This window comes from Rattus rattus, chromosome 11 (assembly GCF_011064425.1).
Source record: "Rattus rattus isolate New Zealand chromosome 11, Rrattus_CSIRO_v1, whole genome shotgun sequence".
NCBI lineage: Eukaryota > Metazoa > Chordata > Mammalia > Rodentia > Muridae > Rattus > Rattus rattus.
In genome coordinates, this window is record NC_046164.1 from 26,676,915 (window position 1) to 26,749,003 (window position 72,089).

Genomic DNA, 72,089 nt, shown 5'->3' on the forward strand with positions numbered 1-72,089 from the left:
AGTAAGAGCACCAGTGGAAGGGGAAGCCCTTGGTCCTGCTAAGACTGAACCCCCAGTGAATGTGATTGTTGGGGGGAGGGCGGCAATGGGGGGAGGATAGGGAGGGGAACACCCATAAAGTAGGGGAGAGGGAGGGGTTAGGGGGATGTTGGCCCGGAAACCGGGAAAGGGAATAACACTCGAAATGTAAATAAGAAATACTCAAGTTAATAATAAACAAAAAAAAAAGACTTTTATTTTCGGGTCACTTGTTTCCTTCTTCGTTAACCTAGTCATTGACAACTTTCATAAAGTAACTTTTTAACTTAAGAAATGTACATAAAGACTACTTCGTATTTCATGTAAATAGTGTCAAATGGGAGAGGAGTGTGGTTAGAGGTAGCAGGACTGTGGTAGAGGTAGTAGGTTTCGGACTGTTCTAGCTCTAGCACAGTTGACTAGATCACTTACACTTGTACTCCTAGCACAGTTGACTAGATCACTTACACTCGTACTCCTAGCACAGTTGAATAGATCACTTACACTCGTACTCCTAGCACAGTTGACTAGATCACTTACACTCGTACTCCTAGCACAGTTGACTAGATCACTTACACTCGTACTCTGGTATTTTACTAATTAAGCCATCATAGCATCATCTACCTGATAGCCTCTTTTGAGTTAATTCCATACTTAGCTGGGAGAGTGTCCAAGGGATCTATCTGGCTATAGTTTGAAAACAAAGAATATGGCTGGGGAGATGACTCAATTGATGTAGTTCTTGACACACGAGCAAAAATACCAAGTTTTGATTCCCATCACAGATACAAAAAAGCAGGTGCGGTGATGACCTGTAATCTCCTTGTTGGGGATTTCGGCCTTTGGATCCTCTGGTTAACCAACCTCACAGAATCAATTAGCTTTAATGAGAGAACCTGTCTGGATATAAAATGTTGACAGTGCTTGACACATCACAATCATTTCTGACTTCCAAACCCACATGTATGGGTAGGCACACACACACACACACACACACACACACACACACACACATATATATATATATATATATATATATATATATATATACACTCATTAATACATATCACACACAAACCAGGAATATATATGTATATTTATTTAGAATAAAAACTGCTTAATGATTGTTTTAGTTATACAAAAATTTTGGAAATAAGCACTCTATATCTGACTTTCTGTATTACTAATATGATCAATTTTTCATGATCAATAAAGATATGTGCATATGCTTGCATTATTAAGTAAATCCATGTATATACATGCATTATTAACAAGTAAAGTCCATGTCGATATTTGTTAGCTTTCAACTAATTCCATTTTAACCATTCCCACACTCCATCCCAGACACCACATTGCATTAGTTACCATGTTTCTTGAACTACTCAAGACTGTGAGAGTCTTTGCACCTTTTTTCCTTGTTTTCTATAATCTTGACATTTCAGCATATCAATAAGCTGTTACATATGATGTGCTTCCCTATGAACTCTGCCAGTCTTTACCTCGGGCTTAGACTGAGATTGTGGGTGTTTAGTGGAAAACCACAGAGGTCAAATTCCATTTTCATCTTATCCTCTCAAGCATACATATTGTCAACATGACTTCACATTGCTGATATTAACTTTGATCACATGTCTAGATGCCAGAACTTATCAGCTTTGTCCATTTTGATCAGATAATTCAGCAAGCTTTTCACTTTTTGTTTTGTGGATAGAAATTACAGTATGCTGTTCATTTTAGGAGCAGAGAATCAGGATATATCATTCTGAGAAGAGAGTATCTACACAAATTATCAGAACTAATTTTTTGTCCACTTATACACCATATATATTTATGTTGGTATAAATTCAGAGGAGTTTATTTTGTACTTTGAATTATCCCTTTACAATTTTCATTACATTAATAAATATTTATTTTGAGTGCATTCAGAAGTCTGCCTGCCACAGGCAGTTCTCATAGGTCCATCCTCTCATTGTACCATGTGGGTCATGGGGATGAAATCAGGTGCTCGGAGCTGACTGCTTCATGCTCTAACCAGATCAGCCTTCTTGCTTACATTAGATTTTGGATTCCAATGAAGTATTCATTTATTAATTGTATTATTCAAGTTATCATAAACGGTGGGCACATGACGGTCCTTTAGTCAGCTTCTATGTCTCAGTCATTTTATAACCCAAGATTCTTTTTTCTTTCTAAGTCCTCATATAAAATTCTAATTCTTAAAAGCATTTAATGAAGATGTCCTAGTACACTTTGCAACAAATTACCATAGACATATTACAGAAAACAGAAATGCATGATTCATAGCTCTGAGAAGACTGGTATGCTGATCCTTGTCTAATGCGTGCTTGTTATCCAATTCGAAATTGATGACTTCTTGTGTCATTACATGGCCAAGGAGGCTGGGGCAGCTTTCTGGGGGTAGAGCATGTATCTGTGTATCTTCATGGGCATCTTCATGAAGACTACTGTTCTTTCCTAACGTTCATCCTCCAGGTCCCTGCTTCCTAAGGCTATCAAATCTACAAAACATTTTGGATGGCAGAAACAGTTATGCACTGCAAGAGAACAAGAACAGACCAAAACAGTAACTAGAAGAAGACATTCTTAAAAAGAGTTATCTTTATGTTCAATGAAAAGAAGAACCTGTGAACACTTTGTCTCTGAATGTCCTGGTGTTAGGAAGATGTTCTATCAAGCCCAAGAAGAGACTGTCAATAAAATCTGAGAGTGTTCGATTTTAAAATGTTTCACGAAACTTGCATGGTTGAGACAATTTACTTGATTGTTGCCCTAAATAAGAAGGGAAAGCAAAGAGGGAGTGAAGAGATTATACTATAGTCCTAGAATTTCCATTAGGCATGTAATTTGAAAACCACTATCTTGCTCTGACTTTTTCCTACTGTGGGATAAATTTAATTTTGCATTAACACGTTGCCTTGTGGGGCTATTACTCATCAAACAGAAGAATTTCAGGAAGCAAGGGAGGTTGGTTATTTTCGTAGAGAGAAGTCAAATTATATCCAGATCCTGCAGACAAGGCCCTGGTGCCCCTCTACTTCTCTGCTTTGTAAATTTCTAATCACCAGCTGCAAGGTACAGAGAACACCCAGCACAGCTTGTTCCAGTCTGTCAATGCAAGCATCTTTCTCCCTGGGCTTACCAAGAGCACGCCCGCCACTGACTCTTATAACCTAATCTGCTGTTGCTGGTAAACAGCATTCAAGAGAGTGGTGCTGTGGACCTTTGGATCACATTGATGCACGATACTTGGAGACTCCAACTGGGAACAATCTATTTTCTCTGTTGTGGCACTGACCTTGGATTAACACCTGCTTTTGGTCCAAATAATGAGATTCTCGGGTGAAATCACACATTTTTTACCTCCTCTGATTCAAGAGATGGCAGGGACTGGCTAGGTTATTACCAGGCAAAGCAGGGGGCCTTAATTTCCAGGCCACCCATGCTCTCCTGATAATAGCCTTTCCATCCTTTTGCTTCTAACTGGGGCCCAGAAAGACACCTACAAGTTTTAAGGCTACTAAAATATCTTCAAAGCTTCACATGAGCTCTTTTTTAGAAAAGGATTTTTAACTCAAATTTGAAGACAGGCACATTTAACCTGCATTTAGCCACCATAATTCCCCTCATCCATTTAAGTGATCCTTTATAACACAGTTTCTCTAAAGTTTATGTCAGTGACTTTGGCTGTCATGACATAGTACTTTATCTGGTACGCTTAAATGACACAATTGTATTTACTTTGTCCTGCAGGCAATAAGTCAAAAGTCACAATATTGGCAGTGTTATATTTTCCCATTGTAGCAGTAAAGCAAACACCACCCTTTGTTTTTCTTCTAGTGTTGGGTGGCTCCCAACAATACCTCATGATCCTAGATATACATTGCATCAGACCTTTCTTTCATCCATCTTTAAGTATTCTCTTCCCCCATGTAAAGACAATTTCTTTATAGCAGCTCTTCAACTTCTGTAGTAGAATAGAAAATATGACATTAAAGATATGAAGTGAATGTCAATAAAGACAAATGCTTGAACAAATGAATCTTTCATTGTCCATTGTTCATTTTTGCTCTTTGTGGTTATGTGCTGTTGTGAAGTACTTTTCTTCCTTATGACCTAGAATAGTTTATTTTTGACTCTTGTTATATGCTTGCTAGTCAGTGGATTTTTGGTGTGCCTTAATCCAGTATTATCTGATTTTACCTTCACTGGTTATATGTGCATAGTCTCTTTACCCAAATAAAACCACAGCCCCAGTTTCTCAGTGGATATGAACTTCAAATAACACATTTAAACCCAGGCTCCTTTTTTTCTCAATTTGAGCAAAATAGGTATAGGTAAAGAATATATTAGATTGGAAGAGTATATTAGACTCATGAGAACGCATATGACAAATGCTACCTGAAAATGAATAGAGAGGGAAAGGTTGAAAATTCTAAAAGACAACCAACATATTTGTGTCTAAATGTGTGTACATAATCATTATATCAAGGGCATGTTCATCTAACGAGGTGATGATCATGGATTTATCCAATACGATGTCCTAGAGATAATTTTATGAACACTAAATAAGGTATATAGCATGTATTTACATAGACAATTAAAGAAAAAGGCACAATAGTTATCTGTTAAGTAAATATACATATATAATTGTGAAGTTAAGCAAAAATCCACGTTTATTCCACATGTATTATATATTAATATAAGTTAATTTACATACATCTTTTATTAACATTTTATTATATTAATTGTAAATACTAACACTCATTTAGGGTTCAAGAAGACATATACTCTGTAAGAAATTTTAAAATAGTTATAGTTTAAAATAGTTTAGTTTGTGATATATGTGTCTGTTTTACATGTGTTTTCAATTACTTATAGCAGCCAAAGGTATTGGACTGTGAGGATTTTGAGTTACAGGATGCTATGAGTCAATATATGTGTGTGTGTGTGTGTGTGTGTGTGTGTGTGTGTGTGTGTGTGTGTGTGTGTGTGTGTAGATAGATAGATAGATAGAGAGATAGATAGATAGATAGAGAGATATAAAATGCTATCTAGGCCAGATTATGAAATGACTAGAATTTTGAAATTAAAGATGTGAAGTGAATGTCAAATGCTTAAGCAAATATTATGATCTTTTGATGTTTGCTATTTGTTTTTAATCTTTGTGGTCATGTGATATTTGAGATAATTTCTTCTTTTATGTACTAACAGCTAATTCACTTCCTCTGTGTATATAACTACCCTTCCAAATCTCCTCATATCTTCGTCAACAGAGCCTCCTGCAACTTAGCAACACTTTTTTTTTGATAACTCACTATGTCCAGTTAGTCCTTTCCATAATCACACAGGTATGGAGTACTTCACAGACCATGGAAAACTACAGTGGCCATATGCCCTAAAATAGTGAACTTGTGTGATCTAGTTCCCCAGTATTTCACTTTGTGGCTGGGAAGTTAATGTTGAAGTTTGAAGGGTACCTGGGGGTTCTCCTTCAAATGGTGTTCTTGGGTTTAGTGAACTATTCTCAGTAGAGTTGCTTGAAAACAACAAAAACTTAATGTTCACAGTTCTTAAAATGGTAGGCCTAAGATAAAGACTTCAACGCATCTGATGTCTACTGAGTAATTGGTTGCCCGGTTCTCATATGGTAAAGGGGACATAGCAGATTTTTTGTTCTTCTTTAATAAGGAAACAAATTCAGTTTATAAATTGTTTTAATTGTCTTGAAAGGCTCCATATCCAAAGAGCATCACATGGAGACGTAACTTTTGCTGCTATTTAAATGCACATTTGAACCCAAGGGTGTTGAATAGTTGCTCTCTTGCTAGTGATGCTGTCCCAGAAGTTTGTGAGCCTTTAGAAGGTAGAGACTTACTGAAGAAAATGGGTATGCCTTGAAGCTGATGGTCCAGTTGACTTCTTGTCTAGTCTGCCTCTTGACTGCAGATGGCATGTGACTAGCTCCAAGTTTTGTGCTACCATGCTTCTTGCCAGGCATTTGGTTCCAGCAGTGAGAAAAGTAACTACCACAGCTTTCAATCTGTGAATTTTGAATAAAACAGACATCTAGGCCATAGAATGCTATTCCTGCTCCCCAAATCCATGACTCTTTTGTACACACAGCAAAATTGTTCCCATTTCAATAGCTCCAAACTCTTAGCTAACAGGTCTAAACTATAATTTATCCAAATGAATGTGAACGTACATTCATCCAAAGTTGAACACCATTGTAGCTAGGAACTTGAGAAATTAAACATATTATGTGCCTCCAAAAGTAGGTGTTGGTATAGGCATCAGATAGACACTCACATTCCAAAAGAAAAAGATGTGAAAGCAAGGAGAAGATAACTTCAACGGTCTAGAAATTAAAAGGCTGAAAAGAATCTTTATCTTGATGCTCTTACCTTCAGACTTCTACTGCTACCTTCTGGTCACATTATGTGCCTGTAGATTTTTTGAGATGGCAGTGGGATTGCTAAGACTCAGTGGTTCCACCATCAGCATACCAGGTAGCGTTTGCCTCGTGGTAGCCCTGTGTCCTGGCTTCTCTCCCTAATGCATTTCTCTACAGCAGCTGTTGTCATGTGTTTCTGTTGTGCATCTGTGGGTCTTCTGTGCTGGAATCATTTGCTAATGGTATTTACACCATGGGTGTGCAGACATGACTATCCTCATAGTTGCTGGGAGGCACTGCCAGAGTGTGTATCTCTATGGTTACTGTTAAGTACTGCTTGGTATAGTATCTATATACTTACTGCTAGGCACTGCCTGGGTGTAGTAGCATCGCTATGGTTACTGCAAGGCACTGCCTGAGTGTATTATGTCGATGGAAACCCTGTGCTATGGAACATTTGCACTCTAACCCTGAAAGATAGCTCTGATGATCCCTACATTCCAGGCTTATTTTTCTAACATTATTCACAACTAAGTCCTGGCTTTTGCTTAGACTGGTGATTAATATTGTCTACACTTGTTACATTCTACTCTATATGATCAAGTAGTCCTAGGCTGTTCCTTGAACACATAACTTAGTTCGTAGTCAATATCCACTCTTCATTCCTCACGAGCACTACCTTAAACAAAACACTGAATGGGTGTTATTTAGCTGAAATTTTGCAGCTTTGTAAGACAGCCTTTTTCTATTTACTTGTCACAGTCCTCCTTTACTTATGAGACTTCCTCAGATTGGCTTTAATTAAAAGTGATTTTGCAAAAATTCTGTTTAAAACCTGCTGTGTAGTGATTTCCTCAGTGCATACCATGGCTACCAGAGTCATGGGGCAAAAGTTACTATGGCAATGTACTGAAGATCTTGGCACCTCAATAAGCAATCAAAGAAATGAAATATTGCAGGCTACCACATCCACTTTTTCCAAGGCTCAGGGATCATTGCAGAAGAGGGGATGAGAAATCCATGAGAGCTCAAGGCTTTTCACTTCAAGGAGCTTTAAAAAGAGTGAACCAAACCAAATGTGTCTGCTTCCCTCTGTTATCCCGGCACTGAGATCTACACTTGCAAGTCCATGACAACATTTTGTTCAGTTCTTATGCAGTTATCGTTTGGACAATCAATTAAATCCCTTTATTTTTATGTCTGGATTTATCTTTTAGGCAATATTTACTATCTATCTCCAAAGATTATAGATCATGCATTCACTTTTTCCCCATTCTAGATTCAATTTTAATAAGTTTTTGATTTTCACATTTATGACTTTTAATAATATTCTTTTTTAAATATTTATTTATTTTATATGAGTGCACTGTAGTTGTCTTCAGACACACCAGAAGAAGAATTGGTTCCCATTACAGATGGTTGTGAGCTACCATGTGGTTATTGGGAATTGAACTCAGGACCTCTGGAAGATCAGTTAATGCTCTTAAACGCTGAGCCATCTCTCCAACCCAAATAATATTTTTTAACTAATTATTCCCTGTGTATATCACTTAGGAGAGATCATGGACCTTACATTGTATGAGGCAAGGAAATGTTTCCTTCTGTAACTTTTCATGCCTTTTCTAACATCTGTGGTCCACAGAATTGTTTGATTTTGTCAATGTCTCTTCTGTTTCATTTTGACAGATTTGCTTTTGTCTTTCTTGAATGAGATGTTTAGTTTAAAAACTTAAAAACAAATAAGCCGCATAAAACATAGGCATTACATAAAACCATTGACTATTATGCCTAAACAATATTAAACAAGATGAGTTTCATTTCAGCTCAAAGTACTGTAAGGGGATCCATTGACAAGAACACATAATCCCTCCTAATTGAGGCTGTGCTAAACAAGAGAAGAGTTCTTAATCACACTACATTTTACTGTGTCAGTATGAAGTCTGTGGTTTCTTATGGAGGCTTTTGTTCTCCAAATAGTATCTAATTCTGTTTCTTCTTTAGAAACACAAAAATACCCTGTGAACTTAATCGTATTACTAAGCCATTTAAAGATATTAATCATCCTGACCATTGAATAATGCACATTTTTCCCTTAAGGAGATTTTTAATAACACCTTCAGATTTTTGGTTTTGAATTGATTGGCAGGCCAAGGACTTTTCTGTAAAGTTCTAAATCATTCAATTTACTTTCTTTTATTTCCTTTTCAACTTCCAGTGACATATACTTGAGTAACTTCATTTTATGAAGAATGTCAATGTGGAGATAATTCTTTTTCTTTTACTTTTTTTCATGTGCTTCCTTGTTTCAGCATGTTTTTTTTTTTCCGTCTTTATTAAATTGGGTATTTCTTATTTACATTTGGATTGTTATTCCCTTTCCCGGTTTCCGGTTTCCAGGCCAACATCCCCCTAACCCCTCCCTCTTCCCCTCCCCTTCTCTATGGGTGTTTCCCTTCCCACCCTCCCCCAATTACCGCCCTCCTCACAACAGTCACGTTCACTGGGGGTTCAGTCTTGGCAGGACCAAAGGCTTCCCCTTCCACTGGTGCTCTTACTAGGCTATTCATTGCTACCTATGAGGTTGGACCCATTAATATGAAGTCTTTATGTTCCTCTTTACGTTTGGTTGATGTTAGGCAATAGAATCCCAGATTCAAATTAAGTTTCCCTCAGAAAGACCAGAGTCTCCCAGCAGTCAGTTTTTCTGTTGAGAAACTTGATCCCATTCAGCATTTTTTCCTTTGTCTCTAGTCTGAATTTTCTTTTCAGGCATTTTAAAGCATACCTTTTTCATTTTGGTGCTAACATCTCAAAATGGTGTCAGCCTTCCTAGATTTATTTTCATCTCTACTTGACACAGAGTAGACTCTTTGTCTTATGTCTGGCTTAGGTTTCAATCTTTTAAACTTTAAGTCTTCATTGTATTTCTAACCAATATTTATATTTCTTTTGCATGTATTTTCTCTACTTACTTTTGAGTGAGAAGTTACTATTATTAAACAACTACCTCTTTGTTAATTTTATTCCTATTAAAATCAATACACTTCTCTATTTTTCAAAGTTTTCAATTTCCAAATATTCAGCTCCATATTTTACAATTTAATCTTTTCCTGCCTGATCCCTAGTTTTGTGGTGCCTTACATTATGAATAGAAAAAGGGAGTTCTAAAAATCACTATAGACTCTCATTGCTAGTGAACATCTTTAGCTGACCGATGGGGAGGTAGTATAGAGAGTTTGTCTCTTGTTGACGGAGCGGTGATGATTCACTCTACTCCTTGAGTTTGCTAGATGCAGCAGTGAGGCAGAGTGCACATATGATATTACGTGTATGAAATTCCATTACCTAAAATATCTAGGGTTAGAAAAGTGTGGTAATAATGTGTGCGTGTGTGTGTGTGTGTGTGTGTGTGTGTGTGTGTGTGTGTGTGTGTGTGTGTGTGTGTTGTTGTTATGCTGGAGGGTAGGCATAAGATAAGGTAGAGCTTGTGATAGGGCAGTGGAAATGGAAGGCAGGCTGAGAGTTTTAGAGATGAGTACAGAGAGACAGAGAGACAGGAAGAGACAGAGGGGAGGAGACAAGATGGAACCTATAGGAGAGGAAGGGGAGCCAGAACCACACTGTCCTGGGAGCCATAAGTATTGGGGATTTCTTATATAGATTATGAAATAATAAATAGGGTGCATTTGCCACATCGAGGTATGTAGCTTGTGTTTATATCAATTCAGTTTTGAGTTCATTGGGCCAGTGTTTTGTGGGTTGAGAATTTACTAATATAAATCAGAGTGATAAATTATAAGCCTCTAGAGTTTTGATTTTACCTGGCTTTGGGGATTTGTGACAGCTAACCAGATAACCACAGGGGGCAGACGGCTGGGATTGTGTTCAGAACCCACAGCAAGAGAACCATGAGATGGTCAGTCACTGCATGGGGCTAGCCATGGGGACAGTGAGACTTCTGGGGCCAGAGAGTAGCCTGCGTTATTGTGGCATGGTGCCTTTTTATGTATTTCAGTCAATGTATATATAATATATAGTATATATTGTGTATACATATATATTGCTACATTTCTCCTCCCAGAGCTCTGACATTAATTTCAAGGGTGATCAATAGCATTCAAGTTTTGATTAAAAATAATACTGTCTATAAGCCCTCTTATAGTCCTTTAGCATTTGGCATTGAAAAAGCAAAGAGTTGGTCAGGATATTTTAGATATCAGCTTTCATCCACTTGCACTACGTAAAGACTTTTGATATATGAAATAAAGTGTCCCATGCAGATAGTTGAGACATTGAGAACATTTTGGGAGTGCCTACACTCTGAGAGAGAGTAAGACTTGCTCCAGATTTCTGAAAATGTTCTGGGTTTAGTTTTTATGTGCAGAGATTACACATGAGATCTCCCATGTCATGCTCTCTTAAATTTTAGATTCTAAATATCAAGGACAACTAGAAGGGAACTGCTAAAATAAAACAATAACAAAACAAACTAAAAGCAAAACAAAACAACAATAGCAGCAACAACAACAACCGCAACAAACTCCAGAGCCTGCCTTCAAAATTGATTGCTCTGACCTTTTTAAAAAGTAATTATTTGTGTAGGGTGAAGGCCTTTTGGGCTTTGCTCTGTCTCCACTAGCATGTCTGATGTTCTTCTTCATCTGATATTTAAGCAGTCATTTTGCTGAGATTTGATGGACGTAGCTTCTGATATTCCTAGCAGACATGATCTCGTAGCAATCTTCTTCATCCCCTGGCCCTTACGACTTTTCATCCCCATCTCCTGCAATACTCCCAAACTGTATGAGTGGAAGTTTCATTGTAGATGTATCCATTGGGATTTTGATTTTAAAAAGTAAGTGAAATAATTGTTTTAAAAGTAAAATGCAGAAATAAAGTGTATTATATTTTTAAAATAAATGAGATCTGAAATGGTTAACACACTCTTATTTCATAAAAAGCTTAGTAAGGATGGAAATTTAATCATCTTCTTAAACTCTCATACGAATCCATGCTTTTTAAGCATTTCTTTTATTATATTTTTGAGAATTTCATACACAGGTACTATAGTTAATTTTATCCCACACTCTCCCCACTCCAACCCTTCCTATGACCCCCATGCTCTCTTTCTCTCAACTCCATGATTGCTTCTTTAGTTATTATTATTACATATATGCACGGATGTAAATACAAATCCATTTATATCGACATGACTTAGGCAATCTATCCTAACAAAAGGGCAACTCAGGGATGCTTTTCGAAGCCCCTGACTCTTTTTAATGTTGATTTTCCAGTCTACCTTTGGCTGCACAAGTAAGGACAGACTTCCATGTGCGACCAGAATGTTACAGCAGACAAAGCTAAATCTACTCTTCCCTGAGCATTGCCGACTTACTGTCAGCCACGGCCAGAGCTGAGAGCAACGAACTACGCTTCATACATGATTTAAGACACAACTATTTCTTGAAAGAGGTGCACCTTGGATTTTATATATATATAAATATATATATAAAATATATATATATTGAATACAGATATTATGATCTCTCTCTCTCTCTCTCTATATATATATATATATATATATATATTTCAAATTAAGTAGGTATGCCTAAATCCTACTTGTCTGAAAATTAATGATATTTTGATTAGTGTAATAATATTTATATTAAAGGGAAACATTATTGACAATTTTACAGTTTATGGACCCTGGCATTAAATGTCTTTATGATTTGGGGTCAAGCCAGACATATCAGACCTGGTCCTGAAGGTAAAAATCTGATGTCTTTCCTACTAAAAGCCATTTCTAAGGAGCAAGCTGTAATAAGTACATAGAAACTGCACCAGTTGCCTGAAAATGGCTTTCTCATGTCTTTTCTCAAGGTTAAGCTTGCTTCAGATCACATCAACTGGTTGTTTTTTCGATCTCGATGCTTTCCGATCTCATGGAAAACCGCCTTGCTTAGGGTTTCTTTAAAAAAGCTATAAATGACTGGTAACCGTGGTGGCTAAATACGTCCCCTGCCCCTGACTGGCCGTCCTGGTCTCAGGATGCAGAGGAGGTGGACAGCAGGGTCTCTGGCAGTGAGTTGCCAGCATAAACAACTGAGGGCCTGTTTAGGAGGACACTTCAGTCATTGAAATGGCAGGGCTAGCCCATATAGCTCCAGTCAGCAGAGTGGGGAGAACAAAGACTGAATCCTGCAGCAGGGCCAGGGGCCTTCCAAGCCTGTCAGCTAGATTAGCAGGCTGCCAGTCAAACCATCTCAGGGAAGCCAGTTCTTCACGAGGTAAAAAGAAGCCTGAATGGCTTGATCATGCAAGGCTTTCGTTTCTATGGAGTTTAGTAGACCCAAGCCTGATTTGCTTAGGTATGGGCCCCACTCCTGCCCTGCTCTCGAGGGGTGTTCAAGGTATCCACAACACTATACTCTCCATATCTGACCTGAGAACCCGTAGATAAGGGCTTACCTACTTCCATTCATCAACATATGGATCTTATCTATTTCACGGTCTATGTGAGACTTGGTGGAAACTGCATTGCATTTCAGCTGCTCATTCTGCCGAGGATAGCGCTCAGCATCGTCCCGCTTACTGAAATGTTTCTTATTGGTGGAATCTAGAGAACCAGGGAGGAAAGGAGCATGGAGAAACTGTTGGAAATAGGATACACCCCTGCTGACAGACGCATTTCAAGTAGAAATGTATGCATCATCAAGTTCTTATGTCAACATCACTGTCATTCTCCTTAAAGAAAAGTGAAGTTATGAAAAAAATCACAATTAGTTACTATATACGTTTTATCATTTCTTCTGAAAATTACCCTGTTAGGATTTAGTTTTAGAAGTGTTAGCACATTAGCATTTCTTCTGCTAGGCTCTGCCAAACAGTTATTTGGCAAAAGGCAAGCTTGACCCTGGCTTGCTATAAAAAGGAGTGTTAGGCTCTCTCTTACTCTCTGACCCCTTTCTCTCTCTGACCCCTTTCTTTCTGACCTCTCTCTTCCCCTCTCCCCCTCCCCCTCCCTCCTCCCTCTCTGTGTGTGTATGTGTGTGTCCTTTTTCTATCCCCTCTCTTTCTTTGACAGTATTTCCTTCTCAATCCTTCTTATGTCTCCAAATAAACTTCATTTTATTTTCAACCTGTCATATGACAGGTACTTTGTGGCAGGTGGGTGGTGTCTCGGCACAGACCTGCAAGGCACCCCTTCCCTCCACATCGTACCTCACTTTACAAAACGTATCAAGAAATACTTGGAAGGTTGGATCCAAGGTGTGTAGCAAAGAGATCATACCACACAGAGACACTGGAAGAGACATCTGGGATCATGGGAGGCCTTTTAAAGGACTGGCGAATATTGATGGTGTGGCTTCTGTTCTGCTGAATTTGTTTTCTAACAAGTCTAATAATCACAAAATAAGACCAAATAGTCAGTTAAGTAGACTTTTCCCACAATTGAATATCTTTCAAATGTGCATGCTGATTTTCAGAGACTGTGGAGGACAGCAGTGTGGTGAACGACTATAAAATATTAGAAACTACATGATAGCAATTTTGATGGAACCAAACGATCCATATTTGAATCTTGGAGTCTGTTTTCAACTTTTCTTGAAAGTGAACTCATTTCTCTCATTGTCTTGTTCATCCCTAGATTTTTTAAGGCTCCCTATGGCAAGGTGTGACTTCTTCTTTTCTCTTCTGAATCCTTTGGTTTTCTTTTCTCCTGAGCTTCTTTTTATTCCAAGAATGCTATGAGACAGGCTATATTAATTTAGAATTTTGAAGAGGGTCACAAGCCTGGCTTATAGAAAAAGAGTTTGGTAGATAGATTGATTTGATCTATCTGAGACTTGGATAGGGAATAGAAGTAGCCGTAAGTTTTAAAAAGAGTTTCAGTGCAGGTAAGAAAGTGCTATACAAGTCTTTGCAGGAGCTGGAGCACAAAGGGCCAGAAAGGCACTGTTAAAGCTCAGCCTTGTATTTTTCGGTGAATCTTAAGTTACTGTGCTGGTTCAGGGAACTCAGAAAAACCATGCACCCCTGGCACAGCTTTATTCAATGCCACAGCAGGGGTTCCCTGCAAGGACAGCAAAGGCTTCAGCAAAACTTGTCATCAGCTAAAGCCAACAGGTCCAGCTGAGCAGAAGACCATGGCCTCTCCCTCTTGCATAGCTGCTCCCTGATGAGATCTAAATAAGAACTACAATATGACGACTTCTAGGAATCATAGATCCAGGTCTGTGCCTGTACCTTAGCATTTGCTTTGCTCTTAAAATTAAGGTTATTTTCTCTGTTATCCAAAAAGAAGAAAATAATTCTACTTCATGCTAGTTACACGATTACCAGACTGTAGTTAGTGGGAAACATTGCTGATTAGCTGCATTTTTAATAAAAATGCAACTATTTGAAATGCTACACATATACAGAAGGTTACTTGCCTTAGAGATGTGCTTGGAGCAATGGTGCCTCTGGGAAGAATCGCTCTGTCTAGTTCCTCTAAGCAGTTCATCACTACTATTCTGCTCTTTTGAAATTCTGGTTTCAGTAAGTTTTATACTCTTTGGGAGAATAAGTGTCACTCAATAGTCTAACTTTTTAATCAACCATCTCTTCTGTATAGCTATCATCTTACCAATTCATGCATGAGCTAGGGTTAAATGTATGTGTCAGAGTCTAGCTAATTCGTCCGTCTGTCTGTAAGAGAGGCAAAGCTCCAGAGGCTGTGTGTGGCTCTGCTGCAGCGGATTCTCCTTAAATTATCAACTTTGACCGATGCTCTAGGCTCTTCTGAAACAAGGCAGGTGATGTTTAAGCAGCAAGAATTCACTCCTTATAGGTTTCCTATTAAGCTGTCCTATCTCCCAGTCATCTGTGACTTTGCTCACAATTTCAGTAACAGATTTCACATGCTGCCCTATGCATGACAGTATATGATTCTCTCCATAGTTCAATGTGTGATTTTTGTCATTGCTAAAAACCATTCAATCTATCTTAAGATTGATAGAAACCTGTTTCTAAAGTTTATGGTTAAAATCATCACATACACTCAAATTTCTGATGGAGTTTTCTCCTTTCCAGCCATCAGATGAGTTAAGATTCCTGTTTTCTCATAATATAAAATCTAAAAAATGCAGGTAATTAGTTAATGTAAGTTAGCACCAGATGTTTATTTAAATTTGGAACAGCTAAAAAAATAAATCTGTCATTTCAAGTAATCAAGCCGAATTAAAAATGGAAATGATTATTACAATACAAAAGAACATTTTTTCTTTTAAACACAATTTAAAATTATAAGGTGCTACTGCAGATGAAAAATCTTTTTTAGAAACTAATATTAATATTGATATTGAGTGATAAATATGTTTATTTATAGACTCAGTCAGTTGGCCAATCTATTTAAGGGATCCCAGCAGACTTCTTAAAATTTCTAAGTTTATAGAAGCAGTTTAGAAAGAAAAAAAAATGCTTTTGGGAATTTGAGAGTGATACTTTGAGTTGTAGTGGAATATCTGTAAGAATTCATGGTACTCACAGATAGGTCAAGAGGTACATCTCAGTGCAACCCCTCATATTTTCTAATTATAGTTTCAATGCCAGGAATATGCTAAAAGAGCATGTTTTCGGTTTATTCATCTGAGAAACGGAAAGCGTAAGACGATCTCATATCAAGCTATGTAACATCATGGTAGCAGTTTAGTCAAATACCACCACTGATGTCTTACACTGAAGGAATCACTGGAAGTAGAGGGTGAGAGGGACTTGGGAGGAAAAGAGGAGGGAGAGAAGGAAAAGTCAGGAAGGATCAGGTGTGGGAGAAGATGGGGGATAGGTACAGAGGGTCAGGAAATTGAACAGATGTGTGTAGCAATGGGGGGTGGGGAACTGGGAGTAGCCACCAGAAAGTCCCAGATGCCAGGAAAGCAAGAGGATGCCAGGAAAGCAAGAGGCTCCCAGGACCTGATGGGGATGATATTAGCTGAAACACCCAACAAAGGGGTGTGAGTACCTGTAGAGACCATATCCAGAGGTTAGGCACAGCCCCCAGTTGAGAGATAGGGCCACCCACCCATCTAAAAAATACTAACCCAGAATTGCTCCTATCTAAAGGAAATACAGTGACAAAGAGTAGAGCAGAGACTGAAGAAACAGCCATCCAGAGACTGCCCCACCTGGGGATCCATCCCATATACAGCCATCAAACCCAGACACTATTGCAGATGCTAAGAAGTGCTTGCTGATAGGAGTCTGATATAGCTGTCTCCTGAGAGACTCTGCCAGAGCCTTCCCAATACAGATCAAATATCAGACTGAGCATGGGGACCCCAATGGAGGAATTAGGGAAAGAACTGAAGGAGATGAAAGGGGTTTGCAACCCCATAGAAAGAACGACAATATCAACCAACCAGATACTCCATTGCTTCAAGGGACTAAACCACTAACCAAAGACTACACAAGGAAGGACCCATGCCTCCAGCTGGATATGTAGCAAAGTATGGCCTTATCAGGAATCAGTGGGAGGGGGAGGTCCTTGGTCCTATGAAGGCTTGATGTCCCAGCATAGGGGAATGCTAGGGAGGTGATGTGGGAGTGGTTGGGTGGGTGGGGGAGCACCCTCATTGAAGCAGAGCAGAGGAGGGATTGCATAGGGGGTTTGTTTAAGGGAAACTTGGATGGGGATAACATTTGAAATGTAAATAAGTAAAATAATCAATGAAAAAAGAAAGAACTGGATTTAAATGAAAAGATACATAAATTCAATGGTGTTAATTTAAGATTTCTCTTAATAGGTAACCTTGAGAAGAGAAACAATGCTGATGAATCACAGAATAACTTACATACTTTGAGCTTTTAGTCATTTCCATTTAGGATATAGTTTATGTGCCTATGTGCAGCTCAACCTTCCAGCTTATCACTAGCACATTGTTTCCTGCGTCCGGATTTTGGAAGCAACTTCATTCTCAGTACTGAAAAATGGCACTTAATGTCATCCTGGCTAGTCCTAGATAATACCTGCCATTATAGTCTTCAGATGTGAATTGGTGTGTGTGTGTGTGTGTGTGTGTGTGTGTGTGTGTGTGTGTGTGTGTGCCACAAAACAAAATAAGCCATTAAGAAGCCAGTTCTGTCTTAAGGCACTAAACATTCTAATGGTGAGTTTGGGGAAAAACTGCTGCTAATTATTATTTTCCCAGTTTATCAATTGTATTTTTCATATGCATATTAATACACATATTAATCTTTGAAGAATATAAAGAGCTTTCTAATTGCATTTTACTATCTTGTCCTTTTTACAATAAAAAGTGCTGTGTTCCTGAGCAAAACCAATGTATGGAGTCATGAGGGAGTTTCCTCATCCTGAGATTGTAAGAGTTGTTGCAGCATGCAGATTAGTGTTGCAGTGAGTTTTTTAAATCATTAAGACAGCATTGACAAAGGAATATGCATGTTGGTTTAGGGTAGAAAGACAGAGATTGAGATTTTAGGCTCCAGGATGGACCCGGAGAAATTCAGCAAACTAGGAGGTCATATTCCCCAATTCCTCTTCTAAACTGTACAAGACAGTTATGAAAGGAATTCCCCAGAGTGTGAGTAGGGCCTTTTGACCAACAGATTCTATCACTCTGTTCTATTTCATCTCTGAACTCTAAGAGCCATTCCAAGGTCACATTTGTTAAAACACAGAAGAGAAATGTTGACTAGTACACACTGCTCAGGGCCTTGCCTGACTACTTCAATTATAATTACATTTTCATAGCTAGGAAAGACAGGAACATAGCCCATTCTATAAAAATAAAAGTCTTCCCAGAAAAGACTTGCGTATGTACCTCTTGTCATAGAAGTTTTCGATGGCAACTCAAATGCTTTTTGAGTGAATTTCCCAATGGCAAGGTTAAGATGAAAATCAGCTTGCTTTTTTCTTGTTCATTTTGCTTTTTTGCATTGGGAAGCCAGTCTTTCTTTGTGACGCTCTTCTTTTTAAGTTATCATTTTGAGTTATCATTTGCCTAATGCCAGTAGGTAGTGGAATGGAGTAAAGAACTTGGAGAGGGGAGACCAAAAAGATGGGCAACTTTTGCGATGTTAAGTAAACTAATAAAGATTTAAGAAAAATAAAACTATGTACACTAAATCTAATAGAAGAGAATGTGGGGAACTGACTTGAACACATTGGCACAGAAAGCAGCCTCCTGAACACCAACAGCTCAGGCACTAAGATCAACAATTATTAAATGGGACCTCTTGAAACTGAAAAGCTTCTGTAAGACTATGGACACTATCAATAGACAAAATGGCAGCCTACAGAATGGGAAAAGACCTTCACCAACCCTATATCTGGCCCCTACATAGAGGACTAATATTCAAAGTATATAAAGAACCCAAGAAATCACACACCAGCATACCAAATTATCCAATTAAAAAATGGGTTATAGACCTAAATAGAGACTTTACAACAGAGGAATCTCGATAGCCAAGAAGCCCTGGAGGAAATATCCTTAGTAATCAGGGAAATGCATATCAAAATGACCCTGAGCTCTGCCAGAAAGGCTAAGATAAAAAACTCAAGTGATAGTACATGCTGGAGAGGATGTGGAACCAGGGGAACATCCTCCATACTGGTGGGAGTGTAAACTTGTACAACCACTTTGGAAATCAATTTGGCAGTTTTCCAGAAAATTGGCATGGTTCTACCCCAGAATCTAGCTATACCACTCCTCGGCCCATAGACAAAAGATGTTCTACTATACCACAAGAATACTTGTTCAAGTATGTTCATAACCATCTTTATTCATAATAGCCAGAAACTGGAAACAACCTAGATGTCCCTCAACTGAAGAAAGGATAACAAAAATGTGGTTCAGCTACATAATGCAAAAGTACTCAGCTATTTAAAAACAAAGACATTATGAAATTTGCAGGCACATGGATGAAACTATGGTTTATCATCCTGATGTGAGGTAATCCAGACCCAGAATGACACTCATGGTATATTTTCACTTATAAGTGGACATTAAACAGAAAATACAGGTTAAGGATGCCACTATCCAGAGACCCAAAGAAACAAGGAAGGCCCATGGGAGGACACTTGAGTCTTACTCAGAATGGGAAATAAAAGAGATATTGGAGGGGGATGGATAGAGGGATGTGAAGTGAATACATAACAAAATTATGAAAACAATTCCATAACTTGAAAATGGTATAAAATTAATCTAGAAAGAAAAATACTTTGAGGAATTAGAGAGAGGTACTTTGAGATTCAATAAAGATATCTATAATACTTAACGGTACACACAGTTACATGAAAATAGAACTCTCAATGCAGTTACTTATGACTTCTTACTATAGTTTGATGATTAGGAGTATTTGATCACATTTCTGGTTTATTAATCTTCAAGCAACTGAAAGGAGGAAAAGTTGCTATATCATGTCATATAACTTCAGAACGGCACTTAGGAGAACTCCACCATTGATGTCTGAAATTGATAAAACTAGATTTAAAGGAAGATTTGTGTTAGTTAAATTTTTATTTAGATTTTCTCATAAATATCTAGAGAATGATTTTTTTGGTCACATAATAAATTTGTCCACTTCTTTTGTGAAACTTCCTTCTGACAGAAAAATCTTTATTTTTTTCTTTAGGCTCTCTTCCAGGAGAAAATTATAATCACAGAATTTCATCTTTGATTTTCAGTTTTCTATTTCTTTATGAACAACTTCAAACTTCATCCTACTACTTCTCTGTGTCTTGTGATAAACACAGATGCACAGTACTTAGAGACAAAATAAACAAATACATAAATAAACTCTTAGATAATTCCTGGAATGAGCTGTACATCATGGAAACCATTCAGGTAAATAAGGTTGTGATATGGACCTAGCTAGAATAGGGAACATTGCCACTTATACCTGGGAATCAGCAGGTCTCAGTTATGAATATTTAGTAACATGAGACTGAATAAAGTATTATGTACAGTGTAAGATTATAACTGTTAACACTGTATTACTGTGATAGGCATTTTCAGGTTTGAGTAGATTGGGCAAAACAACTATTCCTGCTAATTCTCAAAATATAGCCAGTTTGGAACACATTATTAAAATTAAAATAACTTTCCCACAATAAAATAGTCTTTATTAAGGAAAGCCGGAGAGCAGAGGACAGGATCTCCTGGTGTGCAAACAGGAAATCTAGCTGGGTAGCTTTCAGTAGGCATTGTTAGAACTTTGCAAGTTCTTGGCAGCAGACCCTGTGTTTGAATGCTAGAACATTTCCATGTAGTCGTTTATGGCTCCAAGAACTGCTAAGCTAAGGGGCTCTGTGGTAGGAGCTGCGGCCTTCATGACCTAGTATTTGAAATCACACTCTGTTATTCCCGCTATATTCTATTGTTTACAAAGTCAGCTGTATTCCTGATGGGCAAGCATTTCACAAGGGTGAAACGGCTGGCTGCAGGCATCGCTGGGAACTACTTTGGTAGCAGCATAGCCCAAGCACTGAGTTTGCTCCACTTGGCTCCCTCGTAATAGCAGTCAAAACTTCTGCCTGTCTGCCTCACTGCATGATGAGAAATGTGATTGCAATGAAGAGCACTGTTTTTAAAGAAACATTATTTTGGCTAGAATTACTAATATAATAATCTGGTTAAAGTTTTAGAATTTGTTATAAAGCATATTTTGATAATCTTTTTTTCACTTCTATTTTCTCTACCCCCACCTATTTGTTCCTTCATATTCTTATTCTCTGTTCAACTTAAACGAAAAACAAAGAAACACAAACACACACACACACACACAACACACACACACACACAGAGAGAGAGAGAGAGAGAGAGAGAGAGAGAATCTATTTCATGTTGGCTAACTACTCGTGAGCATGGAGCATGAAATCTTCCTGGACTGTACTTAATATACCCAATGTCATTTTATTGAAAAAGGCTGATTTTCATTCTCCCAGATGTTATCAATTGCATATAGCTTTCAGGTCTGGGTTGTGACCACATTATCTCCATATTGGGATATTTTCTGATATGGGCAGGTCTTGTATTTGTGCATGCTCATTAGAAGTCATTTCATTGCTGTCCTCATTTATTGGAATATTAGTAGCATGTTTTCCCATAGGGTTCATTCATGACTTACATAATCTCAGGTTCTTGGAGTCATCAATAGGGCCAGGTATGGGTTACAACTCATGCAGAAGACCTTTAATCTGATAAAAATGTGTTATGTTCCTATAACACTTGTGCTGTCATTGTATAGGTAGGTATATCTTGCAGGCAGTTTGGTGTTGTAGCCTAAACTATTGCAGCTGGGTGACATCAATGATTACCTTTTCCCTGGTAGTCTGTGTGTATAGCACCATATATGTACTATAGATGCTAGTCCACAGGTATGAAGCTTCCAGTTTTACACTAGATTGGTTTTTACATATTTGATGACATATGTGTGCAGCATCTTCATCAATAGATTCTTATTGCCTGGTTGTGGAGTGTAACCAATAGCTTCAACAATGATCTGTTGTGTTTTGGGAGGGTCTATAAAACCCTTTGAGCAATGACACTAAAAGATTTGAACCATTCTGGACATTGGACATTTCCTCTGGTAGATATTATGCCTAATTGGGGCATTTTCTCTCCTATTCCATGGTGTCTTAGCCAAGGATCTATTATTCTGAAGAAGAAGCCTTTAATTCTGACTGGCTTACAGTTTCAGGTTTAGTCCATCATCCTCATGGTGGGAAGCATGGCAGCTTGCAGGCAGTCATGGTGCTGGAGAGTACCTGAGAGTTCTACATTCAGATTGGGAAGGAACAGGAAGACATCAAAAGAGCTATTGGGCCTGGCTTGGGCTTCCTCTAACAAGTCCAAACCTACTTCAATAATATGGTTCCCTCCAAGTGCCATTCTCTGATGACTAAGCATTCAAATATATAAGCTTATGGAGACCATTCTTATTCAAACTGCCACATATAGTAACTCTATGCAAATTATTTTTATATATGTACATATATTTTAGGGAACTATTCCATAGTAGTAGGTCTTGACATGGCTTTTCAAAATACCTTTAGTGTTAATTATACCCACCTGTTGTAGTAAAATTTAAAAAAAGGGCATTTCTTTTATCTCGCACTAGTGCCAGCACCGTAGGGCCACATGGCATATTTTCATTTCAGTCAACAAACCATCTCACTTGCTAAACTCTATCCCATATCACACTGCTGATGGCTACTCTCTGAGCCCAGCAATAATCTCTCTACCCATCCAGTTCCCAAGGCAGGTTGCCACCATGCCAGACACATACATCCCAACTCTCTAGAACTCAAATCTCCACATGAAAGAACACACAGCACAATAACCTCTGATCTGATTGATAAGATATAATTTGCTCATCTAGACATGTAAAGCCCTGTACACACCCATCCCTTAAGAATAATCATAACAACCTGTAGATGTGCAGAGAGAAATATTAACATCTGTGGCCATGTTATCTCTCTGCTGCTCTTTCTCTCCTCATGCTCTGGCCTCTAAAACTTCTCTCCTGCCCATCCTTCCTTCTCATTCAATGACAGGCCTCCTTCTATCCTGTACCTTCCTTCACAGGCATAATGACATCATTCTACACCCACCCCCAATATTCCTCCTACTATCTTTCCCTCCATTTCTTTTCTATTTAATCATCCTATTATAATTTTCCCTTTGTCTCTTCTTATATTTTATTGGATATTTTATGCATTTGTATTTCAAATGTTGTCCTCGTTCCCCTTCTTCCATCTCCCCCCCCTCCCCTTGCTTCTATGAACATGCTCCCACTCCTACCTATCCACACCCATCTCATCACCCTGGCATTCCCCTACACTGGGGAAATAAGCCTTCACAGGACCAAGGGCTTCTCCTCCTATTGCTGCCAGACAATGCCATCCTCTCTACATATGTAGTGGGAGCCACGGGTCCCTCCATGTATACTATTTGGTTGATAGTTTAGTCCCTGGGGGCTCTGGGTGGTTGATATTGTTGTTTTTCTTAAGGGGTTTTAAACCCCTCCAGCTCCTTCAATTCTTTCTCTAACTCCTCCATTGGAGTCCTGTGTTCAATATAATGGTTAATTGCAAGTGTCTTTATCTGGCCGAGTCCCTCGGGAGACAGCTATATCAGGCTCCTGTCAGCAAGCACTTCTCTACATCAGCAATAGTGGGTTTGGTGGCTGCATATGGGATGGATCCCCAGGTGGGTCAGTCTCTGGATCACCTTTTCTTCAGCACCTGCTCCACTCTTTGTCCCTGTATTTCCTCCCATGAGTATTTTGTTCTCCCTTCTAAGAAGGACTGAAGCATCCACATTTTGGTCTTCTATTTTTTTTTTTTTGAACTTTATATGTTCATATGGTGTCTGAATTGTTTCTTGGGAATTCCAAGCTTTTGGACTAATATCCACTTATCAATGAGTGCATAGTATGTGTGTTCTTTGTGACTGGGTTACCTCATTCAGGATGATATTTTCTAGTTCCATGCATTTGCCTAGGAATTTCATGAAGTCATTGTTTTTGATAGCTGAGTAGTACTCTATTGTGTAAATGTACCACATTTTCTGTATCCATTTGTCTGGGCTCTTTCCAGCTTCTGGCTATTATAAATAAGGCTGCTATGAACATAGTGGAACATGTGACCCTGTTATATGTTAGAGCATCTTTTGGGTATATGCCAAGGATTATATCTGGGTCCTCAGGTAGTATCATGTCCACTTTTCTGAGGAACCATCAGACTGATTTCCAGAATGGTTGTACCAACTTACAATCACACCAAAAATGGAGAGTTCCTCTTTCTCCATATCCTAGCCAGCATCTGCTGTCACCTGAGTGTTTGATCTTAGCCATTCTGACTTTTGTGAGGTGAAATCACAGGGTTGTTTTCATTTGCATTTCCCTGATGACTAAGGATAGTGAACATTTCTTTAGGTGCTTCTCAGCCATTCGGTTTCCTCAGTTGAGAATTCTTTGTTTAGCTCTATACCACATTTTTTTAAATAGTGTTTTTTGATTCTCTGGAGTCTAAGTTCTTGAATTCTTTGTATATATTTGATATTAACCCTTTATCGGATGTTGGAGTGGTAAAGATCTTTTCCCAATCTGTTGGTTGCTGTTTTGTCCTATTGACAGTGTTCTTTGCAATTTTATGAGGTCATATTTGTTGATTCTTGATCTTAGACCTTAAGTCATTGGTGTCTGTTCAGGAAATTTTCCCTTGTGGAAAATTCCACCACAGTACTCCCAAACCTGATAAACAACTTCAATAAAGTGGCTAGATATAAAATTGACTCAAACAAATCAGTAGCCTTCCTCTTCTCAAAGGATAAACAGGCTGAGAAAAATACTATGGAAAGAACACCCTTCATAATAGTCACAAATAATATAAAATATTTTGGTGTGACTCTAACCAAGCAAGTGAAAGATCTGTATGACAAGAACTTCAAGTCTCTGAAGAAATAAATCTATGAAGATCTTAGAAGTTGGTCAGATCTCCCATGTTTATGGATTGGCAGGATTAATATAGTAAAAAAGGCCATCTTGCTGAAAGCAATCTACAGATTCAATGCAATCTCATCAAAACTCCAACTCAATTTTTCATAGAGTTAAAAAGTGCAATTTGCAAATTCATTTGGTATAACAAAAAACCCAGGATAGCAAAAACTATCCTTAACACTAAAAGAACTTCTGGAGGAATCACCATCCCTGACCTCAAGCTACACTCCAGAGCAAATGTGATTAAAAAAAAAAAAACAGCAACAACAACAGCAACAGCAACAGCAACACCACCACCACCACCACCACCACCACCACCACCACCACCACCACCAACAACAACAACAACAAACAACATGGTATTGGTACAGAGACAGACACGTAAGTAAATGGAATAGAACTGAAGACCCAGAAATTAACCCACCCACCTATGGTCACTTGCTCTTTGACAAAGAAGCTAAAACCATTCAGTGGTAAAAAGACAGCTGATTCAACTGGAAGTCAGCATGCAGAAGAATGCAAATTGACACATTCTTACCTCCTTGTAGAAAGCTCAAGGCCTTTGTCCCTTTCTAAAACTCTACCTTCCTTGTAAGATCCTGTCCTGAGCCTTGGTCCTTTAATAGCTACCTTATCCCTGTGAATAGTATATATGAAACACACATGTGTGTTTCATATATACTTAAAAACTAACATTCACACATGAGAAAACATGCAATATTCATCTTTTGAGGTCTGGGGTATGTCATCCAGTGTAATTGCTTGTAGTGCTATCCATTTACCTGCAAATTTCATAATATAACTTTTCTTAAGAGCTGAGTTCTTTGTGCAGATGTACCACATTTTTGTTATCCATTCAACACTTGGAAAAAAAATCTAAGCTGCTTCCAATTTCTGAATATTATGAATAGAACAGCTATATACCTGGTTGAGTAAGATCCATGAAAGATGAACTTTGTGTTGAAGTACCAAATAAACATGGTCTTTTACTTCAGCTCTTTTTTAGTAGAAAGACAAGAAAAGCTTTGATACAGTCACATCTATTAATCCTTACTTTTTTTACTATATAGTTAGATGACCATGGTAAATTTATCTAAAAGAGAAATATCATTGTAGAAAAGAAACTTAGAAGGGGAGATGGTGCATTGCTCTGATGAAATGTCGCAATCAAAAACAATTTGGGGATGAAAGGGTTTATTTGGATTACTCTTCTTATTCCTGTTCACCTTCAAAAGAAGTCAGGAAATGTCCTCAAACAGGGCAGGAAACCGGAGGCAGGATCTGATGCAGAGGCCATGAAGGAATGTTCCTTACTGGCTCCTTCCCATCTGATTTGCTCAGCCTGCTTTCTTCTAGGCCCAGGACTCCTATCCTAGGGATGGCATCATTCACCTCCTCCCTCCTCAATCACTAATTAAGAAAATTCACTATAGGTTTTCCTATAGCCAATCTTATCGAGACATTTTCTTAATCAAGGTCCCCTACAATCAGATGACTTCATCTTGTGTTAAGTTGACATAAAACTATCCCGAACAATGCTTCACTCCTCACCCATGCTGTTCCCTCCTCCTGTGATTTGAAAGCCACAGACACAATCATATTGGGTGCTGCTGCTTTTGAACCTTACTGAGGACATAAGTGAAAAACAGAACTCTTCTATCCATGAGAGTAAGACATTCATGCACATATAAAATTAATCGGATAAGTAAGTGAATAAATAAATAACTAAAAATAAATAAATAAGCAAGTCCAAATATCAAGAACTTCAAAATATGATTTTCATCACGAAAGCTATCTGCTCCCCTGAATAACTGGGGAGATTGGCAAATAGCTACTTTTTTGTTGCTGTTGTTGAGGAAAAAATGGAAGAATCCAGTGACTTACCCAGAGCATTTGTTTTTCTGTCTTGCCCCCTGTAGGAACTGAGTGGGTAGACTGTAAGGGATTAGAGAGCAGAAAGCATCTTTGACTTGCCACAGGAGAGTAACAATTCAAATGCGAATGAGAAATTCAGGTGGGAGAGTGGAAACTCTGCAGGATGCCACCTGAGAGAGGGTGTGGGTGTAACAGCTCTGTGCTCCCTCAGCAGGCTTCGGGTACCTGCTGTGAGATTGTTGGCAATTCTCCCAGCTCTAATCTTTCCAGTAGTCTCAGGGTGACCATCAAGAGCAGCACTGCATAGCAAGTCTTCAGAAAGCAGGCCACCAACAAAGGTAGAAAGATGGGTTTCGATCTTTTACATGTCCATAAGGCTGGGGAGTTTCCTTGGCTTGGAGCAGTGTGAGCAAAGGCAGGGTACTGCAGTCAGATCTTATAAGGGATTCTGTCAAAGTTTAGACTATTGAACCATCAGAAAGCGATGCTTCAATTGAGAGGAAAGAGCTACACACTCTTAAAAGACAAATGCTGTTCAGAAATTGTAACTCATACTAGAAATACTGCAACTCAGGCTGATGCAAGACCAGTATGGGTTCAAGGCCAGCCTTGACTACTGAATGAGAACATTTCTAGAAAGGAAAAAAATAATTGAGAAAAAGAATGTGGTACACATACGTAATGAAGTTTTAACTAAGTCTAACGAAAAATTAAACCATGACATCTAAAAGAAAAAAGATGGAATGTAAACAATTTTTTTATCTTCAAATATTCTTTTATTTCCATTCTCTTTTTTCCCATCTTTATTAAATTGGGTATTTCTTATTTACATTTCAATTGTTATTCCTTTTTCTGTTTTCCAGGCCAACATCCTGCTATATGGGGGTTCCCCTCCCAATCCTCCCCCCATTACCACCCTTCCCCCAAGAATCCCGTTCACTGGGGGTCCAGCCTTGGCAGGACCAAGGGCTTCCCCTTTCACTGGTGCCCTTACTAGGCTATTCATTGCTACCTATGCAGTTGGAGCCCAGGGTCAGTCCATGTATAGTCTTTGGGGAGTGGCTTAGTCCCTGGAAGGTCTGGTTGGTTGGCACTGTTGTTCATATGGGGTCTCGAGCCCCTTCAAGCTCTTTCAGTCCTTTCTCTGATTCCTTCAACGGGGGTCCTGTTCTCAGTTCAGTGGTTTGCTGCTGGCATTCGCCTATGTATTTGCCATATTCTACCTGTGCCTCTTAGGAGAGATCTACATCCGGTTCCTGTCAGACTGCACTTCTTTGCTTCATCCATCGTATCTAGTTTAGTGACTGTATATGTATGGGCCACATGTGGGGCAGGTTCTGAATGTGTGTTCCTTCAGCCTCTGTTCTAAACTTTGTCTCACTATTCTCTCCCAAAGGTATTCTCATTCCCCTTTTAAAGAAGGAGTGAAGCATTCACATTTTGGTCATCGTTCTTGAGTTTCATGTGTTCTGTGCATCTAGGGTAATTCAAGCATTTGGGCTAATAGCCACTTATCAAGGAGTGCATACCATGTGTGTTTTTCTGTGATTGGAGTACCTCACTCAGGATGATATTTTCCAGTTCCATCCATTTGCCTATGAATTTCATAAAGTCATTGTTTTTGATAGCTGAATATTATTCCATTGTGTAGATGTACCACATTTTCTGTATCCATTCCTCTGTTGAAGGGCATCTGGGTTCTTTCCAGCTTCGGGCTATTGTAAATAAGGCTTAAGCCAGTTTCAGAAAGATAAGTGCCCTGTTTTGTATTGTTTTGTCTCATGTGGAACTTAAGTTTATCTCTGAGTTTCTCTGTCTCTCCCTATTTCTCTCTATGTCTCTGTCTCCCTTCCTCCCCCCACCCTCTCTCCATCTCCCGCCCCAGCATGCGCATGCACCAGCGCATGTATGCTCATGCACTGTGAAAGAGAACCTTAAGACAAGGGAATGCTACTTAAATGGTGGAGGAAGGAGAAAAAAGAGACTCTTATGGGACTCACTTGATATGAAAGCAGGTGGAGAATAATTGTGGAGGGATGAGCAAGAAAAGTCAGGGCAGGGATGAGAGAAGCCCGTTGGAAATGACCAAAGAATGTATACACATGCCATAAGGCAATCTATTGTTTACATGTTAAATTAAAAAGTAATGAAATGGAAAACAGTTTTTTACTTTTGGAAAAGCTCTTCTAAATACTGGTGGTACATTAAGAGATAAATCAGGAATTATTTTAAAAGTTTTAACATATTTAGAAGTTGTGTCAGCCTTAAAAGATACATAAGACATAAACATCTAATAGTTGAGAAGAGCAAGGGTTGGCCATAATACACATAACATGTATGCATTTATCTACATACACACAAAAATAGAGCCCGTTTTTCTTTCCTGCACTGAACTGTATGTTTGTGATTTCAGATTTCTCCTAAACCCTAGAATTTATGCCCCTTTCATCCAAGTATATTTATGCTTTGGTATAATTCAAGTTACTCTGTTAGAATCAGGTTAATTAAATGTTCTACATAATGTTATACTATAGTAATTGTATTACCTTATATTAATTGTATTGCCCTTTGAGGACATTTGTGTATTTTTATAGTTTTATACTTAGCTAAACACTGCGGGAAGAATCACAGCTCTGAATAGAGATACTGTTATCTGCTTGTGGTGGTGCCTAATATGAGTCTCCAACACATGACAAGATGAAGCAGGAGGCTCGCTTAAGCCTAGGAAGTAGTCTAGCCTTGGCAACACAGTGAGAACCTGTACCAATAATGTGAAAATAAAGAGATAATTATAAATGAAACAAAAGTCGCAAATGGTTTATCCCAGAGCAGGGTAGGGGGAGGAGATCTGTGATATCCAGAACTCTCCAATTGTCATGAGTGGTCCCCTTGTCATGTGTTCTGCTTCTGAAGGTCCACATTCTACACGACACCTGACACATTTTAGGGTGGTAGTTTGCAGACAACTTGGATCTCACACAAGTACCTTTCTTACGTTAGGCATCAATATTACTAATAAGGAGTAATATTAACTGTGATTTAATTCATAACCATATAGTAATCGAAACAGTACTTTAAATACTCAATAAATATTAATGTGCTTAGTTTTTACGAAAAGTACAAAATGGGTTTTATGATCATTGTGAGGTTTTCTTTTGAGAATGATAAACAACCCTTGTAAGGTCATATAAGTTGTAGCAAGAAATAGAGTAGGAGTTTATATCCCAGCCTGACTAATTGCAGTTTGCTATCAGCCTTTATTCAAGTTACCCATTTCAACTCCTAATTACATATTATTCCTTAATAGTCCCCATATGTCTCCTTGCTATCATTGACTCAAGTAAAGCCTCTATTTAAAGAGGCTTTGTAAACCTAAATTCCACCTATTGATTAAAATGTATAATTTTAACTTTGAAGTCCAAAAGTGGTCCAAGGGATGCTAAAGAGCTATGCAAAAAACAAAAATCACTGTGGCTGCATTCCAAATTTTTTAGTTTGAATGTTAAAATGCTCATACATGGGAAACACTTTCATTTTTCAAAATGGCTCACCACTAATTTTCTCATGAGGACAAATTTTTCATTTTTCTGCTTTGGCATAGAAAGATAAACTGTTCACATTTAAGCAAGGATAATTGCTATATTCATAACCCTTAGATGTTTTTATTACTATTTTCTTTCCCTTCAAAGTTTCTTAATTTCCTGAATTTTTGATCAATCTAAGCACGTGGAATTCTTCCAGATTGCACTTAATCTAATTTCAGAGAGCTAGAGAGAACCACATAATTTATTTCTTATATGCAGAATATTTGTGAAACTGCATTTATTAAAGCTTTGCAGACAAATGTGTTTATGGTTCCCTGGCAGTTTTTCATGGGTGGAGTTGGTACTTGGATGACTTATCACAGCTTCTCCTCACCGGTATTTCTCCACCAGGAACAAGAAAACTCTCAAGCTATGTGCTAACTACAAAACCACGACTTCTCAGCCTTTTTCTCAGCTAACAGGTTTAGAGATCTCTTATTTTTATCTTGATGTTTGCAATACCTTTTAGAGTAACAAAAATCATCCTATATGTCTTTGCTCCATATTCCCTCAGAAAATATTAAAAACAAAACCTTTTTCCTCATTAGATAAGATTAAGATAATGGAAGACACTGTGCCAACTGTCTTTAGTGCCTATGGAAACAATACTTCTAGCATCCAAACTTATTTCTAACCTTTCCAAACAGTATATTCCTCTGTCAATCTCATTTTCTCATCTGAAAAACGGGATCAATACAAGAAAAGCCTAGCAGTTGTTTGTTATAACATTCGTGAAGATTTATGTCTAAACCTGTGTTGTTCTAAATATTCTGTACCTCACAGCAGCTTAAGAAGGAGGCTTAACTATCCCTTTTATTTGACTGAAATTAAGCAAAGCCCATGGAGAGGAAGCAGATGGTTCAAGGTTTGAGAAAACTGCATGAATGATTGAAATGCCGGGAATGAAATAAGTGACAGAATTCTCAATAAACCCCGATGAAAAGTCTTTTCTCTTGAGTGTTGGGGAACTTCTTGTTCAACTAATCTGCTCATCTTCCTTAACGGAGGGAAGAAAGGCAGCACGCTCTCTGATTTCTAGCTTCTTACCTGATATTTGGGATCAAAATTCAGAACATTAGACAGGAATAGCTATTTCATTTTATAAGTGATGACAGGGAGATTTGGCTTAACAATTTGGTCAAAGCCTCAGGAAAAATGAAGGATAATTGAAATGTGAGAACACTCTTCCAGCCTAACTGTGGGTTTATTTTCTGGGTTGTCTTTATATTTGGATTGTCTCGTTGTTGGCAATTTGGTTTTGATTAGAAAGAACTGAGATTGAGAACGTGTTTTAATACTTCCTAGGGGACAGTGAAGACCAAAGACCTTGATTCAAAGATTACAAACTTTTGATGAGAAAATGAAATGATTCTATATATGCAATGTCCTTGATACACAATATATAATTGGCTAGAATGATGTAAAATAGTTCCTGTGGATACCTATCTTATTGGGAAAGTGTTGAAGATTGACATTAATTTTTCAAATCAATGACTCAAATCACACAAGCGACTCTCTTTGCTCTTCTCTTTAGAGACTTCAAGTAGGAAGTGAGAATATTGGAAAATGACTGGCAAACTAGTGGTCTGAAAATAGGCCGACAATGAGCACATTTAGGAGGAGCATAGATTGCATACATTTGTGTCAGTCATGTTGCACTTGGGATGAAGGCTGCAATTGTAGCTCGAAACCAAAATAAAGAACAAAGTCATCATAAAGCTGTATTTATTACAAGTGTCTATAGCTCTTAAGATCTGATGTTATCCCCAGTATTACATTTTCCTACAGTGTAGTAGAAATGAAAACTGCCAAATGAATAATTATGTCTGATATGTGTTCCGTTGTTTTTAGAGTGTCAAAATCAGTCTCCAGGCAGTTGTGGGTCCAGTACACACATCATGGCTGTAAACAAGCCATTGTTCTACTAGCCGAGTAGTTTCACAAGAGTAGACACTGAAACTGCACTGAGATGCTCCCATTTGTGTCTTCTTTCCCACTCTCTGTCGAGAGCCATCTTGTGTTTTCATTATAGAGTCTCAGCATGATCATCAGACATTAACAGTCACAATAAGAGGCACCATAGTGATGGAGAATCTGAGTGAGACTACATTTAAGGAACACTGACTTTCACTGCAAAATATAAAGACAAAACTTCATGACTTTGTTCATGTTCAATATTATCTCATTACATTGTCCATGACACAATATTTAACAATTTTATCCAATATAAAAGTATCTATATTGTATGGGATTTAATTAATTATGTTAATTAGTTTGTTAATCAAACAGGTTGTCAAAATATGCATACATGCTTAGTGTTTGTACTTTGAAGCCAGACTACCTCACTTTGCACGACTGCTTGGTTACTGTAACACGAAACTGGAAAACCTTTTTGTCTTTCCCTTGGCATTGTTGCCCTTTTGCAAAGGAGGATAACCATGAAGATCGACTATGCAGGCACAGAGTGCTTCATTCATTGGGGGAAGCAGGGAATAGAAGAAGGAGGAATGACTGGGGTGAAGAAGAAGAAGAGGAAGAGGAAGAGGAAGAGGAAAAAGAAGGAGGAGGAGGAAGAAAAAGAAGGAGAAGGAGAAGGAGGAGAAGGAGAAGGAGAAGAGGCAATTCAATTCAGGCTATGATATAACCATGTGCACCACAGTGCACAGGTGAAGCTGCTTGAGATGAAGTGTACTCAGAAAATGTATGAGTTGCCATAGCAAACATCATCACTGGATTCAGAGGCTGTAGGACAGCTTCTGATGCCAACATTAAACATCCAAATTACTTACAAATTCTGTACACTGTGCTTTGTTAATACTTTCATATTTGTCCTTTTGGAACATTGACATGGTACAGATTGGTTAACACTGGAATCATTCCTGGAACTCTTTGGAGGAGATGGTGATTTTGATTATAATGAATAATGAGCATAAGTTTGAAACTTATAGGCAAATGAACAGGGGCATTCTACTGAGTTCAAAGAATAGCAGAAAGTGACAGTGGGAAGATGGGTTGCTCCTTTAAATATTTCTTTTTTTTTTTACTTTAGTCCTTCTGTTTGTTTAACTTCTTGAGTTTCGTGGATTGTATCCTGGGTATTCTGCACTATTTTGGATGATATCCACTTATTGGTGAGTACATACCATGCATGTCCTTTTGGGTCTGAGTTACCTCACTCAGAATGATATTCTCTAGTCCCATCCATTTGCTTGCCAAACTCAAGATGTCCTCATTTTTAATAGCTGAACAGTATTCCATTGTGTAAATGAACCACATTTTCTGTTTCCATTCTTCTGTTCTGGGACATCTGGGTTGTTTCCAGCTTCTGACTATCACAAATAAGGCTGTTATGAACATAGTGGAACATGTGCCCCTGTGACATGATAGGACATTTTCTGGGTATATGCCCGAGTGGTACTGCTGGGTCTTCAGGTAGATCTATTTCCAATTTTAGCCTTTTACTCCATGTGACACTACAAAACAAAGAGAGCATCACAATCATTTTCTTCTTTGTTTTAAATTAATTATAAAATATAAACTGTATTTTAAAATACCTCAGTATTGCCTTGCTGGTACAATGATTCATGTAATATTGTAATTTATATATAGTATAGACCACTTTGCAGGATGTATAAATATTCTGATACATGTACATACATATTTGTATATAGGTGAGCATATTTATATTTTATTTTTTTCAAGCAGTCTATACAGTATTTAATAAATGATCTTTGAATATCTTGTGAATCTATTTCTAAGGTCTTACAGTTTTCAGTATCATAAATAACATCTTGCTCTTACATTTTTAAATGTCATAATTATTTTGTAGAAATATCTTAGAAACTTATTATGTGAATTAGTTCATTTATGCAGTTATTTTGATTAAGAATTTCACCACACTATCTTGATTCATCTAAAATTCATAGCTTGAGTTTGCCTTGAGTTAAGATTGCCCTACCTCAGGCTTTCTGGGCCTAGAATTACAAGAGTATAGTACAATTCAAATTTAATTATTTTAAAGAAGTGTGTGTGTGTGTGTGTGTGTGTGTGTGTGTGTGTGTTTGTGTGTGCCTGCATCTGTGTAATGCATGTACATGCATACGAAGGCCAGAAGATCAGGCATAGTGTCATGTCAGGAATGCCATTCAGCTCCTTTGAAGGTGGGTTTCCCCTTAGTTTGGAGGTCAGCAATTAGGATAGAGGGGTCAGTCAGCAAGTGCTAGTCAGTCTGTGTTTGCCTTCCAATATTGAGATTACAAGCACGCTACAATGCTGGAATCTTTAGGTGGATTCTGGAGATCAATCCCAGGCTCCTGTGCTTTCAAAGCAAGCACATTACAGACTGAGCCATTCCCCTCTCACGTTGGTTTTCTTTTTATTTCATATTGTTGAGTGCTGGAATAGGCCTTATAGTTCCCTATCCCCAGAGGGAGACCATCGGTTTGCTTAGTGGTAATAGGAGAGCTATTGCATGATTGTGGCTTGGTGTAATATTTTTCAGAATTCTAGTATTTTGAGTTTCCAAATGTTTTTCTTCAAACTGGGAAATAATTCTGGTGCTAGTTTCTTCACATACATTTTTCTCCCTCCTCTGTCTTCTTCAGAGTCTGTAGTCACATGTGTACATGCATGTGCAAGTTGTCCCATATTTTACTCCATTTCTTCTGTGATTTTTGTTTCATTTTTATGTTTTTTCGCCTTATACACATTCACTAATTCTTGCAATATCTGATATTTCAGCCATGATTACCACAGGTATGTATAATTCCAGACATTTTATTTCACTTGATTACAATTGTAGGAATTGAATCAAGAGAACTCTGCAAGTTAAGCAAACATTCTTTCCCCAAGGCTTATTGCAAGCCTGGCATTTTACAGTAGAAATGTGTTCCTGTTATTTGAGAAATATTAACTTTTTTCTATGTAATATATTTTGATCATATTTCCCTTCTAAATCCTTCTCATTTCCTTATCTATCCAGCTTCATGTTTTTTATGTCTTTGCCTCTCAAAATTAAAAAGCCGATGAAAAACAAAATACAAAAAAAGCAAAACAGACCAATAAACAGACAACAGAAACAACAAAACACTCAATATGAAAAAAGGCTGTGCAAAACAAGACAAAAATGAACAAGACCCAGGGAGTATTTTGTGTTGACCAAACCTTTCTGCACATGAGACCTGCCCTGGAGGGTGGTTGATGTGGAGTGACATTGCATTGGTGAGAACTAATTTTTCCGTTTCCCACAAGCATCTAATGCAAATTGCTTCTTAGTCAGGGGTGAGACGTTGTCCCCTTCCCGCTCTCATTGCTGGGATTTTTTTCTCGCTTAAGCCTAGTTGGATCCTGCAGATGCTGTCAGTTTCTCTGAGCTTACATATGTATCCTAGTGTATCTGGAAGATGCTGTTTCCATGGAGCCATCTACCACCTCTGATTTTCACATTTCTTCTTCTGCATAGATCCCTCACCTTTGTAGGGGTTTGATGAGGACTGAGTACCTTAAAGTCTCTAACTTAACACACTTTTCAGCTGTGGGTGTCTGCGTTAACCACCAGTTACTGAAAGCAAAGTGTTGACTGATTGGCTGATCTATGTGTGTAACAACGTGCCTAATATGGCAGTTGTGGGTCCCCAGTGGAGAGATCTTCAGGTTGGCAGAACACAGAAGAATGGCAATATTCTGATTTTTATTTAAATCTCTTCTAGCATTCTGGTGATACAATTTCTTGTTTTCTCTAACTTGATAAGCCTAAGAACTACAATAGTAATGATTGTTTTAATATTCTCATCTACTTAGTATATCTCTCATTTTATAGAGTTTGGTTTATTATAATTTTGTCCTTTCTTGACACATTATTTTTTTTTCTATTGTGTTTCTGGCAACTTTTGACTAGATGCTCAATATGGTGAGTACTGAGTGTTACTGAGCGTTTGATATTTTTCTAGTTTAGAAAAGTGGCTGATGTTGTTCTATGGCATAATTAGTTGGCTTCAAATAATTTCTTTCCGAGTCTTGTTTCAAAACTTAGGCCGTATCAGTTTTGCATTCATTCTTCCAGGGCTGATTTTCCCACATTTGAGAAGTCACAGCTTCTCGACTGCCTATTGAAGATATCGCTTGAATTCCGAAGTTTCCCAGAGATTCTGGCTGGTAGAAATGGTGCTGCTGTTAACCCCCTTTCAGCTCTGGTTATGTCTGCTAATGCGCTAGCATAATCGTTTTCCTGACTTCAGGTAATTTAATTACATGCATGGGCTGTTGACTCCTTAGCTGGAGTTCTCCATGAGAAAGTGGCCTGAGCCTCTGGAACTCTCTGCGAGCATCTCCACCACAGCACCTGCCATCTTCTCTTGAGTTCTCACCTTCTCAACTCGGCGCCAACAAGCTCTGCCTAACTCTTTCCTTTTTCCTTTTTCCTTTTTCCTTTCCTTTCCTTTTTCCTTTCCTTTCCTTTCTTTTCCTTTCCTTTTTCCTTTCCTTTCCTTTCCTTTCCCTTCCTTTCCTTTCCTTTTCCTTCCATCCTTTCTTTCTTTTCTTTTTTTCAGTTTTAGCAACTATGAAAAGTTTCTTACTGGCCTCATAAAAAAGTCTTGAAATTGTTGTTTCTCTCATCTCCTGTCCTCTCTTAGATTGCCACTGATTTTAGATGAGAGAGAGAGAGAGAGAGAGAGAGAGAGAGAGAGAGAGAGAGAGAGAGAGAGAGGAAAAAAGCTCACCATCTCCACCTCTGTCTTGGCCAGTAATAAAATTATTTCTTTTCCAAAAAAAAAAATCTTTATGGGAAGATTTATGCAACACAATAGCCTTGACGTATAGTATAAACATTTATTCACTCTTAGACATATTTTAGAGAAGAGACCATGAATGTGAAAGAGAGAAATGAGAGATATGTAAGAGGGCTTGACGGGAGGAAAGAGGAGATGATGTAACTATATTATCTTAAACTAATTCTCCTAATGACTTCCCAACACGATGTCATTTAGTTTTTATATAGCTGTGAAAACGTGTTATTGACTCCTAGTTTTATTACACGGTGGCTAAAAAAGATAGTTTGTATGATTTTAGTCTTCTCATATTTGTTAAGGCAATTTGACGTAACGAGACTATTCAGTAGAACTTCACACTGCCCTAGAACAGTGTGTATTCTTGTGATGTTGGGTGAAATAAATATCTGTAAGCAGCAACACTATTAGCTTGTTCTTTCAAAATATAGAATGGGCATGTTGTAAATTCATAGGAAATGGAGATATTCAACAGAGAATTAAATAAAGAGGAAATTCCAAAATAAATGCTTTGAACATACAAAATGTTAGTATCTGTAATTAAATGGGACTAATTTTAATACTTATTGAATACTTATTATCAGCAGAAATATACAAAATCAAATTGTTAAATACTTATTATGAATAAAAATACATAAAATTTAATTTTACTATAAGATATTGCAAGTTATATGAATATTTAGAATAAGTAATATCACTTAGTAAACTAATCTCAAGTGATTTATTTTGAACACACATATTTATGTGTGCTAACACCTGAACAAAGGGATTAAACAAAATAAAATTAAAAAGTTGAGTTCAGTGACTCTCTGTAGGTAGAACCAAGAAGGTCAGCTGTGCAGGATCATGACTGGGCACAGAATGAATTTAATTCAAAATTAGCATTTTCTCAATGAGACCTTGTCTCAAACAAAAGAACAAGATGAGAAAATGAGCAAAAAGAAAATGATTTATTATTTCTAAAACTGATCATTTGCTTAAAACATTTAAACAATCATATGTGAAATAATGTGTACAATAATTATTATCATGAAAAGTGTCAAGATATTGACTTATTATAGTACAAAGGGGCCATTATGTATTTTAACTAGTATCCTAATGTTTGTTACTGTCCATAGAGTGTTTGCTATAAAGGACAAGGAATAGAATTTTAGTATATCAATAAGGTTATAAACCAATGGTGACATACTATTTTAATCTTCTTTTAGATAGTATGTTTTGAAGGTGTTTTCTATGAATATGTTGTTTCTCATCATCCTTTTCGTGCATCTAGTAGATTCTAAAGGCTCTCTTGAAATTGGCACTTACCCCCTGCCTTATATCTCCTGCTGGTTCTCTCCAGGAAGAAGTCATGTCTTTTACATTTTTATTATATTTATCTATCGTGTGTACGTTTGTCGGCATGTACAGGCCGTGGTACTTGTGCAAAGCTCAGAGGACTATCTGCAGGATTCTGTTTTCTCTTTCCACTATGAGGGTCCTGAGGGTTGAATTCAGGTTATCTTGCTTGGCAGTGGGTGATTTTGCCCACTGAGACATGTTCAGGTTTCATCGGGTTGTTTTATAATAATTATTGTTTCTATAAATGTTTACATTTGATATAATTCAAATTCTAAATCGAGCCCCATGTTTACCATTTTTTCCCATGAGAATAACTATTAGTCCATTCTTCTTCCCCAGAAATATTTTCCGGAATTGCACATGACAGGCAGTAATTATTTTTCATGGTTGTTTAAATTCCCCTCAGGGCTCTTATTTCTTTTTTAACACACTTAGGTTAATGATTAAGTCTTTATAACTGGTAGAATAATAAAAGACCAGGTTTTAATAATCTCTTTGTATACTTTATTCTTACGGATTTATTTTAGAAAACCTAATAAATGCTCATTAGACAGGATGTCAGTGCCACTAAACCCAATCAAACTTATACCGTTCATCCTTTCAATCTCAATTTACTGATGACCTCTCCCTCTTATGCAAGGTTAAAGGGACATGGAGATGAAAATATCAGGTATTTAAAATGTTAAGGGGCAAATGTTGTAGTAACTGCAGTACCCAAGTAATGGAGTTTTATCCCAGGCATAGACTGACTGCAGAGGGATTTGGAAAAATGTTCAAGGGGTGATATTTCAAGTAGAGTTAAACAGCAGCTAAGCATCTGAAGTTTAGATGCCGAGTGCCATGGAAAGAAACACTTTTATTTGAGAGAAGATCAAGTGTAGCCCTTGCCTGGTTCTCCTCCAGGTGGGAGCTAGCTACTGTTACACAGCTGCTTTGCTGCCTAGGGGACCTAACTCCCAACCCCATATCCATAGAAATGCTGGGGGTGAATTCTTTCCTCCACTGGACACACATTTCCACTCTATTCGCCCATTTCCTCTTCTTCACAGATGATTGTTTAAGGCATCTTTACTATTTACCGGTTATCACCTTAGTAGAAAATAGAATCATGGCGTCTTTGATGACTTGGGTTATTTTTACTTATTATTGTTTCTGCTCTGGAAGTTTGTCTCAAGGATCTATTTTTTAAGCAAAGCCATTTATTTTAGATAAATATGAGAATTTTATGTGGTTTATATGACATCAAGGCAGATCTCAGTCCCCAAGCATCTCTGTTACAATTCATTAAAAACAGCTTAGATCAAGGAGAAAGTAGAAAGTAATGGAAATGCTTAAGCAGGGAGGGCATCTCGGACAGCAGAAAAAACAGGTTTGGGGGACAAAGGTTAACTAAAAAGAAGAGGGTTTGAAAAGGCAACATGAAAATGAAAACCTACTACCTGTTAACCATGTGATTTACACACTTCTAAAGATGTATTTTTAACTTAATTGATTTTTTTATGTGTAAACATGTTTTGCAGGTATGTATACCTGTATACCATGTGCTTGTCTGCTGTGTTCAAAACCCTGGAACAGTAGTTACAGATGTTTATGAGATACCATGTAGGTACTGGTGAAAAAGTCCTCTTTTAGATTATCAAGTAATCTTAACCTCTGAGCTATCACTCCAGCATCCGCTCATGTATTTATTAAAAGCAAATTAATTTGATGGGCTATACCTGGCACGGTTGGTAAAAGCTGGTTCCGGAAACTATTTTGGGTTATTACAGGGACATAAATTTTGAGAGGAACACTGAAGCATCTCAGGAGAGAAGAACCACCAGCACAAAGAAAAACATAAGTTTGATGTCCCAAGTATCGATTCTTTTTAGCCTTCAGCGGAAATTCTGCTTTTTGCTTTCCTCGGGGCATTTGTTTCTCCACAAGCTCCCCTCCTTTATAAGGCAGGAGCACCTTTATCCCTTTGGCAGCAACTCTACCACTAGATTACAGTCTCTGTCTGAATTGTCCTCAAGACTCTAGAACCTTCCAGGTTCTGTGGCTTTAGTTCCGTTGGTCCCTCAAAGTTACAGCATAGACTGTATCCTCTATGCTAACACAGATGCATGCCCAAGTAGCAGACTGTTATCAGTCACTGCCCACCTCCTTCTTCTTGTTGCTGGTTTTTTTTTTTTTTTTCCGGAGCTAGGGACCGAACCCTGGGCCTTGTGCTTGCTAGGCAAGCGCTCTACCACTGAGCTAAATCCCCAACCCCCCACCTCCTTCTTCTTACCTCTCTATTAGTTTTAAGTTCTAAAAACTTCTGTAAATCTACACAAATCTGTGTGACTATAATAAAATGAAGTGATAAAATTTCCAATTTGTAATAAAGATGAACCAAGAAATTCTCTAACAGATTCTTCTACATAATAATGTAAAATTCCAAAGGCAATTTTAAGCATCCATTATTTTATTATAACCTAATGCAAGTTTGCATCTTTTAATCCTGACATCACCAGGCACCATTAGTTAGGAGGTAAGAGTTAGTTGGACATTCTGCTAATGTAACGCAGTTCCCAATATATTCTTATATGACCCAAGCATTTGCCAGGATCGTTAGAATATCAAATGAGAAGTTAGCAGAACATATTTAAAGACAATGTATAGAAAGAATGCATTGTCCTTTTGAGATAAAATCCCTAGTCCTTTATACTGAACTGAGAATTACAAAGAAGAGGCTACTACTATGCACAATGCAATAGCCAGGTCTTTCTTCCGTGGAGTGTCCTGTGCCCATTATTTTAGAGGTTTTATAATCAGGGGGAAATACCTTAATTGGATTTCCATTACTATTAAAAGAAAGGCACAGTTCTGTTTTGATGTTCAGTCTTCTAAGAATTTTATATTCATCTTCCTGGCATTTGTGAGACCTACTTTAACATTCTACATATATTTTTTTTTCCAGAGCTGGGGACCGAACCCAGGGCCTTGCGCTCGCTAGGCAAGTGCTCTACCACTGAGCTAAATCCCCAACAACATTCTACATATAGATTAAATATTTTTAATTCCAGTTTCTTAGACTAGCATTTTTAAAAATATAGTACATGATATAAAAATCTGGTTTTCAAAAAGTCCTCAAAGTGAAGGAATTACATTCACCATGAAGACACTTTTAAATGCTATAAACTCAAGATAGATTTGCTTAAGATGATTCCTTCCCACAGTCTGCTCCCTCAAACCAGTATTACAACCTTTGAAACCCCTAGGCTTGTAGGAAATTGTACTAAAGTATTTAGATACATGAAAAACGCTAAACAAATAATCATATGTCCTATCATTAAAGAAATATGGCATTAGCTTTGTTGTCCAATGGAGTCTACACAAAATGATTCTGTTTGTTTTTAAGAGAAACAGCTTCTTAAGGAGCTGGAATGAGGTGATTGCTTTCAGCTGTTTGTGCTATAATCCAAAACCAGAGAGCTGCTTGCTCCCTTAGGGAAAATCACTGCATAGCAATTCATTTTACACCAAAATGATTAACTAAACTTAATTGGGCATAGCATTTAATAAAAAATGAGGATCCTTTGGGAAAGGCACTTTTCATGTGTTTGCGATGACGAGTATAAATTGTTGTGATTGGGGTGTGTGTGTGTGTGTGTGTGTGTGTGTGTGTGTGTGTGTGTGTGTGTGTGTATGCTTCTGTAAAAGCCAGTAACAGCTTTATAAGACTCTGGAAACTAGCATGATTTTGGTATAGTTTTTCTCAAATTGTTGACTAATAGAAAAGTAAAGTCAGTTTGTTATACCCTTTTTGAAACTTCAATTACTTCTGACTCACACCTTACCAGTCCTATACAATCTGAAGAAAGGAGTTTTTGTACTGTTCAACACAAATATCTCCATGCACGTGTAACTCAAACTCTCTGTCCTCTGTGTTACATAGGTCCCTTCTTTCTTTTTTAGTAAAAATTTTTTAATATGATAAAGTGAAGTGTCGTTACAGGCTGATACATAATTACTGCTTCTCTTTCTGAACAGCTTACTTCTTTATTAAAGTGTAACATGTTGCTTAAAGGGTATAATGTTCATCTTTTTGACATAAGTACATTTATTACTATTTTGTGAGGAATTTTAGTTTATGTATATCTGTACAACATTATACTTTAGTTTAATAATACCATTGAAATAACTTGAAATTTCAAAAATACCCTGAAGAAATCATAGTGTGAGATAAAGCTTAGAAAAGGCAAGATTACAGTTTCTTTATATCCCAATGAAAGAGATAATGTGTATACATAAGAAGGAATGGAAAATCTGCTTATTCTTCTTATTCATTGTTTTTAAATTAAACTTAAATGTAGACTGAAAAGGTTTGTTGTGCCTCTTTTCATCATTTTATTTGTCCTTTTATTTTCTTTCCACAAACACCCAAAAATGGTTCTCTAATTAGTAATGAGAAACTGGAATCATCTTGTACGTTCTCAAAGGAACGAATGGGCAAACTGTCCATTGTACACACAGACCATGGAAGGCTATTCAACAAGAAGAAACAGTTGTCTGTGCACAGAAGCATGAAGGGATCTCCAGGGGATATTATGAGTAGAATAACCAAACCCCAAATATTCAACACACTGCACTTTATTTTTATATCGATGTAGTATTTTTGAAATGAACAATATCTAGGAAATAAAAATGAAGACTAAACAAAGGCAAGTGGATATGCTTCCATAAGGAAATCAGCAGGAACATGGGAATTTGTTTAGTTATAGAGTTTTCAAATGTCTCAGCTCTGTTGATGGAGATACAAGCCCATATATTGAAAAATTGGATAGGATTAAATACATACATGCATATGAATGTAAGTAAAGCTGGAGAAACTTAAATAAATTACATAGATTGTATCTATTTACTAGATACATGTTAATAGCTGCATGTTAAAAAATGGCTTATGTCTGGGAATCCGGGAAAGGGAATAACATTTGAAATGTAAATAGAAAAACATCCAATAAAAAAATGTCATCACACTACTTGATGCGTGATGCCAGGCTCTTTAACTTTTGATTTTTACATGTGATTTTATTTGTGGAATTTGAACTCCCAACTACATAAGAATTTCAACTAAGAAAGCAAAAGTAATGGCAACCTGTAAGAAATTTGCACGTTATAAATATTTAAGGAAGGAGATAGACAAAAATTAAAAGTGGCTTTTTATATCAAATATAATATATGAAGGAGAGTAAGATAAAACAGAAATAAAAATCAAAGGATCAAACTAGACATGAGAGACCTTATCTACTGTAAATCATCCAATGAAGATGGTGTCCTCTGTAGTAAAATGACAATCGTATGGACAATGTCATGCACCCAAGCATGTGTTTTCTCACTGTCATAATGTTAGAAGAAACTGTCATTCATTTGGTGGCTATTCCACTCTCCACATATTGATGTCATTATTTTTTTTTTACACTGTAGGAGTTGTCATTGTTCTGTGATGTCCTTTCTTAAAATTTCATAAAGAAAGAATACTGTCAGGATCCCAAGTGGAATTAAAAATATGCATGTACCTCTTGCCACTAGGTGGGGAAATGCTAACAGAAACAGCATTAACTACAATAATATGATATATTATAATCAGTAATTGTAACATAGTATGATATTGACTGATGAATGAGAAATAAAAAAGGATATTAACAGTGAAAATGGTATATAGTGCCTAGAAAGAGAAGGCGAGTCGGGCTTCAGAGAAAGGTGGGGAGTCAAAGCTGAAAAAATTATGGCTGGTAGGAGCTGCAAAAGAAAGGTTGAAAACAAAAAAGAGAAAGAGATAGGAAGGTGAGACAGGATTAATGACATCGACAGCATTTCTTTTCAGAAAGAGCTTCTGTGATTTGTTGGGCATTTGTCCTCTTGGAGAATTACTAATGTATATTGCCTCTCTTTTACCAGATGCTTCTAATGCTCATTAAGAAACTTTTTGACTTTTTTTAAATAAAACTTTTTTATCAATTGTTTATGCTTATCAATTGAATGTAACAGTCATCTCAGCCCTTGGGAGACTGAGGCAACAGAAGGGGACGTTTAAGGCTCTGCTGGTCAACATAAAAACTGTCTCAAAGAAAATGAAAAAGCAAAATTATCTATATTCTTTATATTCTAATACTTTCTCACCTTATGAAGTTCAGTGTTGAATTCAAGTTCAGCCTATAAAAGTCCTAACCACAGTCATGTATATTCAAGCAAACATTCTGACTGAGTCTTGTTAAACTGAATGAGAAGGGTATTTTGGGAAGGTTTCTACATTTATTATTTGTCTATGGTTTCTCCCCATCCTTAGATGATCATTAACAGAGGAGTGTATGTGGGGTCTGCTATGTTTGTGGGATCTGCTATGTCTGTGAGGTCTGCTAAATTTTTGGGGTCTGCTATGTTTGTGGGGTCTACTGAGGGGAACTCCAACAAGCAGCAATTTCTAGTAGTTCATTGGTTGCTATGATTCTTTCCCAAGGAAGCCTTATCCAACAGGAGGATGCAGTTTCTTAGAGGGCTTCTCTGTGTGCTGTTTTCTGAACCTTCTAAAACCCACTAGACCAAAGTAACAGGATCAGTAGTCTTCCCTTGTTGCCTACATATCTTCAGATCTTGTGGTGGGCCATCATCTGGAATTCTGATAAGCTTGAGGCCAATACCTTTACTATGTTTAGAGGGTATCAGGTCTCCACTCAGTACTGTATCTACTCCAACTGACGTCTGAGACTCAAGGCAGTAGGGTAAATATGAACAAGGTGGCCTCAGTGGCAGAGTATGCAGCCTTTAGCCTGGCCTACACACTACGGACTTCTTGGCCTCTCGAAGTCATAAGAGCCATCTCTTTAGAATAATCCTCTAAGTGTACCTGTGTATGGGCATCAATACTATTGGTTCTGTTTTCCCAGAGAACAGAGAAAGATACCATTGTTATTTCAAATTTTATAATTGTGATTGTTATAAAGTACATTAACTATATATTGTCTAAAACCATACCCTGTGAGTCCTTACAACACTCACAGCACCTAGATGGTGGTCCTCATGATATACATACAGAGAGATATACCCACAGTTCCTTTAGAAAACAAGAATGGTTATTAACTGTATTTCAGTTTGTGTTTATAGTGTCTGTACATATGTATGTACAGATATTCATGCATGTGCACATGCATGTGTAGATCAACTGTTGAGGTGTCCTTTTCAACAGCTCAATTCAATAGGTCAATTACGGACCAATGAGCTCTGATCCTATCTGATCTCTACTGCTCTGGCATCAGACACATTAGCACATGGCATCCTTACAACTTCTGTCTCAGTGACTCCTTGCACAGATTCTGTTGCCTACGATCTTTCCTATATTATTTCTCTCATCTAATTTAATTTTGACAGGGTAAAGAATTATATCTATGGGTAGACAGAATGAGCTGACTAAACTATACTTTCTGTTAAAGTCTCATGTCCTTTTGTAATTTTCCCATGCAATTAGTCATTTACATAAAATATCATTTCAACACACATTTTTGTGCCAATGGAGGATTCTTCTGTAATTTTATGGTGGAATTTCCATTAGCTGCTGTCTTAGAAATTGTACACACCCTCTGGGCACACACCCTCTTTCTGCCTTTTTATAACATTCATTAAACTACCAGAGTACTAGTTGTGTCTGATGACTGACGCACACTAAATGATAATGGAGAAATGAACCACAGTTGTTACAGTTCTTTTTGTTAGTATTCTGTCTAAGCTCCACCCCACAGTTACCTGGCAACGGCCAGGAAGGCCTGATTCACTGTAAAAGGAACTGGTTGCCCTCTCTTGCTCTCTTGCTCCTCTCTTGCTCTTGCTTTCCTGCCCCTGCTCTCCTCCCATCCACCCTCCCCCCGCCCCCCCCACATGCTCATGGCTGGCCTCTACTTCTCTACTTCTCTACTCCCTCTCTCTTTCTGCCTTTCTCTACCTCTACTACCTTCTTGACTCCCCTTCCCATGACCTGAATATACCTTCCTGTGGCTGGTTCCTCAGGGGGAAGGGATGCCTCATCATGGGCCAACAGAGGCACCCCTTTCCCCACACCTCATCACACCTCCATAGAACATATCCCCCTCTTTACCTTTTTATAAACACATTATTTGATTTGCAGGATAAGACAGCTTTTTTGACGAAAGTCATAAATGGTTAGTGGCCCAAAGCAAGTGAAATAGGATTTTGAGGTTTTGAAATGTTAATGAGATATTTACATATTGTTAAATCCTAATATGGATTTCAAGTCTTGCTGTCAGAAATTACTTGAATACAATCTGTTATGCTTATATAACAGAAGAACTATGTAAAAACTGTTTTATGAATACTTAGTAAAGGGAATAAAAGAATTAAAAACAGTTTTATAACATGAATACCTGTGCTACAATTTGATATGCTTTTTTTATATTTATGTTTTTATTTACTAATGGTGATCTATTCTAAGTGAAGAATAGAATAGGATAGACAATTGAAGATGTATGTCAGATATTCAATTATATAAAACATATTTATATTACAATTTCACATATTTGCATGAATAATGTATATTCTATAGTAGTGATTCTCAATTTATATTTCATATAAAAGTGATTCTCATATATATGTTGTATTCAAAGAACTTAAAGGGATTTCTGTAAAGAAAAGTCAAGCAATCAACAAAAACCCCACAAATTTTTTTAATATTTTTGTTACCCATGATTCATTTTCTTTTAATCTTTATGTAGACAAAACATTGTTTTGTGGTCATTGACCATTGTGAGAATTGACATATGTCCTAGATATGTAGTGTGTCAGGCGAAAGTAAAGGACCATCTTCATCCATCGCTTCCTTGTTTGAACAGAAGATGGTTGTCTCTCTGGGTTCACATTCCTACAACACTTTCCCCCTGATGGCGATCAGCCTTCTGCCAGCTTCTCTCTGTTTTAAAGTTGCTGCTGAGCATCTCTCAGAAATGACAACATTTCTGACTTTTTCACCTACATTTGATTATCCTAGAAAATGTATCATTTCTTTATCCTGGTGAATTTCTTTGTTTCATCCTCAACAATTATGAATCAACATGGCTAACTCTTAGAATAACATTATATGGTAATGTCTCCATTGCCATACATACTTCATGCCTTCATGTTATGTGTTCATCCACACATTTCTTACTGTCTCACTTTATGGTATTGATGAAACACACACACACACACACACACACACACACACACACACACACAAAGAGAGAGAGAAAGAGTAAGTGAGAGAGACAGAGTGAGAGAGAGAAAGAGAGAGGGAGACAGTGTGAGAGACAGAGAGAGAGAGAAAGAGTAAGTGAGAGAAAGAAAGAGAGAGAGGGAGACAGTGTGAGAGACAGAGACACAGAGAGAGAGACAGAGAGACAGAGAAGGTATATTTAAAATTCTACATGGAGTAAATGCCCCTTAGTTCTTGTTATTTTTATTTTATAAACGTGGAACATCTTCCTTATTACTTTTCTCTTTGAAGGAACGAGAATATCAGAGTCTCTCTGTTCTAGTTCTAATTACTTTCTCCATTCCTAGTGTATGTATTCCCAAAGCACAGCTGGACAGTTGCTCTTAGTGGTGGGTGGTAAATGGTTTGCAATGTTCAAAGCTCTCTTATGTTTTGATCCTCCAGAGAAACTACTAAATCGTTCTGTTAAGGATTAATTCTCTAAGTCCTTTAAAAGTAGAGTTTTTAACCAATTAAAAAGAGTTGAATGAATTGACAATGTTAAACCTTCTAGTAAATATTATACATTATTACATTCTTTTATTAGCAGTCTCCCTAGCATATCTGGTGCAATATGCTACTGACAAAAGCTGAAAAGGACTTCATATAGCAAAGTGATTTTTATGTAAATGTGAAAATAAAAATAAGGGAAATATAGAAAGCCAGGCATTAATAAACCACTTATCTTCAAGACCACTTCTCTGGGTTAATGAGAAGGAGGATGAGATTCAGCTTGTCCTAATTCGTTGTCATCAGCTCTTCAAATTTAACACGATAAACCACGCTCATTAAAGAGGGTAGTGTTTCTAGTGTACTGGGGGATTATGAAGAAGAAGAAGGAAAGGGAGAGCTGAGATCGCCTCTTTCCCTGATTTTCTTATTCTGTGATCATGGCGGGTATCGCCTGGTAGGTGTTTTATATCCAGGTGTATAGACTGAGCAGTGCTAGACCTTTTTCTGCTGACTTGTTTCTCTTCATCCCCTCTTCCCACACTTTTCTCCTCTTCCCATCCAAGAGGAGTGTTCCAATCTTGACTTGTCTGCTTCTTTAGAAAATAATGATTTTTCTTATTCTTCCCCAGAAGCTGCTCAGGGGAGTAGATTCTAACGAGTATTAGATAGACTGAATTGCATTGCTTTACAAAGAAAACTTTTGAAAGAGCAAGACCTGGGTTATTTTTATGGCCAGATGTTGGTAAACAGAAATAAATTTTTTTCTGAAAATTTATTTTAAAGTAATGCATTCAAAATGACATGACATGTAGTATGATTCTTTTATATAATTTAATCATATGAGTAACACTAGTTCGATTGCCTTTGTTATTTAAAAGACACAGCTGCACATTGGTGCTTCTTTCTCAACTCTGACTCATTTCCCTTTGGCCTTTTCAGAACCACACACGTATACCTCCTGGGTGTCAGTGTAATGTTTGTTTTCTTCTATTGAAGTCACATAAGCAATCATAACTGTAGAAAATGTGAAATGCTGTTTTATTTTTAACACAAAGAATCCACGTTTTCACCAACTCAATAATCCACATCAACCTCCTTGTGCTTCTGGATTGGCGAGGTCTTACCACATTTTCTGTTTCCTGCTGGGCTACAGTCTGCATTACAGCCTCTGGTTCCCAGCTTGTGGTTATCTAGAGAACTCCCAGTTTCTAGTGCTATAGGGTACAGGCTCAACAAGCAGCCTCCACTTGTCCAGCTTAAGCTCAGAACTGCGATTTTTCAGAAACAGAATGGAGTGTGAAATTTGAGGTGAGTGTGCACACCAGGTAAACACTTAAATAGCGCTCTGTGCTGAACTGTGTGTTTTCCATTATACGCACAGCATTTGGTATGAAACTTCAAGGTTTCTTTTTCTGCCAGTTTCATGACTGAAAAAAAATGGTTTCAAGCTAATTTTTACTTCTTCCCTACCTCCCCCTTCCAAGTAGAAAAATCATAATAAAAATTGTTAAAAATATTGCCATGCCAATGAGTTAAGCAGAAGACAAAGGGATACATTAACATTCCCTGGTTGATAATTAATCACAGCACTCGATCAGAGGCTCTGTTCAGGCACTCTTCAAGAGTTTTTCTCTTTAAGCAGAATTTCTCCTTCACATCCTAGCAGGGCTGTTAATTGGGTTTTGTATCTGATTAATGATACAAATTGGATCAATGGCAAAGGCCCTGAGCAATTTATTACACTTCCACAGTCTATTGCTGAGAGACAGCTGATAAGTTTTCATGAAACTGAGAAACCATCCATTCTCCTAAACATTAAACAAGGAAACAGCACCTGGACCGGTCATTTCGGGGACCTTATTAGAGGAGCTTCCCATCACTGCTCTCCCTATTTTCCATAGTGAGGAGAATCAGTTTATAAGGGCTCTCATTGCCTTTGTGTCAAACAAAGTCATCAGTGTTCTCGGATCAAAGCTGAAGGTGAGCCCTCATGGCCTATGGTTTTCAACCAAAGTCTGGCTTGCTATTTTTTTTAATTCAGAATCTGTCCTAGCTCCAGCAGTGCAATGTCAGTGATAAGGAGTCCTAAAGCTCTGGAGAGTCAGGATTTTGAGCAGAACTAAAAGCACCTATCTCGCTGAGGGTGTGAGAGAGAAATGTGCTGAGCTAGCTCTTCATTATCCCCAACAAAGATGGGTGCTACATAGATGGAGGGGGAGCGGCAGGAAATGATACTTTAAAAAGTCTACATGCGTGTTGCATTATTGATCATCTGTGAATGAAAACGTGTTTTCCAAGAACGAGAGCGTTGCAATGAAGAAGTGATTGGGAGAATGAGGACAGCAGCACAGTCTAAATGTTAACCTACGCTGAAATTAACAGCAAATTCACAGCCAAGTTTATGGTTGTGGAGAGATTTGATCTTTCTCTTTTACTCTTTCATTCATTCATTCATTCATTCATTCATTCATTCATTTATAAAAGTAGAATGACTAATGTTTTGTTGCCAACTTATGAGACTGTTCTTAGAGTAAAATGAAAACACACAGTGTCATGTTGGGAAACTGTGTATGTGCCTTAATCCACTCAAGAAACATTTATCAAGTCTATATTATTTTCCAGAAACACATTCACACACAGATACACACATACAGACATACACCACCCACACACACACACACACACACACACACACACAGAACGAACAAGGAGGAGGTTTTTACATATATAATTTAATAGGATAAAGATTGTGAAGAAATGTAGATTGTTTTAACAATCCATAGCCAGAATCCCTTCTCTAAAAAGTGAAAATAGCTGAATGATGAAACTGAACACAGAAAAACCAATCACTTGAGCAGGATGTAAAGTTTAAGAGTCAGATTGACTTAAGCAAAGTTATTATCTCAGAAGGTCTTTGAGATTTTTTTTTCCTTAGAGTAAATTTCAACTAGTATAAGTGGATATATTGGTGACATAATTCAAATTTTTATTTAAAAGCCTTTCTTTTGGAGAAAGAAAAATGCACTGTGAAAGGATTGATTTCAGTGGGATTACTATGCTGTGGCAGCACATATGCTGGTAGTACCATCAGTGGGACATGGTTGGTACTGGAGTTTTTGATGGTGCTACGCACCTGCTCAGTTTTGCTAATAAAAGCACAACACCTTCAACCCAACCCAGTCTCCACTCAACAAACTCTGGGCTCTGCCAGCTGAACACTTATATCAGGAATAATTTTATAGGCAATTTGAGCTACTGATTCCAGCTTCACTCCTTAATTAGCACGTGACATTACTTTTTAGATGAATTTCAATTAAAATAACAAAGATACTGCAGACTCTGAGAGTATATAAAAACCATATAATGTTCAATAAATCTGAAATACTGTAGAGAATATATTTATAAACTTTAAAATGTTTTATTGTTCTAAGCATATGTGAGTACTTAACATGAAAATCATTTTCAATAAGAATAAATGTATTCATTTTTCCTGTTAATATCTCACTACTATTTCCATTGTAAGTCATGTTGCCTAGGACTCTTACTTTTGATGTCTGCATAAAGTAGAAGAAATCTTACACAAATGAGCATAATTTACTTATTGCTAAATATTTAAGCAGTCTTAAGTTTTATTACTTTCAATAATGGTAAACAAGAAACTATGTGTATAAACTCATTGTGGCTTTTCTTAATTGTTCATTGTAGATTTTTATTACATGCAAGAACAAAAGAGTGTTCTTGAAACATTAACATGACCTTTTCAAATACCTTACAAGTTTGTTATTTACAAGTATTTTTTGTGTATACATTTGTGTCACATACTCAATAGCACAAAAGTTATATCTGATAATTTCCAAAATGTCACTAGTTGTTAATTGTAAATTTCTCGATAAAAGGAAAGATTGTAGTTTTCTATTTACAGTATTTAATTTTTCCAGTGTGTGCTATTATGGGTTGTGCCTATACCATTTTCATACCAGTTTTGTGATTTGTAATACTCTCTCTCACCCCATGAGGCCTGACCAACTGGAATCCTTAAATAAACCTTTTGTTTCTTAAATTTGCAAAATATTATATGTCCATTGGTTGATGTGTAGTATTATAATATTCATGAAATCTAAAATGTAAAACCTTTGACAATGACACTAGGACATTATCTGGTTAGAGACTGTGAGGAGGAGAGCCTTGGAGTGTGCAGCAAACCTTTATGCATCCAGCAAATTTGATGCAGAAGAGTGAAAAATATAAGAGAAGAAAAGAGAAGCGATAGAATCATATGTCTGATTAAAAAATTGGTGACCAGTTTCTTAAGTATAAAAGCAGTGAAGTTACTAAAGGGAAATCATTGAAATCAGACCAGATTAAAATGTTAGAACTTAAAGGTCAAATTTAATTTAGTAAGAGTCCTATTTATTTTAAGCATCAAATTAAAATATTGTTTAGCTTGTCTTAGAGTTTATATTGCTTTTCTAAAACAATACGAGCAATTGCAATTTGGAGGAGAAAAATATTTTTTGCTTGCATTCCCATATATCAGTCCATTACTGATGAAATTTAGGGCAGAAACTGCAGACAGGAACCTTGAAGAAGGAATTGAAGCAGAGGCCGGAGATGGAGCAGTGCTGCTGTCTGGCTTGCTCCTCACATCTTGCTTTCTTAAACCACCCAACACTGCAAATAATGGGCTGAGTCCTCTCACATCAATCATTTATCAAGAAAATGCTCTATAAAATTGTCTACAGGAGATATTTCTCAACTGACAATCTTTTATTCCAAATAAGTCTAGCTTGTGTCAGCTTAACCAACACATAGTTAATTAGATTTTTTCTACAGTTAATATTCAAGTAATTTGGTTTTCTAAAGCAGGTTTTATCAAGACATATTTAATGACATATTAGAAATTTATGTACTTGCAATATTTAAAGAGAATATTTCAAGACTTACTGACCCTTCCGTTGATTATAGGTAATTTTCCATAATCTTTTTTAACCTCTGTAGATTTTATGGCTGCATAGAATTGTCTATGTCTGCATTGTACAGTGCCCACACTAGGGTTGCCCAGATTCTATGACTGAGACAACAACTCCAGTGCTATTCCTGTCATCCAGGTTTAGGGTCCTAGCTGCCAGCTTAAAAGACAGACCTGGCTATCAATATTTGTACCAGCAAGAGGTCTCTGCCACTCTTCCTCCTCCTTTTCTTTCTCCTTCTCTTCTTCCTCCTCCTTTTCTTCCTCCTCTGTTCCCCTTCTTTTTCCTAATCCTCGTCCTCTTCTCTTTTTCCTCTTTCTCTTCTTCCTTTTCTTTCTCCTCCTCTTCCTCCTTTTCTTCTTCCCCTCCTTCTTCCTCCTCCTCCTCTTCTCTCTTTTTGCCTCCTCTTCTTCCTCCCCTTTTTCATCCTCCTCCTCTCTTCCTCCTTTTCTTCTTCCCCTCTTCCTCACCCTCTTCCTCTCCTCCCTCTTCCTCTTGATACTCTTATTCCTCCTTCTTTCATTCTCATTCCTTCCACAGCTTCCTCACCCAGACTCTTTCAGACAATATAACAAATTACTCAGATTTTTTGACTTTCTGATTTAGATTTTATTTCTGTAAACAGGATAGCAGTGCCTGTTTCACCAACCCACAGGGGAAAGTTGAAAATTCAACATAAACCCCAAAAGTTTGAGTAAAATTAGAATGTAATTTGCAGGTGTAATCAGGATTGGCTTTTTTTGATATTTCATTTATTTACATTTCAAATGTTATCCCCTTTCTCAGTTTCCCCTCAGCAAATGCCATAACCCATCCTCCCTCCCCATGCTTCTTTGAAGGTGCCCCACCCACCCACCCCTCCCTCCCGCCTCGCCCTGGCATTCACCTATATTGGGCATCAAACCTTCACAGGACCAATGGCCTCTCCTCCCATTGATGCCAGATAAGGCCATCCTCTGCTAAATATGCAGCTGGAGCCATGAGTCCCTCCATGTGTACTCTTTGGTTCATAGTTTAGACCCTGGGAGCTCTAGGTGGGTCTGGTTGGTTGATATTGATGTTCTTCTTAAAGGGATCTAAACCCCTTTGGCTCCTTCAATCCTTTCTCTAACTTCTCCATTGAGGTCTCCATGCTCAGTTCAATGTGGGCTATGAGCATCCACCTCTGTATTTGTTAGGCTCTGGCAGAGCCTCTCAGGAGACAGCTATATCAGGCTCCAGTCGGCAAGCATCCCTTGGCATTTGCAATAGTTACTGGGTTTGGTGTCTGTATATGGGATGGATTGCCAGGTGTGGTAGTCTCTGGATGACCCTTCTCTCAGTCTCTGCTCCATATTTTGTCTCCATATTTCCTCCTCTGTGTATTTTGTTCCCCCTTCTACAAAGTACTGAAGTGAACAATTTTCTAGACAGATACCAGGTAACAAACCTAAATCAGGTTCAGATAAACCATCTAAACACTCCCATGATTGCTAAAGAAATAGTATCATTAAAAGTATCCCAACCCAAAAAGCCCAGGACCAATGGGTTTACGCAGAATTCTATCAGATCTTCAAAGATGACCTTATATCAATACTCTTTAAACTATTCTACAAAATAAAAACAGAGGGAATACTACCATATTTGTTCTTTGAAGCCACAATAAGACTTAAACCTAAACTACACAAAGATTCTATGAAGAAAGAAAATGTCAGACCAAATTTCCTTATGAATATTGATGTAAAAATACTCAATAAAACTCCCACACACTGAATCAAAAACACATCAAAATGATCATTTAGCATGATCAAGTAGGCTTCATCCCAGAAATGCAGGTATGGTTCAATATACAGAAATTCATCAATGTAATCCACTATATAAACAAACTCAAAGGATTAAAAAACAAAAAGACACATGACCATTTCATTAGATGCTGAGAAAGCATTTGTGAAAATTCAATACTCATTCATGGTAAAAGTTTTGGAAAGATCAGGAATTCAAAACACATAACTAAACATAGTAAAAGCAATATACAACAAACCAGTAGCAAACATCAAACTAAATAGAGAGAAATTTAAAGCAACGCCACTAATATCAGGGACTAGACAAGGCTGCCCACTTTCTCCCTACCTATTCAATATAGTACTCTAAGTCCTAGCCAGAGCAATTAGACAACAAAAGGAGGTCAAAGGGATACAAATTGGAAAGGAAGAAGTCAAAGTATCACTATTTGTAGATAATATGATAGTATACTTAAGTGAACCCCTAAAATTCCACCAGAGAACTCTTAAACCTGAGAAACACCTTCAGCAAAGTGGCTGGATATAAAATTATCTGAATAAATCAATAGTCTTCCTCTACTTAAAGGATAAAAGGGTTGAGGAAGAAATTAGGGAAAAAACCCTTTACAATAATCACAAATAATATTTTGGTGTGACTCTAACCAAGCAAGTGAAAGATCTGTATGGCAAGAACTTCAATTCTCTGAAGAAAGAAATCAAAGAAGACCTCAGTCTATGGAAAGATTTCCCATGCTCTTGGATTGGCAGGAATAATATAGTAAAAATGACAGTCTTACCAAAAGCAATCTATAGATTCACTGCAATCTCCATCAAAATCCCAACTCAATTCTTCATAGACTTAGAAAGAACAAATTGCAAATTCATTTAGAATAACAAAAGACCCAGGATAGTGAAAACTATTTATCAACAATGAAAGAACTTTGGGGAAATCACCATCCCTGATCTCAAGCTGTGCTACAGAGCAATCATGACACAAAGTGCATGGTATTTGTACAGAGATAGACAGGGATAGAATTGAAGACCCAGAAATGAACCCACACACCTATGATCATTTGATCTTTGACAAGGAAGCTAAAACCATCCAGTGGAAAAAAGACAGTATTTTCAACAAATGGTGCTGGTTCAACTGGAGGTCAGCAGGTAGAAGAATGCAAATTGATCCATTCTTATCTCCTTCTACAAAGCTCAAGTCCAAGTGTATCAAGGACCTCCAAATAAAACCAGATACCCTGAAACTAATAGAGGAGACAACGAGGAAGAGCCTCGAATATATGGGCACAGTGTAAAATTTCCTCAACAGAACACCAATGGCTTATGCTGTATGACAAATGCAATCTCATAAAATTGCAAAGCTTCTGTAAGGCAAAGGACACTGTCAATAGGACAAAACATCAATCAACAGATTGGGAAAAGATATTCAGCAATCCTACATCTGATAAAGGAATATTATCCAATATACACAAAGAACTCAAGAAGTTAGACTCCAGAGAACCAAAGAACCCTATTAAAAATGGCATACAATGCTAAACAAGTAATTCTCTGAGGAATTCTGAGGAATAACGAATGGCTGTGAAGCACCACAGACATGCTCCACATCCTTAGTCATCAGAGAAATACAAATCAAACAACCCTGAGACTCCACTTTACACCAGTCAGAATGGCTAAGATCAAATACTCAGGTGACAACAGATAATGGCGAGGATTATGGAACACTTCTCCGTTGTTGGTGGGATTACAAGCTGGGACAACCACTCTGGAAATCAGTTTGGTGGTTCCTCATAAAATTGGACATTGAACTAACTGAGGACTCAGCTATACAACTACTGGGCGTATACCCAAAAGATGCGCCAACATATAACAAGGACACATGGTCCACTATGTTCATAGCAACCTAATTTAAAATATAACATTTTAAAAAAAATTTTATATGACAAAATCAAGGAACAGTTGAGTATTTTCTAGAGGATGTGAATGTGGAGGGGCAGAAGACATGAGAGATAGCTGTTAATTTCCACTCTTATTTTCTCCCACATACTAGTTCTCCCTGGATTCCTCCATCTTGGTTTTTCTTATTAAGTTTTAATTCTTTAGAATAAAGCACCCCTCTCTGAAATGTATGAATAAGTGAAGGCAAATGTTCCACTAAGGAAATTATAGCCTTCCCTCAGCCTTTATTCACACCTTTTCCTTTTCTTTTCAGTTAATGTCAGCAAAGTGTCATCCTAACCACAGGGCACTTGGCTAGCAGCCAGTGAAAAACTTGTGAGCTGTCACAGCAATACACACAGAATATTGCGCTTCAGTCAGAAGCCTGTGAAAAATTTTAACACACTCAAAAATGGTATGTGAAGAAATGTGTACATAATACTATGAGTAGCTACAGTGTCCTGAGAACCTAGTATATATGCTATACTAAGTAGCTTTCTTATCACATCCCAGTGAACTAATCTATAATACATTTAAATTATTTTCTTAAGTGCATTTATTTGTTCATTCATATTTCATCTATTACATCTCAACTACAGTTTCCTCTCCTCATCTCCCAGTCCCTCTTCCATCTCCCATGTTCCCTAGACACACTCCTTTTCCACTTCCTTCCAGAAAAGAGCAGGCCTCCCAGGGATGGTAGTCAAACATGGCATAACAAGATATAGTACGACTAGGCATATACTCTCCTACCAGGGCTGGAGGAGCCAACCCAGTAGGCAGTCTCAAAGCAAGCAAACAGCCCCTGAAGAGGATTTAGTTCAGACTCATACTGGCTCTTGATTTTTGCTTCAGTCCCTATGAGCCCATTGACGGCTAATTGATTCTGTGGGCCATGTTCTCCTGGTGTCCTTGACCCCTCTGACTTCTATATTCCTTCCCCCATCCCTCCCAAGGAATTGCCAGAGCTTCACCTACTATTTGGCTTGGGACTCTGCATCTGCTCCTATTAGTTGCTGCATGAAGCCTCTCTAATGATGATCATAATAAGCTCTGGTCTATGAGTATAGCAGAATATCATTAGTAATTCATTAAGTTTTTCTTTTTTGGACCAGTAGGGTTTGTTTTTAGACTAGGTCTCTGGGCTATCCAGCCTCTGCTTCCTGACCATCCAGGCAGTGCTAGGCATAGTCTCTCTCTCACAGCATGTGTTTCAAGTTGGTCACTAACACAAGTTCTGGGCCACCTTAAAAAATCAATGTCTGAACTACACAATTAAGTAGTATATTTAATTACACTAACTATAGATATTGAGTATCTTTATCCTTTAGCTACTGGAATGAGCTAAAGTCTCTCATTTTCACTTGGTTCTTGAAGTAAACGATCATAAGGAAAACTGAAGAAAAATTTCAGTTGAATATAAATAACACATTTCAGAATAAGTCTGGAATATATATATATATATTATATATATATATATATATATATTTTACCACTCCAGTACTCTACTGGCTCTTAATATCTGTTATGTCTCTGTGTGAATTTCATCTCACATAACTCTGTTCTCTAACTTTCATGGTACCTTCTTCTGGCTGATCTGGCCTGGTCTATTAGGAGACTTTAATATCCCATTAACTGTGAAAGTAAACTAATTGAGTAGACTAATGATAATTCTGTGTTAACAAGCAGCAATCACTAACCAAACCTTCTTTATAGGTAAGTAGAACATTCTCACGCTCTCCTGTTGTGATGATGTGTAAGAGTGTCACCAAGAGCTGTGGAAGAGAGCAGAGCATCTAATAATGTACTGAAGAGACATTTAGTCAAATTCGAGATATGCACCTTGTACATTTGTTCACTTCGTCAATGTTCTTTTTCCTCATTCAGCAGGGACTGCACCTCCCAAAAGCAGGACCAGTTTTCAGTACTGGGGATGCCATGGTCAACATGAATATAGTAATGTGGTCCCCATCTGATTCTATGTAATCTACACCAATTGCTCTCAAGGAATGGTCCTCACCCTTCCTAATGCTCCACCCCATTAATACAGTTCCTCGTGTGGTGGTGACCCCAACTATAAAATTATTTTTGTTGTTACCTCATGACTGTGACTTTGCTACTGTTATGAATTGTAATGTATATATCTGTGTTTTCTGATGGTCTTAAGTGACTCCTGTGAGAGGATCATTTGACTCTGAAGGGTTCGGAACCCATAGGTTAATAACTGCTTGTCTTGAGGCTGCATTGCCCTCTGAGAGGAGTAAGAAACAGCATACACAGACTCAGAATTAAGATGTAGTTTTTAGTGATATTTGCTCACATTTGCTCTGCTATGCGACAGTCACTGTATTGAGGTGTGCTGAGGTCCTCTTCATCTTTCAACAGAGTCGATTGATGATGAGTAGCAAACCATGCTTTAGCAAATTGATAGGAAAAACAATCAGACTTCATAACTTCAGAAAAACACACGTGCACACACATGCATATACATATATTCATGTATACTCAATAGGCCAAGAAAAAATAAGTGAGTATACGATAAGAGTGATTGTTGGGAACTGTTGAGTTGAAAATGTAGCATATTATTTAAATATATTCAAGCCTCATTGTGACCAGAAAATCTCCAGAAAAATAAAATACAGTCGAGGACCAGGAATCTGATCTTCATGCATTATATTTTCATCTGATTGGCAAGATTGACTGCAATGTTGGCAAGATAAAGCCCCTTTAACAGATTTGTACTATCTCATATTTTCAAGTGGGAAGAATATGACTATACATTAGAGAAAATACCAAAATATGTTTAAGACACCAATTGCATAACTGTGGCTGTGTTCTATACACTCGCTGCTCTGATGGTAAAAAAATAAATCTCCATTTTCATAGAGTGTAGTGAAGGCGGATAAATAAGCAACAGACATTATTTTTAAAAGCATCTCAAGAAGGGATAGGGGTGGACGTGTGGAAAAGCATTTGTTGTGCAAACCCAAAGACCTGAGACATAAAGGAATTAGAGAACTGCTCTCTCTCTCTCTCTCTCTCTCTCTCTCTCTCTCTCTCTCTCTGCCTCTCTCTCTCTCTCTCTCTCTCTCTCTCTCTCTCTCTGTGTGTGTGTGTGTAAAAACTAGCACTAACACAAAATAGAGACAATCTTATTCTAGTCTTTAGGAAGAGTGAAACTGTTCCAAGTAGAGAGGGCAGAAGAATGGAGAGTTTGGCACTCCATGGAATAAAATACAATGGCTAGAATACATTGAGAATGAGAGACAAGTAAAATGAAAGTTTCTAGTTTCTTTAACAATTCAGCTGCAACATATAATGTTTTTCTGAGAGCTGTGTCACATGATATATTTTTCTGGAAGCTGTCTTGTCAGAAGGCCTGCGATGTTTTGCTGAAAACGGACACTTGAAAGGTGTGTGATGTTCAGGGAGAATATAAATGGAACCTCTACAACAGTGAGAGGACACTGTTGCATTGATACACGATGCAACACTTTGCTTCTTCTCTTGTCTTCCCTGGTTTTCAGTGGTCAGTTTCTTTGCTGGTTTTCACTGGTCTTTCCTGGTCTCAATTTTGTAGAGAGAAATGCACCAAAGAACATCACATGATATTTTTGCTGATTCTGGACACTTTCATGCCAATTGGCCAGGGCCTTGTTTTCTCTTCTGAATTGTGCTTCTGATACTGATTCATGATTAGTGTTTACTATTGAACTAGGCTGCTGGTAATCTGACAATGAAGAGCAGAATTGCCCCAGAGAAATATTACTAAAGAGAGTTCCTATTAACCTAGAACCTCCTTTTCCTATTAACTTTTTCTTCCATACTTCTGGTCAGTGGATTAGAATGGAGGTTGAAGAGTTCCAGATCCCTAAATAAAGTCAGTTTTGCAAACTCTAAGCCTACAAGTGAGTTGGGTAGAGCAGATGGTGACTGGAGAAGCTAGTGTCTTTTAGGTTAAGTCTCTATTTAGTCACTGTCATGCAGATCATTGAAGTCACCAGCACTGGAAAATAAAATACAGTTTTATTATTAATTTTGCTTTCTGTCATAAGAGGAAAACTGGGCTCATCCAGGTACCACTGTGATGCGTGGTTCTCAAGGAAATAATTTTTATTATCATACTATTTTAACCTGTACTTACCACAGGATGGCAGTATAGGACAAGACAGGACATTTTCTTACCCATCTGACCTGCTATTGACACTTTCAGGAAGGCTGATATGTGTATTTCCAAAGCCTTCTGCAATCTGCTAATTGTATTCATGGAATCCATCCATGTCTTTCCGCCCGCTGTGGGAACATGGGGAGTATGAGAAAGACACATCACCTTTCCTAATGGACACAAGCCATTTATTAAATCAAAGTAGAAACAAACATTTCTCAAAATGCTGGTCTTATTTCCTTTAAAGAAAGTCCTTTCTTTTCTATGTCTTTTTTTCTTTATAATATGATCGTAAACAAGGTGCATACATTAAAAGATCAATTATGAGCTAAGAGCTGACTCAATTCTTTGAACTGCTGCTGATTCAGCCTAACAAATGCCAGCCTGTCTGGGAGTCAGGACTTCTTGTGCTTTTAGCAATCTCTTAGAGATTTAATGTCAGGCGTTCATTAAATGTTGGTATCTGGAGGAAGATTCTGTTACTGGTAGTAAGACAAATTATCATGGGAATCAGAGTCACCAAGGTCTCCTTGATAGAAAGTGCAGACAGGTCAACTGTCACCAAGGAATTCCAGGCACAGCTAGTCAGACAGGTGGCTCTTTTGGCAGGAGTGCGGGAAGAGAAACATTTGGCAGCAAGAAATAGACAAAGCTCTAGGATATTTGTCTATGTCTGGGTTGTAAATAAGGGTCTTAGTCATTTGAAAAGGACTGTCTTTAGCTGTGGAAAATAACCACTTTTTAAAAAAAATGGCATATCCTTAACTAGCATGCTCTGAGTATAGAATACTGAAATGTCTGTCCTCTCTAATTGTCTCAGGGAGAGGCTCAAGACAGCCAAGATCGAGATGGATACATATTTTGAACAGATGGATCAAGGCTAAGACCAGACAAATGCTGACAGACCATTAGTCCATGCCACTGATAATGTCTGCTTAAATAGCCTTGGGCTTAGCTTGGCACATTTACCTCTAACTACAAGAAATCCCTTTTGTAGCTCAGCAATGGTTAGGGTTCATTCTCCTTTCTGGTACCACACCTTCAGAGCACTCAGCAGTATAGGACATCTTGTTTGTTCAACTAGAATGCTTGACTGACAATGGAAGAATGAACAGCAGATCCATAAAACAGGATTTCTGAAAGTCTGGAGCTGAGTAAGTTGAGTCCATTCTTATCAATGTTTAATACTTTACTATAACCTTGTTATAAATTACACAAAAGTTGGTGCATTATAAACCAGTATTGTGAATTTGGACAACACTAAAGAGGTTTTTCAGGAAATTACAATATAACTAACATCTATATACCCCTATGTATTCCCTGACCTATCTATTCCAGGACATATTCTAAAGATTTCCATATAATATCATAGACATGCATGTCCATTCAAGCTTATTCCCACTCTATCCACAAGAGACAGGGAATGGAATAGCCATGCTCCTCATTTAACAGAAGAATTCAACATTTTTATACAATGTGCTTGGCGTGACCACAGATACAGAAATGTCTGTTGCAAGCCTGGCCAAAGGTTAACAGACATGTAAGACTTTAGGGAAATTCAACCTCTTGGTAGATTTTTCTTGGCCTTCTTACAGTCTTGGCACTGTTCAGGTCACAGGAAAATGTGCATAGCTGTGTTAAATATTGTTATTAATGATAAATCTCTCCCTATCGCTTAGCTAAAAAATGTGCTGCCTTTCCAGAAACTTAGTAGTTAATTTTAATCTTTTACTTACTGCCTGGGACTTTTGTCATTATGATGATTGTAATCATTATTGGCTGCAAAAATAATCAGCATGCTTAAAGATTCAGAGGGGAAAGAATGAGAGGATAAAAATAGACCATCTCAAAGGAATGACAGGACACAAGTTTATTTCAACTTCTCAGGCTGAGATGTATTTGTAAAAATGATTTCAGTTTCATTCTCAGAGAAGACCACATGCTACTTGCACAAATTTTTCTTTGGTGTGTCTTTGAAAATAAAAACTAGTCTTAGACTTGGCTTAATCTGTGATGAAAGTATAAATTATACAGACATTGGTGCCTTACAAACTGATATAGCAAATGTGGAGATCAATATGGAGGCTTCCCAATAATTTAAATTAGAATACCATTTATGTACTGTTATCTTTGACCTATCCATATCCCAGGACACATTCTCAAGGTCTCCTTAAGATACATGCAGAACTATGCTGATTTCTACTCTATCCACAGTAGGCAGGGAACACTACTAGTCATGTGTTCATGGACAGATAAATTAACAATGAAAATATGATACATATATGAAGTTGAATTTGATTGAACTGTAAGGAAATATGAACTTCACAGTAAGATTGGTGGATCTTCACAGAAAAATAAGGTGAATCAAACACAGGAAGACAAATGCCTTAGATTTTTCTCATATGCCAATCCTAGGCTCTGATATAAACATGTATATGCAGAAATATGTATTAATGCGAGCAAAAAGAAGACCTAGAGAGTAAATTGTGGTGCCCAAAAAGGATGGTTAACAAGGACATACATGACCACAAATAGAAAGTAGATTTGGGGGCTTTCTACTGGGATAGTACTCAGAAAGGAACAGTGGATTGAAAGGGTGAAAGGAGGAACTTAAAAAATCATACTTCTTTTTTGAAAATACTATAACATCTCGTCCCTGTATGCTAATTTAAAACATTATGTCCAGATCAATAATAAATAATATACCAAGAGAATATACATTCCATTTATATAATTGCCCATTCACGAGAGTAATGTAGTGCTTTCTTCTAGAGAGGTACAATTAGTGCTCAGAGCTGTGACAGAGGGAGCTCCATAAGCCGAGTGAGATGACTAAGTAAAGGAAAGCAGCATGAGTTCTGCAATTGCAAGGCAACTGCAGAGGAGCATAGAACAGCACAGGGACAGAAGAGCTCTTTGCTAGGTTATTGACTCACGACACAGTAGTTAAATCTATTCTCTTTGTACCAGCCATCCTGACAGGCACAGAAAAGCCATGGTAAGTGCACTGCGATTGTTTTAAAGTAGAAGACACAACAGAAAGGCTAAGAGCGTTACAAATCACTGTTGCTTCACCTCCCCGTGAGTGTGTCTACTCAGTAACAATTCAAATAACCAACCTGCTCCATCCCAAGAATCCGAAGCCTTAAAACCATGCTTGAATCCTATAAACAGGGTTGAATGATGTATACTTGGAACCACCACAGACACTTTTTTTTAGAGACACATATCTTAAATATATTTGAGGGAAAAATATTGAAAGTACAATTTCTAACATTTAGACACAACTTGCAGGTATCTTCTTTAAAACTTAGCTGTGAATGATTCAGTGAAACTATCTGGAGACATTTTGAAACTTTTTACTTCAAGACAGAGCTATGTAACTCAGTTAGTGTTTCGATGAAACACTGTATTTAGTTGAAAGCAGGAGCTCCAATTAAGTGCCAAATGAGTTACAGAACAGACTATAATGTTGTTGTCATGCAAATACCCTTGTCATAAAGGCAATATAGTTTTAGAGCCTGGGGTGACAGCAGTAACACATGCATCGTGCAATTTAAAACCACATATGGTGGCTCACACTTTCTTCTATTAATTAATTTATTTATTCACTTTACATCCTGATTGCAGGCCCCTCCCTCTTCTCCTCTAGGTTCTACCCTCACAAATCCCTCCCATCCATTACCCTACCTCTCACTTCTCCTCAGAGAACCACCCTGCCCTGGGCATCAAATCATAGAAGGACTAAATGCATCCTCTCCCACAGAGGCCCAACTAGGCGGTCCTTGTAGGAGAAGGGAATCCAGTGGCTGGCAGCAGAGTAAGAGACAGCCCCTTCTCTTCTTGTTGGGGGATCCACGTGAAGACTAAGCTGCACATCTGCTATACATGTTTAAGAGGCCTAGGTCCAGGCCCTAGGTTCAGTATCTGTGAGCCTCCATTGGCCCAGGTTAGTTGACTCTTAGATCTTCTTGCTGTGCCCTTAATCCCTCAAGCTTGTTCAATCCTATTTTTGGCTTTTCCTTGTGTTACCTCTGAAATTAAGAACTATCTAGATACATTTCTTTGAACTGCAGCATAATCTATAGATAATGTGGACATTCCTGAATGATTCTTTTTATTTGCTTAATCACTAGCATCAGCTCTGGGAAGAAACACACACATTTGTTGACAAAAGTGGTAACCCACTGTTTTCCCCCAAGCTTCACGTAGCCCATAGATATTTACTCTGTCTTGAGTGGCTTGATATATTGAAATAAATACTTCAAACTGGCATTTGCATAAACATTGGATTCTAAAATTCTCTGGAGATCAGATCAATAAGCCTGCATGTCAAACACGTTTTACAGATAAATAACAGCTGTCCCTCTTAGCCAGTTCTCATAGTCTGTCACATCCCATGTCAATTCCTGTTTCCTTCCCAACACTAAAACAATGTGTCAGCTTCCATATTTCTTCCCCAGTGCACTGCCTCCTTCTGCTTTTTAAGGATATGTTAACCATTCATGATGTATTTTATTGGTAAGTAAATAAATGGGAACATCGTATTGATACCCCATCAGAACTTCAAGGAAGGCAGCAACATTTATCCCAAAGAGGGTGTAAAGGGAGTTCCATGCAGGCTCCATTCATAATTATATTGCAGTAGGTCACTTTTGGTCTATTTCTGTATTAGTATTGCCTTTGTATTATAAATGTCTTCAAGACTTTAGAGTCTTTAAATATCCTAGGGAAAGGGAATTATGAATAAGAACAATTCAATATATTCATTAAAAATAAGTCATGTTCTATTAGCATTCCTCTGCTCTTAAAAGTGGGATAGGAAAATAGATTATATTTTTGTGGAATTGATAAAGTGTGTGTGATTTGTGGTGTGTAGTGTGTGTGTGTGTGTGTGTGTGTGTGTGTGTGTGTGTATGTGTGTATGTGTGTGTGTGTATGTGCACACGTGCCATGAAGTTGGGTGCATCAAACTTTATAAGTGAGGGCCAGTATGTGGCAAGTATTTGGGTGGAGGTCAGAAGAAGTCTAGCATGTTAGGCCTTCCCTACATTTTTTGCCTCTGGGAGTACCAGATTAGCTGTCACAGAAGTGACCTTTGATCCCCAAGCTTTCTCCAAAGGAGAGCTAGGATAAAATATGGTCATGATATGTGTAGGGTTCTCTATAATCACAAAACTTATGAAATGAGTGCTCCCCATTTATGTATGTATATATGTATGTATGTATGTATGTATGTATGTATGTATCTATCTATCTATCTATCTCTCTATCTATCTATCTATCTCTATCTATGGAGTTTATTGGAATGACTTACAGTCTGCAGTCCAATTAATTCAACAATGGGCAGCTGTGAATGGAAAGTCCAAGACTCCAGTAGTTGCTCAGTCCAACTAGGCTGGGCGTCTCATCTGTTCTTTTCTATAAGCCGGAATCCTGAAGAAGTAGGCTCCAATGATAGTAAAGGAAGGGACCTGCTGGTAAAGTAATGGCAAGCAGGTAAAGAATGAATGAATCCTTCTTTCTTCCACTGTCTTTTTATAGGCTTCTAGCAGAACGTGTAGCCAGCTCTCAGGCCCTTGGGTCTAGATGATCTCTGCCCAAACCAGCAGAGCCAGCTCTCCTGTGCTGCCCAGGTGAAATGCAAGCACATTCTTCATATGTTTCAGCTGGTGATCTACAGAGCTAGTGCTCCCTACTGAGCCATCTCTTGAGCCCCAAGAAGTACAAATAATTCTTATGAAAGTTTGCAAGTTCTGTAAACTATTAATGCAGAGATTTCACGGGAATCAGATATCTCAACAAGCTGAAAGGAAAGTGAAAGCAACATCTTTTTATTTCTGACCTAATCTATTTGTTCTGTAGATTTCTTGTATTTTTGTGATGTGTTCCATTCTGTACATGGTATCCTTATTTGTAATAGTCGGACACTGGAAACAACCCAGATGTCCCACAATGGAAGAATGTATACAGCAAATGTAGTGCATTTACACAACGGAATGGAATACTACTCAGCTATTAAAAACGAGTGCATCATGAATTTTGCAGGCAAATGGATGGAACTAGAAAATATCACCCTGAGTGAGGTAACCCAGACCCCAAAGGACATACATGATATGCACTCATTAATAAATGTATATTAGCCAAAAACGTACAGAATCCCTAGGATACAACCCACAGAATTTAAGAAGTTTAACAAGCAGAAAGGTCCAGTAAGGATGCTTCAATCCCACTTTGTGGGAAGAAAATAATCATAAGAGGCAGAGGGAGAGAGGGATTTATGTGAGAGAGGGAGGGGAAGGGGAAAAGGAGAATAGGGTCAGGTAAGGAGTGGGGACAGGAGAGGAGCCCAGAGGGCCTGCAGAATGCGGTCTCAGAAGGTGGGAGGTAGGGAGACCCTTTAGAAAGTACTGGAGACCTGGGAGGTGAGAGACTCTCACAACTCAATGGGGGTGACCTTAGATGAAATGTCCAATAATGGGGAGAGGGAAGAGGGAACTGGAAGAGTCTACCTCTAGGAGACAGACAGGGCTTCAATAGCAGGGTTGGTGTTACCAACCCACAATGAAAATTTCTGACCCAGGAGTATTCCTGTCTAAAAGAATAGCAGGGACAAAAATGGAGAAGAGACTGAGGGAAAGGTGCTCCAGTGACTGTCCCAACTCATGGGGAGACAGCAAGGCCTGACACTATTACTGATGCTGTGATGCACTTACATACAGGAGCCCAGCATGGCTGTCCTCTCTGAGGCCTAACCAACAGCTGACTGAGATAGAGGCAGATACCTAGACCCAACCATTGGACTGAAATCAGTGACCCCTATGGTTGAATTAGGGGCAGGATGGATGGAAGAAGCTGAGGAGGAGGTGGTCCCATATGAAGACCAGCAGTCTTAACTAACCTGGATCTCCCCTGAGAGCTCCCAGACACTGAGCCACCAACAAGCAGCACAGAGGAGCTGGTCCCAGGCCTCTGACACATATAGCAGAGGACTGCCTAGTCTGGCCTCAGTGGGAGAAAATTTGCTAAATTCTTGAGAGACTTGAAGCCCCTGGAGAGGGAGGTCTGGTGGGAGGTGGTATATCCTCTCGGGACAGGGAGAATAAAGAAAGGAATGAAGAACTGTGGGAGGGAGACTGGGAGGGCAGCAATGGCTAAATTGTAAATTAAAAAAAAAACAGAAAAAGAAATAAGCGAAAGCAACAGTTTCTGGTCAGATAGATACTCAACACACTGAATGTACTGGTCTGGACAAAAGTAGGCTAAGGTATCTGGAAGAAAGAGAAGTTTTATGAGTTAATAGATTTATATGATTGCCAAAATAGCTGTGTTCATTTCAGAACGCATCAAGGCAAACGCAGCATCTGTAACAGGTATGAAAAATTGATTTCCTTTCACATGTCAGCTCCGGTTAGTAACGGGTTCTGCCCAGAATGCAGTGCTTGACAGGGAATCTGAAGCCTCATCTTAGAGGGGCAGAAAAACCTAGGCATTAACTGGTGATAGGAGCCATGGCCACTGCAGGGAGAGGCACACTTCTGTGCACTCCTTGTCCTTGGTGGAAAGAGAGGCCTGCTGTGGAATGAGTAATTCTGCATTAAAAGTTCATAGAGCACTTGGAAACAATGTTTTTATTTGTGTGGAAGTGACAAGCTTTTATTTTGAAATATTGATTGGAGTAATTTCATTCTTTGGCTGGGGTGAGTGAAGGAGGGAGATGAGGCTTTGGGTTGAGGAGGGAGTATTCCGGATAGCACTGCCCTCTCGTCTCTGTCTGCTCAGTTCTGTTCCTCACCTTTTACTGGCTTTTCAGGTTCATTGTTTTTAGCCTCTACGTTTTTGTGGTGCTGTTCCCTTACCAAGATTCATAATTCAATGATTTCTTCTTCTTTTTCTCTTGAATTGAGCCAGAGAATTTCCTAAATTTGTCTGGAAGTCAGTAGTTGTTGGGTGAATGTGAATTCCAGGGAATATTTCCTAATGTCTGGAGGTATTTGAAGTTATCACAGATGCCAGTTTGCTACAGGAAATAAGAGGAGGGTCAGAAAAATTCAAATGCTTCACTCCTTCTTTAAAAGGGGAACAAGAATACCCTTGGGAGGGAATAGGGAGGCAAAGATTACAACAGAGGCAGAAGGAACACCCATTCAGAGCCTGCCCCACATGTGGCCCATACATATACAGCCACCCAATTAGACAAGATGGATGAAGCAAAGAAGTGCAGGCTGACAGGAACCGGATGTAGATCGCTCCTGAGAGACACAGCCAGAATACAGCAAATACATAGGCGAATGCCAGCAGCAAACCACTGAACTGAGAACGGACCCCCGTTGAAGGAATCAGAGAAAGGACTGGAAGAGCTTGAAGGGGCTTGAGACCCATATGAACAACAATGCCAAGCAACAGAGCTTCCAGGGACTAAGCCACTACCTAAAAGACTATACATGGACTGACCCTGGACTCTGACCTCATAGGTAGCAATGAATATCCTAGTAAGAGCACCAGTGGAAGGGAAGCCCTGTGTCCTGCAAGACTGAACCCCAGTGAATGATTGTTGGGGAGAGCAGTAATGGGGGAGGGTGGGGAGAGGAACACCAATATAGAAGGGGAGGGGAGGGGTTAGGGGATGTTGTCCGGAAACTGGGAAAGGGAATAACAATTGAAATGTAAATAAGAAATACTCAAGTTAGTAAAAGATAAAAAAAAAAAAAAAAAAAAAAAAAAAGAGGAGGGTCAGAAATGGTGATAAAAGTCCTTGGATAGACAGCGGTGTCCATGACAAAGAATCACGTGTTACAGGTAAACAGCATTCTGATGGAGAGGCTTGCCTGGATGCTGATCCTACTGTCAAGGGTTGACATCATTTCTCGCCTTCCTTGAGTTCTGTGTAGTTCTAGAGCTAATCATGGCATGACATGAGTTATCATTCTGAGTGGAATCTATCTCTCTTTTTACACAACAGACTCTGAAGTTTTTGAATCATTTCCGTGATGGTGAAACATACCCTACATTAGATGGGCAATGAACTATCCTAGTTTAAATCCAAATTTCTCCACCTTTGAAGAACATGCACTGATTTTAGTACCTTTAAAAGAATCATTGTGGATATTATGAAAGTTAACAGATACAGTGATACTCTTAGCCACGTAGGATTCCATACATGAATAGGCACCTCTCTCTGTGTATAGCTGCACAGACAATATCTTTCTCAGAGATACAAAGGGAACATTCCACAGTAAATACTAAATGCTATGCAAGGGTTATTGCTTATTGTTTCCAAAGTTCTTTATCCTGTAGATAAAATGGTATCACTCAGTTAATGGTATCACTCAGTTCAACTCTTCAGCATATAACGTAGTTTTATAGTAATTTCTTGGGTTACTTATTTCAGCCCACCTCTTATACTGTCATTGTTTCCCTCAGATAGCGAAGTCAGGATTCTGCTTTGGGTTCTAAAGTTTCCATTAGAACTTCATGTTCATGAAGTGTATCAGATAAAGTCCTTATTTTTTTTCAAATAAAGCCTCAAATACCATCTCACATTAAGAGAATAACAACAATTTCTTATAGCTGATTGAAGAAATCACAAGACTAGTAAAGTCATGTCCATAAAGTAATAGTCAAGGGGACATGAGTAGAATCATTCTACTGTGACTGAGGGATTTTCAACTTTAAGAAGAAAACAATGCATCTTACTATAGCAACTAAATATAGCATCTTACTATGGGAATGAAAAGTCTGAGGGTACAGCTATAGATAGCATCAGAGTTTTTATCTTTCTTAGAAGAGTTAGACTCCACAAGTCATAGCAAAAAACAAGTTTAATGTAAATATGTAGTAACTGATAAAATATTCAGAAACTCTCTCCTCTGTGAGCCTAAACAAAAAGCTAACAGTTAAATATGTGCTCTTCATTTTCTTTGTGTCTGTGTGTGTGGTGTACATATGTGGGTATGGTGTATATACACATGTGAACATGTTCAAGTGCGTTTATTCATGCACATGGCAAAAGAATAAAGTTTCTGCTACTGATTTACATACTCAGTGTAGTAAAATGTTTAAATTGATATGAAAGCAGAATTACATTAAAAGTTGATAACAGAATAGACTACTAATGCATCTAATGTGATTTGCATTACTGTGAGGTCGAGGCCATAGACAGTCCTTTTGAGGTTGTTGATACTTGTCTTTATACACTACGGTAGAAGCCATAGTTTGTATTTTCCAAGCACTGGAAAAGATTTTATAGCTACATAATAGTTATAATATTGAACATTGAACATATTTAGAAGAAATTACATTTCTTTTCACTATATAATTTATTTCATTATTGTTCCATGAGGTATTTAATTAAACTTCTGCAGGGGTCATATAATTCAACATTTATGAATAATATGAGTATTACCACATAGTTTTTTTTTGCTATACCATTGTGTTGCAGTTTTGAAATGTTTTCTTTTCTTTTTATTGGATATTTTTTTATTTACATTTGAAATGTTATTACCTTTCCCAGTTTCCAGTCCAGCCCCCTATTCCATCCCCTTCCTCTTCTTCTATAAGGGTCTTCCCCCTCCCCAACCACCTCCCAGCCCTGAAATTCCCCTACACTTGGGGATCCAGCCTTGGCATGCCCCAATAAGGGCATCCTCTCCTAAATATGCAGCTGGAGCCATGAATATGTCCATGTTTACTCCCTGGGGACTCTGCTTGGTTAGTATTGGTATTCTAATGGGGTTGCAAGCAACTTCAGCTCCTTTAATCCTTTCTCTAATTCCTCCAAAAGGGACCCCATTCTAAGTTCAATGGTTTACTGCTAGCATTGGACTCTGTATTTGTCACATTCTGACTGAGGATCTCAGGAGACAGCTATATGAGGCTCCTGTCAGCATGAACTTCTTGGCTTCATCAATATTGTCTAGTTCTAGTGGCTGTATATATATGGGCTGGATCCCAAGGTGGGGCAGGCTCTGAATGGCTATTCCTACAGCCTCTTCTCCAAACTTTGTCTCC